Source organism: Durio zibethinus, chromosome 8 (genome assembly GCF_047325235.1).
Source record: "Durio zibethinus cultivar Kanyao isolate XHJ-2024 chromosome 8, ASM4732523v1, whole genome shotgun sequence".
In the NCBI taxonomy this organism is placed as follows: Eukaryota; Viridiplantae; Streptophyta; class Magnoliopsida; order Malvales; family Malvaceae; genus Durio; species Durio zibethinus.
Genome location: NC_143169.1, coordinates 4121421 through 4193509, shown reverse-complemented (window position 1 = coordinate 4193509; position 72089 = coordinate 4121421). Strand labels below are relative to the sequence as shown.

Genomic DNA, 72089 nt, shown 5'->3' with positions numbered 1-72089 from the left:
TAATTTTTGCTAAAAAATAAATTATAAAAAATTGATAAATAAAATAAAAATAAATTGTTTAAATGAATCTTTTAAATGTAATTTTTAAAGAAAGCTAAAAGAGTTTAGTTTTCTTTAATTATTGCAAGTAAAAATAATCTTTTCAAATTTCACCATAGAGTTGGGATAATCCAAGATTATTTTTACTAGAACAAAGGTTGATTTAAACAATGTAAAACAATAATAAAAAAATAATTGATATTTTGAATAAATTTTTAAAAATATATATAGAAAATTGAAAGAGTTCAATTTTCTTCAATTCAAGTAAGAGATTAATATTTAGATCTCACCAATAAGTCAGGATAATCTAAATTTTTTTAATAAAAATAAGAAAATAATAAATGATAAATGATACAAAATTTTAAAATAACCATAATAAAAATTATTTAATTAACTCCCTTAATTATAAAAAAAAAATTATTTAGGATCTCATCAGAAAGTTGGAATGATCCTAAAACTTGTTTAAAATTTTTAAGATTTCCCTGAAGAGTCGGGGATAATCTTAAAATTTATTTAATAAATTTTAAGAACTCACCTAAGATTCAGGATGTTCTTAAAATCATCTTATTTTATAAATAAAATATCTTATGATAAGATTTCGAGAATTTTGTGAATGATCAATTTTTTCAAAATATTTTTTAAATTGTATTTTTCTATAAATTCTGCCAAAGCGTTGGAGAATTTATAGAATATGAAATAATAATAATAATACTAATTTCACAAAAAATATTTTTTAGATAAATTTTAGGAAATTAAATTTTTAAAAAAAGATTGCATCACTAAAATTAAAAGATTACACATGTTTAATTGGTACCAGTTTTCGAACAAGTGATGTGAGGGTGTTGATATCTTCCTCACTTGTAACCATTCTCCCGGACGTAATCTTGGTTTCGCAGACCCAAACTTCTTTTAGTAAATCTTAATTAATTTAAAAATTTTTATTAAAAATGATATTTTTTGGTGGCCAATCACACCCTCTAAAAAGATTGGTGGCAACTCAAAAAATTTTTACCAAGTCTAGCGATCGAGTCCCCCGGATGAAAAATCATTATGACAGCTTGGTGACTCCATTAGGGAATCTTGAGAGTCAAGCCAAAAATTAAACATGCATCATCCAAATTTTGATTTTATGCTCTTTTTAACATTTAATTTTAATTTCTTATCTCATCTTAGAATAAATTTTTTTTTTGTTTCATTTAGTTTTGATATGTTATTGTACTTATTTTATATTATTGCTAATTACATTGTTAATTTTATTAATAGTTGTTACATTCCCTCACACACGTGCACATTTGCATTCATGCACGAGCTCTATACCTGCGCTCCCAAATCTATCCCTTTTTAGGAGGGAGTAGAGTACCTATGTTTTCGTGAGATTATAATGCCTTCGCTTAGGGTAGCAAAATACTTCCACTCAAGTTGAACCCTTTCCATCAGCAGCCCATTATGGGTGAGGATTGGGGCCTTACTAGTTTAGAGTGAATGACAGTGAAGAGCAATTTGGGAACCTTTTTAGCCTATGTTAATTACCAAACAATGCATATAGTGAACCTTAAGAAACCAACCTTAGATAGGGCCATACCATTTTTGTAGATTATACCCTAAATTAGGACACATTAAGGAATATTTATTTTAATATGATTACTAACCCTATTTTGGTTTGTTCTCCTTTTTGTTTCATGCTCATGCATCATCATAAACACTTGCATATGGGATGTGCTTATCAATATGCCAATATCAGTAAGAAGATTTTCAGTCTTGCTTCGAAAACACCATTATAATGTTCTCAACTTTAAAGCTCACCGTGTGTGAAGATACCAATGTGGTGATAACTCTATCATTAGAAGCCCAAAGTAGAATAAGAAATTGTTTGAAAGAATCTGAACAAGAAATTTTGCTTGAAGAAATCAAATTAGGACTTCAACAAAATGACATCTCTGAGTTGGTCGAGATCTGGCGCCATGTAACAACTTCTAAAAAGATGGTTTTCGAGGAAAAATACAATCATATTACTTCACTGCTTGAGGTGTCTATGAAAAATCAGTTGATAAAAGCTTTAATTCAGTTTTAAGACCCTGCATATTGATGTTTCATAGTCAACAAAATATATATGACCCTGACGATCGAAGAGTATACTACATAATTATGGTTGCATCTTTCCAATCCAAATAAAATCTATTGGCGAAGTCAAAAACTTGGATCTTAAAAGAAAATCACCTATATGATGAAGGTCCCCACTCATAATGTGAACTCATAATCCAAACAAAAGGCAAAAGTGATTGCATCCCATGAGAAATCTTATGTGATTACATCATTAAACACTTAAAGGATAAACAAGGGATGAGAATGATAGCTTTGGCAATTTATGGCTTGGTCATTTTTTTGAAGGTCCTAGGGCACATTGAGGTATCAATGATTGATTTTCTTAAGCAGGTGGACAATAAAATTAATCATGCTCCTTTTATACTAGTAGAGACCTTTAAATCATTGAATCACTGTCGAAGAAGAGGATGATACTTCATAGGATGTGTACAGTTACTCTACATTTGGGCAAAAAGTTATCTTCAACATTCTGTGGGTAAATTTCATCCTACTTATAGTAATAAAAGTAGGCCAATTAAAGAATGTTGCAATGTTGAGTGGCTAGAATCAAAGACCAAGGAATAGTGGGTATTGACTTTGCAAAATCTCACTAGTGCACAGGTTATATAGAGAGCTCCATAGATGCTACGATAAGCCATGTTATACAGGTGTGGTGACAAGTCATGGGTTCCACTTTTAAGACTGTAGGGAGGTATAAGCTATGCTCTGACATTGGTTCGTCAACAATTAGGGTCAGAGCAATTTGTCCCAATAACTCATGGGCTTCAAGAAATAGAATTCTCTTTTAAGGAATCAAGATTACTGGGAAAGGTAAAAGATATTATCAAAGAATGGAAGCAAACTTGAAAAGTAGATCATGGGGGATATACAGACAAAGCCACACCTAAATATCTGATGTGGAAAAGTCAACAAGTCATAAGCAAAGTTGGTCCTAAAGAAAACAGACCTTGCCACCAAGAAGACACCCATTGTGAAAAGATCCCTAAAGATATAAAGACTATAAAACGCAAATTTGAAAAAGAAAAAAAAATATGGGTGCTTGAAAAGAAGAGACTTCAGCATGAGATTAATGAGTGGAAAGATAAAATTGATAAGAGTGAAGCAAAATCTCGAAGGCTTAAAAAAGAACAAGAAGAGATTTTTGAAAGCTAGCATAGGTCCGTCACCACAATGACCATAGAGATTGAAAAATTTATAAAGAATGTAGAATAGATTCAGTCTAATTTGTTATCTAAAAAAAAAAAAAGATTAGTCAGTCTGTGGAAGAAAAAAAAATACTACAAGTTCTGGTAGATGATTTAAAATAGCAAATGCATTATTAACGTGTAGCCATTCAAGTTTTGAGAGAGTAACAAGATCAATTTGAACATAGAGCATAGTATTGAAAGAAAGAATATCAGTTAAAAGAATTTTAAGCCACTCACTTAGTGGAACAGATAAAAGAGTTAGCTTCAAAGCAAGAGACATGGCCTAAAAAGCTAAACGAGTAAAGGAAGAAGTTTACTTAAGACAGTACAGCCAACGGTTGACCAATTTAAGCATGTAGGGCACTTCTTTTGAAAATTTTAATATTGTAATGAAAGAAGTATTTAATAAAGATAATGTGAAATTATGATATGGTGGTTCAAGTTCAGACTTAAAATCTTTTACAAATATTGGATATATAATCAGCACATCCTTTGCATTTATGCATTCATGCATCATATATATGTTTCATTTAAAAAATACATCATGACTAAAAGAAAGATGCTTCAAAATAACAAATCTCAAAGAGTTTCCTTTAACTCAATTAGGTGCAAGGATAGTTAGGCCATAAAAAAATACATAAATCAGACCACTTGTCATCATTACAACACTCGCTCAGAAATCAGGATCATAGAAAGCAAGTAAGCATCTAAAATAGAAAGGATAGAAAAAGCTTAATTTGATATGCAAAAGCAAATGATTAGGTCTTAACAAGAATTGATAGAACAAATGACTAGGATTCAAGAAAAGACTAAAAAAAATGGCTATAACGATGGATATGATAAGGAAAATGACCAAAAGAAAAGGGGTAGCTAAAGAAGTGACCACTACGAAAAAGCCTTAAGCCCAATAAAATACCAGTGATAGGGAAGATCCATTACATCCACCAAGGTTTACTTCACCCTATGCTTAAACCTTTCATCAAACACATCCGTAAATGACATAACCTGAAAGGCAACCACATGCTTAGTTTAATTCGTTTCCCTTCATTGTTCAACCACGTAGTCAATGACATGTTGGTTTAAATATTGGGGCAAGTCATATTGAGCCCATTATGGTCTCAGATTTAGAGGACCCAAGAGAACAGGAGAAACTAAAGAAAGGCACGCCCAAACAATTTGAGAATACAAAGGCATAGCAGAAGTTAGATCTCTTGAAAGAAAGGCTACGAGCTATTAAAGGTGTAAATATTTTTGGTACAATTGATGCCAGTGAACTCAGTTTGGTTTCAAATTTGGTAATCCCACCAAAGTTTAAAGTACTAGCATTTGAAAAATATGATGGAACCAAATGCCCTCAGGCACATATCACTATGTTTTGTCAAAAAATGATTAGGCATACAAACAATGACAAGTTGCTTATTCATTGTTTTCAAGATAATCTTACTGGATCAACTGCTATATGGTATATTCAATTAGACAGAAGTCGTATTCATTCATGAAAAGATCTAGCCAAAAAATTTATTACTTAATACAAGCATGTCACAAACATAGCTTCAGATAGACTGTCCATGCAAAACATGAAAAAAAAGCTAATAAAAATTTTAAAAAATATGCCTAGAGATGGTGAGATGTTGTTGTTCAGGTTCAACCTTCTTTCACCGAGAAAGAAACAACTATTTTATTCATTAATAACCTTCGAGCACCATACTATGACAAGCTCATTGGTCATGCCACAAAAAATTTTGCTAATATAAAGATTACGAGAGAGATAATAGAAAATGCCATTAAAAATAGAAAGATTGATGGTGGTGATGTTTTTGGATCAAAGAAAAAAAGACCATCCAAAAAGAAAGAAGCAAAAGTGCAAGCTGTCACCATTGAAAAATCAAAACCAAGACCTTTTATCCCATACCACTCATATCTTGTATACCAACCTTCTTACCCAACCATTTCTAACACTTTCCAAAACCTATACCATTACCAATCAGTGCAAACCCAAACACTTACTTTTCAAGGCAATGTCCATCCTCGAGCACCTTCACCGTGACCTTCTCTTCAGTTAAACAGCAAAAGCTTTAATCGAAGGGAACCTCAAAATAATCGAGAGTAACAACTATTTGATCCAATTCTTATGACATACATGGAATTATTCCCTCAGTTATTCTAGAAACACTTGATGGCTTGACAACCCATAGAGCCTTTGAAACCTCTATATTCGAAGTGGTATGACCCTAAAGCTTTATGTGACTATCATTATGGAATTTAAGGCCACTCTCTGGAAAATTGTATAGCTTTCAAATGTAGGGTCCAAAGCCTGATTGATAACAAAACTTTAAATTTCACAACCAAGATCAGACCAAGTGTGGAGGCCAATCTATTACCTAATCATGGTGGAGGATCAATAAATGTTTTAAATAGTAAGATAACTCAAAATATTAAAAGAGAAGTAAATGAGATTAGAACCCCTATGGATGAAATATTTACTTTCTTTGTGAAATCAAATATGATTCATCCAATACTTGAAAACTCAAATAATAAAAATTTCACATATAATTCAGATCACTCTTGTGAATTCCATATATGAATGGTTGATCATTCGTTTCAAGATTATGAAGCATTTCAACATGAGTTGTAGAGAATGATGGATTCTTTCTTGGTTGAATTTTATGAAAAATGTGAAAAAAGTTTAGTGAATGTTATGATGGGAGACTCATCCAAAAATAGGCCTTACTGAATGAATTTTGAGTGTGTTACCATTTTCTATGAAAAGAAACTGAGTGTTAAGGTTAATAAGCCAGTTCATATAAAGTTTGAGCATGTCATGATCTTTTATGATGAAAAATTAAATGCTAAAATTGGTGAACCAGTTTGTACATCTATGTACATCTATGCCAAAGGTGATAATTGAGGTCCATAGCCCATTCCCATACAAATCGAATAAGGTAGTCCCTTGAAAATATGATTGCAATATCATATCACAAGGTTTGGATAATAGTTCTTTTTAATATGGCTCATGTGATGCAAGCATAGCAAACAAAACTAGCATAGGGGGCATTACTCGAAGTAAAAGGTGCTATACCCCAGAAGCACTTGGGAAAACATGAAAAAAAAAAAAGCAAAGAAAGGGGAAACAAGATTAGAAAAAAAAGATAAATCGTCTAACGATTAAGAGACTTACCTAGCCCTAATCTTAGATCAAGAACGTAAAAATTTAGTTATAGAAAAAGAGACTTGTGAGTTCTTATAACTTATTAAACACAGTGAATATAGTGTGGTGGAGCAATTAAATTGCTTACTAGCTCAAATTTTTATGCTCTCGTTATTGTTAAACTCTAAGCCTCATAGAAATGCCTTGCTTAAAGTACTCAACGAGGCTTATATAGCTCATAATATATCTGTGGAGAAACTTGATCGCATAGTAAAAAATATCACAGTAGAAAATTTTATATCATTTAGTGATGATGAAATTTCACCTAGTGGTGAGGTGATGCTAAGGCCTTGCATATCTCCACAAGATACAAAGATCATACACTAGCAAACGTGTTCATTGATAATGGATCTTCTTTGAATGTCATGCCTATAAATACACTATCTAGATTGTCAGTTAACATGTCTTACATAAAGATGAGTCATATGATAGTGAGGGCTTTTGATGGGACTCGCCATGAAGTGATAGGCAATATAGAGTTACCAATCCAAATTGGACCATGTATTTTTTATATAGTCTTTCAAGTCATGGATATCACTTTTTCATATAACTGTCTTTTAGGAAAACCATGGATTCACATGGCAGGAGCTGTTCCTTCCACTCTACATCAAAAAGTAAAATTCATAATTGATGAAAAAATGGTCATTATTGTTGGTGAAAAAGATATGTTGGTGACTAAATACTCTACTGCATTATATGTTGAAACAGCTGAGAAAGCCCCAGAATATTCTTTCAGATCCTTTGAATTCATTAATGCAATATGTGTGAGTGAAGGATCAAAAGTGGCTACTCTATGTCTATCCAAAGCTTCCAAGATGGCCCTTAAAGAAGTGGTAGGGAAAGGACAACAAGTGTGAGCTAACTTGTAAAGGATGAATAACCATGGATTATGCCTAAGAAGATGATTGGTTTGGGCCGAGGTACAAGCCAATTAGAAAAGGAATAATGAAGTTCATAGAAGAAAAAAGAGAAAAAAGGTTGGCTTATTTTCTGGAGTAAGAAGTAAAAACTGAAGGCCTATCTTTTTCTCCCCTTTATGAAACTTTCATCTCAACTGGCTGTATCTATCCAAATGTAACAAAAAACATAGAGAAAGAGTTTACACTATCATTGAAAGATATCTTCGCTGAATTTTTAATACAAATGGTGGGTAAAAAAAAAAAAAAATGAATATCCAAGCTGTCCATGGGTTTATCTTACTTCTTTTGATGCAGAACTAAAAAATTGACATGTTAAAGAGCTACCTATTGTTTTTAAATTTTCTCCAAAGTAATGTGTTGAACCTAATCTAAATGCTTTTGTTAAAAGCATTAAATGTCTTATGTGTGTTTGTTTCCTCATTTTCAATTGAATAAATGACAAGCGTAGCACATTTGTCCATTCCTTTTGCCTATTTCATTTCAATTCCTTGCATTACTATGCATCTTTCTACATTTCATCCATTTCATTTATTTTCAGGTATCTAAATAATGAATATGAAGATCATCATGACAATATTACAGGATTTGATTTTGAAAATTCTATTTACATTAGTGAACTCGATGATGAAGAGAATGTGGAAGACCATGCAATATCCCTAGAATTATTGAAATTAATGGAACAAAAAGAGAAGTAAATAATGCCTCATTAAGAAACCATTGAAGTTGTTAATTTGAGGGATGAAGAAACTAAAAAGAAGGTTAAGATTGGTACTTCGATGTCATCACTAATAAAGCAAAAGTTGATAAAGTTACTACATGAATATGTAAATGTATTTGCTTGGTCATATCAAGATATGCTAAGATTGGATACGAAAATTATAGTGCATAAGTTACCTTTGAAGCCTGAGTGCAAACCAATTAAACAGATGCTAATAATTATGAAACCTGAAATGTTGTTGAACATAAAGGAAGAAGTAAAAAAAAAAATTTGATGCAGGATTCTTAGAAGTGGCCAAACATCCTATATGGGTGGCGAATATAGTTCTAGTACCCAAGAATGATGGCAAAGTGAGAATGTGTGTTGATTATCAGGATCTGAATAAAGCAAGTCTAAAAGATAATATTCCATTACCTCATATTGACACTCTAGTGGATAATACCGCTAGACATTCTCTATTTTCATTCATGGATGGATTTTCAAGCTATAATCAAATTAAAATGACACAAGAAGATATGGAAAAGACTACTTTTGTGATAGTATGAGAAATATTTTGCTATAAAGTTATGCCCTTCAGTTTGAAAAATACTTGAGCAACTTATCAAAGAGCCATGGTAACTCTATTCCATGATATGAGGCACAAAGAAATAGAAGTATATGTGGATGACATGATTGCCAAATCCCGTAATGAAGAAAATCATGTGACAAATCTCATAAAGCTATTTAAAAGATTCAGCAAGTTTCAACTCAAGCTCAATCCAGCTAAATGCACTTTTAATGCAACATCAAGAAAATTACTTGGATTTATTGTTAGTAAAAGAGGAATAAATGTGGATCCAGATAAGATACGTACCATCCAAGAGCTACCACCTCTGCGCATGTAAAAAGAAGTAAAAAAATTTTTAGAGAGATTGAATTATATTACTCATTTCATTTCTCAACTTATAGCCAAATGTAATCCCATATTTAAGATTCTTCGAAAACACGAGTCAGGAGAATGGGATGAAAATTGTCAGATGACGTTTGAAAAAGTTAAAGAATACTTATCAAACCCACTAGTATTAATTTTGTTTGTCCTTAAAAGACCTTTTATCTTATATTTGACGGTGCATGAAAAATTAATGAGATGTGTTTTAGGGTAACATGATGAGATAGGAAGGAAAGAATAAGTCATTTATTACCTAAGCAAAAAGTTTATTAATTATGAGTCAAAGTATTCATTATTGGAAAAGATGTATTGTGCACTAGCTTGGACAGCTTGTTGGCTTAGATAATACAAGTTATATTATACCACTTGGCTCATTGCGAAATTAAACCAATCAAGTACATCTTTAAAAAGTCATCATTGTCAGGAAGAATAGCAAGATGACAAGTGTTACTTTCTAAATATGACATTGTATATATATCCCAAAAGATAATAAAAAAAAGTGCTATTGCTAAATTTCTTATAAAACGTGCTTATAAAGATTATGTGCTTATGACATTTGATTTTTCAGATGAAGACTTAATGTCTGTACTATACATAGATAAAGAAAAACATAATGAAGATAAATGGAAGATGTATTTTGATGGTGCATCAAATGCTTTAAGGAATGGTATATAAGTAGTTTTGATATCTCTAGAAGGGTATTACTACCCAATCATAGCAAAACTAAATTTTGATTACACCAATAATGTGACAAAATATGAAGCATGTGTTCTAGGTCTTCAAGCTGTTCTTGAAAGAAAAGCCCATGCATTAAAAGTTTATTGAGACTCTGCCTTGGTCATCTACCAATTGCGAAGAGAATGAAAAATCAGAGACTCAAAGTTGATTTTATACCAAAAATACATATCGAAATCGATTAAAGAAATGAAGAATACTTGGTTTCATCATTTACCCTAATAAGAGAATCAAATGGCTGATGCTTTGGCTACATTGGCAGTAATGTTCAAATTAAATGAAAATGCTAAAATCTAACCCATCAAATTGAGCTTGCGAGAGAAACCAGCTCACTATTCAAATGTTGAAAAATGAGTTGATGCAAAACCATGGTATTTTAACATATTACAATATGTTAAGTATCAACAGTACCCAAAACACATATCAGAGAATGATAAGAGAACTTTGAAAAGATTGAGAATGGGTTTCTTTCTAGATGGAAAATTTTTATATAAAAAAAGTTAAGACCAAACACTATTAAGATGTGTGAATGCTGTTGAAGCCAAAAAGTTGCTAGAAAAAATTCACGAAGGTGTTTATGAAACCTATGCAAATGATCACATGATGACTAAGCAAATAATGAGAGCAGGATACTATTGGTTGATAATGGAAAAAAATTGCATTGATTATGCTAAAAAATGCCACAAATATCAAATTTATGCAGCCAAGATTCAAGTTCCTCTAACGTCTTTACATGTTACGTCAACACCTTGGCCTTTCTCTATGTGAGGAATGGATGTAATAGGTCCCATTACACCAAAAGCCTTAAATAGGCATCAATTCATTTTAGTGATGATTGACTACTTCACAAAGTGGGTAGAAGTAGCTTCATATGCTAATGTGACAAGAATGGTGGCTTGCAAGTTCATCAAGAAAAAGATCATATGTTAATATGCCCTTTTAAAAAGGATCATTTTAGATAATGCTCTTAATTTGAATAATAAAATGATAATTAAGGTCTGTACTCAGTTTAAAATCAAATACCATAAATCAGTACCTTATCATCCAAAAATGAATGGGGTAGTTGAAGCGACCAATAAGAACATAAAGAGAATTGTTGAAAAGATGACAAATGTGTATAAAAATTAGCATGAAAAGCTACCATTTGCATTACATGCTTATCGAACTTCAATTCGCACATCTATAGGAGCTACTCTATTTTCATTGGTATATGGGATTGAGGCAGTGTTGCCCGTTGAAATTGACGTTGAAATTCCTTCCTTACAGGTTCTTATGGAAGTTGAGTTAGAAGAAGTTGAGTGGGTTCGCGCTCAATATGAACAATTGAATCTCATTGAAGAAAAGGGATTAGCTGCACTTTGCCATGGCCAACTATATCAAAGAAGAATGATGTGAGCTCATGACAAAAAAATTCACCCACAACAATTTCAAGAGGGAGATTAGTATTGAAGAAAATTATTCATAACCAATAGGATCCTCAAGAAAAATGGACTCCATATTGGGAAGGCTCATATATGATGAAAAAAATTTTTTCTGGTAGGGCACTGATCTTAGCAAGAATGGATGGAAATGATCTACCAAATTCAATCAATGCTGATACAGTAAAAAAGTATTATGTTTAAAAAAATAAAATAAATTGAAAAAATATCTGAATTGAAAACCTGAAATGATAACTTAAATAAAAATAAAAAAGGGATAGTGAATGGAATGGGTCAATTCTCAATATGTGCCAAAAAATTTCATTGGTTTTGGGCTAGCTTGATCTGTTGCATTTTCGAAAGTCAAGGGCACCAATTAAGAGTATTTAGAAAAGAATCCATGATGAATTAATTCATGATGATCTGAATATTTGTTATATGAATACTTGTTGTCCTTGTTATATCCTTTTAGATAATGCATGAAACACTTTTTCCTTTTATTAAAATAAAAATACCTCTTTGTTTATCCTTTTTTTTGTCCATCTTGTTAAAAAGAGAAATGTGCAATGTGTTATAATTATCGTAAAATTCAAAAGATGATGAACGAATAACAATGACCATAAAAGACACACATTATTTTGAAGGAGATTTAAAATGATAAACAAAATAGTAAAAAACAATGATCAATGGAAAGAGTGGCCTATAAGTCATAAAAGTGGTCAACATTGAATATGGGATATGAAGAGAAATCTTTTTTATCTAAACTTAATCAACTGCTAGAATGCATGGGATTCAAGAGAAAAATAAAGAAAACAAACCTTGAAAAATTTTGAGGATTAAAAGAAAATGACAATAAAAAAAAAAAGAGAGAAAGAAGATGGTCCATTCATTTGCATAATGAGTGCATTCGAATCATGATCATCATTCATTGCATGGCATTGCAAAAACATGAAAATATTATTCATGCACACATGTGACACAACAGATGTATAGGTCTAAGACAATCCAAGACCAACAAAAGAAAAAATTAAAAACAGGAAAGATGTGAACCCTCTATTTAGAAAAATCTTTCAAATACCATTGCCTATCAGCTTTTTGAATTTAAAGTTTGTTGCCTCTAGTGAGAGCAGTTTTTTAATATTTAAAGTTCGTTGCCTCTAGTGAGAAGAGCTTTCTAAATTTAAAGTGCATTGCCTCTAGTGATAAGAGCTTTCTAAATTTAAAGTGCATTGCCTCTAGTGATAGGAGCCTTTTGAACTTAAAGTCCGTTGCCTCTGGTTAGAAGAGCTTTTTGAATTTAAAGTTTCATAACCTCTGTTTAGAGGAACCTTTCAAATTTTTTTAAAAAAAAAAAAATTACGTTCGATGTTTCGTCTTTTGTATGTGTTTGCCCAAACAAAATTGGTGTCTTTTTTGTCTTTGTTTTATTCTTGATTTTCAAAAATAAGCAAAGAATGACAGCTATAAGCACCAATTTTGTCAAATATAATTTTGGTTATTATTATTATTATTATTATTATTATTATTATTAACCTTTAAAAAAAAAAAGAAAAAAAAGTTAAAAAATTTTTGTTTCAACTCTGGTAGGTAAAATCAAGCTACCAAAATGGTTCGTTTTTCTTTCTGACATTACCTAACTTGACAGTATAAAATCTGGTAACCAAAAGTCATCGGACAAAATCTAAAATTTTCCACATAGAGATCCTAAGAGATCTGAGATCTTGAATCCCATAAACTTTATAAATAGAGCTAATCTTTGCCAAAAAAGAAAAATATACGGGTAAGTCTAGAGGAACAACTAGGGATTCTGCAAAAAAAAAAAAAAAAAGCAATCACAGTCCTCTTTGAGAAACCAGTAGCAAACAAAAAAAAAATTACCCGAAAATAAAAGTTTAGATCTAGAAGGTTTGAGATTTAAAAAAAAAAAAATAGGTGTATGCGATTGCTTAGAAAACAAAAATAAGCAATTTAGGATTTTTTGAAAATTTTTGAAAATTATTTTTGGTTGTCAAAAATTAGAAAAGTTTGAATTTTTCGATGATTGTTGAATTTTTCGACCACCAGAATTTTGAGATCTTTGAATTTTTTGGCATCGTTGAAGATTTCGACCACCGATGCAGGGTGGCAACCAACCAGAATATGGATTGCCATGGCGGTTGACGAAGGGTGCTGGGGTTTTAGAGAGTAAGGCTCTGAGGTAGAGAGAGAAGGAAAATAAGAAAATAAGAAAAAAATTGATTTTGACCTATTTATAGGTACTCCAAAATGATGTCGTTTTGGGCATTTGATCCACACTTGACTCGCACAAGATCCGCATGTCAACCCGCATAACGACTCGACTCGTTTTGCAAGTTTTCCTTTTTCTTTTTATTTTTTGTTTTGATTTTTATTTTGATTTATTTTATGTTGATTTTTATAATATTTTTTGTGTTGTTTTTTTTATGATATTATTGTTACTATTATTATTGTTATTTTTATATTATTACTAGTAATGATTTTTTTAGAAACAAATAAATAAAAAAATAAAACTAAAATAAAATATGGACCAACAAAATATGATATGCAAAAAAAATATATAATAATAATATCTAATTAAGAAAAATAAAATTTTATTGCAAGCAAAAACATTATTTAAATTTCACCAAAAAGTTAAGATAATTTAAAAAATAATTTTTGCTAAAAAATAAATTATAAAAAATTGATAAATAAAATAAAAATAAATTTTTTAAATGAATCTTTTAAATGTAATTTTTAAAGAAAGCTAAAAGAGTTTAGTTTTCTTTAATTATTGCAATTAAAATTACTCTTTTCAAATTTTTTCATAAAGTTGAGATAATCCAAAATTATTTTTACTAGAACAAAAGTTGATTTAAACAATGTAAAATAATAAAAAAATAATAATTGATATTTTGAATAATTTTTAAAAATATATATAGAAAATTGAAATAGTTCAATTTTCTTCAATTCAAGTAAGAGATTAATATTTAAATTTCACTGGTGAGTCAAGATAATCTAATTTTTTTTAATAAAAATAAGTAAATAATAAATAATACAAAATTTTAAAATAACCATAATAAAAATTACTTAATTAATTCTTTTAATTATCAAAAAAATTTATTTAAGATCTCGTCAAAAAGTTGAAATGAGCCTAAAATTTGTTTAAAATTTTTAAGATTTCACCAAAGAATCGAGATAATCTTAAAATTTGATTAATAAATTTTAAAAACTCACCTAAAAGTCAGGATGTTCCTAAAATCATCTTATTTTACAAATAAAATATATTATGACGAGATTTCCAGAATTTTGTGAATAATCAATTTTTTCAAAATATTTTCTAAATAGTATTTTTCTATAAATTTTGCCAAAGCGTTGCAAAATTTATAGAATACAAAATAATAATAATAATACTAGTTTCACAAAAAAAAATATTTTTTAGATAAATTTTAGGAAATTAAATTTTAAAAAAAAATCGCATTACCAAAATTATAGGATTACACATGTTTAATTGGTATTGTTCTTCGACGGGCGATGTAAAAGTGCAAATACCTTCCTCACTCGTAATCGTACTCCCAGACCTAATCTTGGTTTCGCAAACCTAAACTTCTTTTAGTAAATCTTAATTAATTTTAAGATTTTTATTAAAAGATGATATTTTTGGGTGACCAATCACACTTTCTAAAAAGATTGGTGGCAACTCAAAAAATTTTTACCAAATCTAGCGATCGATTCCCCCAAACGAAAAATTGTTATGACAACTGCATAATCGAAAATCATCAAAATAAACAAAACTAACATGCAATTCCATTAAAAACATAATCGAGACAAACACCAAAACAAAACAGAAAACCAAACTTTTCACTCACTTTCAACCTAATCAAGAAATATTCTTCAACAACTCTTGCAAAAAATAAAACAAAACAATTCAAACCATCATCTATACAACCTAATCTTAAACAACACAACCTTTAAACTAAACAGAAGTAACATGCAACTCAAAAAAGAATAGAACTCAAATAAATTACACTGTATGACATTCAACAAAACAAAATCCCATGGAACTTTCCTTAATTACTATTTCAATGTCCTGTAAAGAAATGTCATTAAACTCAAATTAGTAATCAATATAAGGCATATCATTCCAAACAACTACTATAAATGAATTAATAACTCAATAAATTATTAGTTCACCAACTTAACAGTTTAATCAATAGCTTGATTAGCACATGCTGCTATTACTCAATTTATACTTCGATTTCCACAAGTAGTTGTAACATGGCACCTCCCAACTACCGCAAGCTGAATTGCAGAAAAACCTACTGCTCCTCCACCACCTATTACTAATAGCCTTTGCCTTTTAAATGCAAATTCAATTATGGGGGGAATAAATTGCTATAGTTCCCAGAATATTTAATTGTAAATTTCAGTTGGAAGATTGTATTGTTGTAGCCTCTACCAAAATGACATTTAAAGATGAGGCAAAGAAATGAGATGACATATGTCATAACGTCTAGATCTGGGGATCTATCGCTAGACATTGACTTTTAAGGAGTCGCCACCAATCTTTTTTGTCTAGGTGCGATTGGCCACCTATGGAATCTGTCCTTTTAGGGAACACCTAAGTTTAAGGGTCCCTAGAAGAATAGGTTTAGGTTTGCTAACCAGAACAGGGTTCGGGAGTTCGGTTACGTGTGAGGAAGGTTATAGCATCCTCACAACGCCCATCAAAAGATGGTACCAGCTTATTTGTGTTATCCAAAAGCTTTAAAATTTTACCAAGTAGTTAATTATTGAAAATTATTCTCAATTGACTCTAATACTTTTAGCAGAAAATTGAGAAAATTCCCTCACCTCAGGAGTATGCAAGAAAAACTACTGTTTCACTTGCAGAGGCTCCGTCGTCGGATTATTTAAAAAAAAAAAACAAAATCAAAATTAAGATAGAAAGGAAGGAAAGAATGATTTTTTTTTGTAGGAAAAATTGATACTTTCAACTTTTTCCTAAAAATATTTTTTTGAAAATTTCGATTTTCAAGGAAAATTGATACTTTCAACTTTTCCCCAAAAATATTTTTTTGGAAATTTATTTTTCTTTTAAGGAAAAATGATACTTTCAACTTTTTCCTAAAAATATTTTTTGGAAATTTATTCTTAAGGAAAATTGATACTTTCAACTTTTCCCTAAAAATATTTTTTTTTGAAATTTATTTCTGAGAAAAATTGATACTTTCAACTTTTCCCCAAAAATATTTTTTGGAAATTTATTTCTAAGGAAAATTGATACTTTCAACTTTTCCCTAAAAATATTTTTTTTTGAAAATTTTTTATTTTTATTTAAAGAAAATAAAATAATAAAAAATAAATAAAAATAAATAAAAAGAATATTACATAAACATAATCTAATAAATAAAAAATAAAATAAACAAATAAACAAAGAAATAAAAAAATTCAAAGAAAGAAAAAAAAAAAAAAAACCTGGAGCGGCTCGGATCGCGGCTCGGCTCGGCTCGGCTCAAGGAAGAGAAAACGGCTCGGGGGGAGCGGCTTGGCGGCTTGGCGCGGCTCGGCTCGGCTCGGAGGGGCAGGCATGCGCGGGTCAGAATCGGGTTGACGCTTGGGTCGGGTCTGGTTCGGCAAAACGCGCGGATCCTCTGGTTACTTAAGGCCAAAACGACGTCGTTTTGAGAGGGTATAAAAGGCAATCCCCTTCATTTTTTTGGCAGAACGCTCCTCCCTCTCTCTCTCTTCTTCCCCTTTTTCTCTCCCTTCTCTCTAAAAACTGAAAAACACCGGTGTCAGATTCTGGAAAATGTCGTCGGAATCTAGAAATTTCACCGGAAGTTGGCCGAAAGATCACCGGTTTCTGAGATTCTTCACGGGAAACTGGGCAGGTCGCCGGAAACTTCAATGTTCGCCGGAATTGTGGTCGAAAAATTCAAATTTCGACTGAATTTTCGCCGAAATCTGGAAATTTCCCAGAAATTTCCAGAAAAAGTTTTTCGCCAAAAATTTCTAAAAATTTTTTCTCACTCCCAGAACACTCCTAAACTTTTCTAGCTTCCTATACGCCTCATTTTCTCTCAAATCAGTAGCTTTCCTTACTGTTTTTTGTGTGTCTTGCATTCTATTCCAGACTCCCTTTTATAGGGATTGATCAGGAGTTCCTGATTAATCCCAATTCCTCCTTGGACGGGAATTCAATCTTTGAATCCCACTGGACTCTTCTGATTGAATTTCCATTTTCAATGGGATTCTTCCACTTTCAATCCTAGCCCTCCAAAAATCAAATAAAAAAAATACTAGATAATTAGAAAAGATAAATAAAAAAAAATATTATGGGATAAATAAAAAGAATAATATCAGATATATAAAAATATGAAAATAAATAAAATAAAAGATAAAAATAAAAAAATATATATTAGTAATAATAAGTAAATAATAAATAAATAGGATATACGTAAAATAAAAAATAAAATAATAATAACCAAGATATAATTGGACTTACCCCTTTGGGCCAGGCCCAATTGATCCGGGCCTGGACCAAATTGGGTGTCTACAGCTGCCCCTCTTTGCACATTTTCTGTGAAACAGAAATTGCGCAAAGACGTAGACACCCAATCAAGACTCAACTCAACATTTTCATTTTTTTGTTTTTTTTGTTTTTCTTTTGTGTTTTTTTTTTTTTTTACCAAAGCTCCTTTAAACAGAGACTCAACAACTCTGAAAAACATGAATAAAGCTCCTCTAAATAGAGGCAACTTTTTCTTTTGTTTTCTTTTTTTTTTTACTCTTTTTTTTTGCTCTTTTTTTTTTTAAAAAAAAAATCAAAGCTCCTCTAAGCAGAGGTTCAATGACTTTGAGAAACGAAGCTCCTCTAAATAGAGGTAACTTTTTTTTTGTTCTTTTTTTGTTGTTTTTTTTATTTTTGTCTTTTTTTTTTGTTTTTTTGTTTTGTTTTTTTTTTGTTTTTTTTTTATTTTTTTGTTTTTTCTTTTTGTTTTTTTTTTTGTTTTGTTTTTTTGTTTTTTTTTTTTTTTAACCAAAGCTCCTCTAAGCAGAGGCTTAACGACTTTGAGAAAGTAAATTGCTCCTCTAAACAGAGGCACCACGACTTTGAAAATGTAAATTGCTCCTCTAAACAGAGGCACCACGACTTTTGAAAAGTAAATTGCTCCTCTAAACAGAGGCAACGAACTTGAAAAAGTAAATTGCTCCTCTAAACATAGGCACCACGGCTTTGGAAAAGTAAATTGCTCCTCTAAACAGAGGCAACGAACTTTGAAAAGTAAATTGCTCCTCTAAACAGAGGTACCACGATTGTGAAAAAGTAAATTGCTCCTCTAAACAGAGGCACCACAACTTTTGGAAATTAAATTGCTCCTCTAAACAGAGGCAACGAACTTTGGAAAAGTAAATTGCTCCTCTAAACAGAGGTACCACGACTTTAGAAAAGTAAATTGCTCTTCTAAACAGAGGCAACGAACTTTGAAAAGTAAATTGCTCCTCTAAACAGAGGTACCACAACTTTGAAAAAGTAAATACTCCTAGACAATCATGTCCGAAGGAGTTGAAAGTTGTGTTTGAGGGAATTTCAGGAGATCATGCCCAAAGGTCTTATAAATCAACCCTGATACCAAAAGACATCCTATTTCAAGGATTAGGAACTTACCTGACAAGTTTCTTCTCCATCTTGCAAAATATCTTCATATTTGTCTTCTCCATATGGGATGTTGGAACACCCCTGCTTCTTGAATTTATACACTATACTTTCTTAAAAGTAGTGTATGCTATGCAATGTGCATGATTTTCAATGCATGCTATGCAAATGTTGGCCAATTAATTTCTGTTCAATGTATGGTACTCAAGTTTCTCAAGCTCTTTTTTTCTTTCTTGGGTGTCAAGCCCTTTGATTCCTCAAGGATCCAATTGCACTGCTCTTCTAAGATCGAACCAGTGTAGCTCTCAATTGTCCTTTTCGCTCACATTCTTTCCTTGTTCAGTTTCTCAATACTTTGGAATAAGCTTCATCAATCGATCATCCCTTGACCATCATTCAATGAATTTCTCAGCACTAGCAAATTTCAAAACAAATTTCATCCACCATCACTGGGTCCTTGTCTCAGCATCAACCATTCCGAAACAAACTCTGTCTACTGATTGTTCTCATCATTCAATCATAACTTACAAGTTATATCGACCAATTCATCCTTGTACCCATCACTCGGTTATACCACTTTTCAAAATTTGCCCCATCATATTCTTGATTTGGTCACATCATATATCCTTCCCAATCATCTCTTTTAGGTTTCTACCACCATCATCTTAGATTTCTTTTCAAATGAATGCAAGACTCTTTTAAGCACATATTCATTCATTCATTATCATTTCAATTCTTGACAAATATAATGCAATCAAGCATTTTCTCAATTTATTCTAGGGGTGTAATGATAAGAGAACACAAGGTGAATTATGGTAAAGATAATCAATGGAGATCTATTTTGGTAGAAAATAAATGGGAAAAGAAATAAATTGGATGTCATTGAGGTGAATGGTATGTCCAAATGATGAATATTCAGACAATTTTCAACATTAATCTAGGATTCTTTTTCAAAAACTCGTTCCATTTACTGTTGAAGTCATCTTGAGCTTGGCGAACTCTGCCCCAGTCTTTAAGGGATCTTCAGATGTAAATGATCTTTCATTCATGTGAGCCATTTGACCTGGATCTTTTTTTTTGGTTTTTTTGGTACCAAAATCACCTTTTCAGGTTTTCAATTTGGATCTCTTTTTTCATTTTTTCATTTTTTCATTTTTTCCTCTTTTTTTTTTCTTTTTTTTTTTCTCTTTTCTCATTTTTCATCCAGTGTTGATATCTTTCATGTAGCATGATTCCATTGCTTCATCATGAGCATATCTTTGCTCAACCTATGATCATTCAAGTTGAGTATTCACATTTGATCCAAATGGACTTTTCAAGGTTGTAATGTAGGCCAAGGTGAAGGCTCATAAAAAAAAAGATATAATAGGCTCAAAACATGTATTAAAAAGGTTCAAAACCAAAGGATCATTTGATACAACTTGACATTTTGCCCCCACATCGTTTCACTATTTTTTCTTTCCTCACACAAAAGATTCTCATTACTTTGCCCCAAGTCATATGTGGCTTTTATTTTTCTTTTGCTTTTCTTTCTCTTTCCATTTTTGAGACCTTTTGTGGTGTTTTTTTTCTTTTTCTTTTTTCAAAATTTACCCTCCAGTGTAGAGGGTGATCTTTGGTTGGGGTTCTTCAAAAAAATGATAAGCTCAAAGGGGTAACAATAAATGGTTTTTCAAATGGTAAAAGAAAGATGGCCATTTTTCATCTCAATTGTGAATACCTTTCTTGAACATCATCTATTGAACAAAGCTCATGAACTTGTATAAAAGATTGCACATCTTCAAGATATATCTATTTCACCTTCAGTAACAGCTTACTTTTTGCTCAAATCATCTCCTCACATTGACGTGGATGAGTTTTCAAAATTAAATCCCAAAATTATTGTTATCATTGTCTAAATATTCATCATCTGAAATTTAAGAATGGGAATGTGAAGTTATGGAAGGTAACAAAGCATGGAGTAATGGTCAAGTGAAAGAGAAAAATGTAATGAAATGCATTGACTTGCCTTTATTAAAATGATAACAAGTGAAGTCATATTGCAAAAAAAAATCTAACATTGTTTGAAAAGAAATCCCAAAATGACAGAAGAAACCTTCAACCAGCCTTATCTCCATTGACATCTTGCCCCTCAATTCATTGTGAATCTCCGGATCCTTTCTGTTCTTGACTTTCGCTCAGTACACTAACATTAGGTGCTGTTGCTTTTCCTTGATCAAAACTTACCATTTCATCATTGATCAACCGTTGCACCTTATACTTTAAAGCAGTGTAATTTTCAGTAGAATGGCCAGTAATTCCATAATGGTAGTCACAACGGGCTGTAGGATCATACCACTTTGGATAGGGTGGTTTAAGTGGTTCTACATGACTGGGGGCAATCAAGTGGCTATTATAGAGTTCTCGATATAACTCTGTATAAGTCATAGGAATTGGATCAAATACAGGTTTTTCTCGAGTAGTCCGTTGTTCTCGTGAGCCACTTGCTAGGTTAGTAGGACGAATTTGGGTTCTTACAGGAGCTTGAATGTTAAGGCTATAAGTGGATGAATAAGATGGTTGTGGGGCTAGCTGGTATGGGTAGGATGAGGTATTATTCACAGCAGGATAGTATGGAGAGTAACCTTGGGATGGATAGGGTTGATAACCCCTGAATTGTTGTCTATCAAAGCTCACAGCTTGAGCTTCAGCTTCTTTCTTTTCTGATGTCTTCTTGGTTTCTCCTCCTCTCAACTTGCCATTTTTTATGGCACTTTCAATAATTTCTCCAAAGATTACCATGTCAGCAAAATTTTTTGTTGCATTCCCTATCATCTTTTCATAATAGGGAGGCTTCAAAGTACTGACAAATAACACTGTAGTTTTTTTCTCAGTCAAAGGAGGTTGTACTTGAGAAGTAATATCCCTCCACCTCTGGGCATACTCTTTAAAAGACTCATTTGACTTTTTCTCTAGATTTTGTAAAGATAAACGATCAGGAGCCAAATCGATAATGTGTCGATATTGGCTGATGAAGTCATGAGCCATATCGCTCTAGGAGCGAATGTGGGTTCTATCCAACTGAACATACCACCTGGCAGCAGAACCAGTAAGACTATCCTGAAAGACATGCATCAAGAGTTTTTCATCATGTGCATGAGCTGCCATCTTTCTGCAATACATGGTGATGTGGGTTTTAGGGCACTTTGTACCGTCATATTTTTCAAATTTCGGTACTTTGAATTTATAGGGGATAATCACATCAGGAACTAGGCAGAGCCCAGCAGCATCAACTGACCCATAAAAGCTAAATCCCTCTACAGCCCGTAGCCTCTGCTCTAGCATGCTAATCTTGGAACTTTTCTCAGCCTCTACTTTCATCTTTTCCTTCTTCTTCTCTTTTAAATCATCTAGATCAGGAATTGGTTCTACTGCTTTTTCAGTGAATACAAGATTTATATAGCTATTATACTACCCAGGATTGAAAGCTGATGGCATTTCAGGATATGCGAAGTGTTGTGGCGGGACCTCTTGAGTAGACTGGGCTTGAGGTGGGCCAAAACCAGGAGGGTACAAAGGGTCAGCCACTTCTTGCTGGCTTGTATTTCCTTCAACTGCTTTTCTTTTATTCATGTTATTAAGAGCTTCCAGAATCTTGCTTAGCTCACCCTCAATCTTCTCCTGGGCTTTCTCTATCTTTTCAAATCTTTGGGAATTTTTTTGCTCCATTTGCCTTACTCTGAATCTTGTGTTGAATCGATGGACAGGATTTTCGCTAGACGGAGCTATCCTGGAACCTTGAGTACCATACTTATGATTAGAAATGTTATGTTGTGCCTTATGTATGATGCTTTGATACACAGATGAAATGTATATTTTTTTGAAAAAAATCTAGTATGAAATGAATACAAATGATTGTGTTAAAACATGATCATAAAAATAATGCAGATGCATACAATCAGACAAACAACATAGTTAGTTCCGTAGATGAAACGTAAGTGATGTTGATGCATAATGTCACATATGATAAAAATAATACACAAAGTTAAACAATCAAAATGATTAGACAAACACTCTTTTTGTGTCTTAATTTCAGGGTATATCTATCATTGGATAGAAAGGGCTCTATCTTAGGTGTAGGCACTCTTAAGGTTCACTACATGTGATTTTAAGGTCAAAGTCTAAAGGTTCTCAAATTGTTCCTTACATCATTGTCCATCACAGACTAGTAAGGCACCCTAATCCTCACCCATTACAGGCTACAAGCGGAAAAGGTTCAATTTGAGTGGGAGTATTTCGCTAGCCACTGCGGAGGTATTAGACCTCACGAAAGCAATAGGTACTTTACTCCCTCCTAGAGGGACGGAGCTCGGGTGTAGAGCTCATGTTATGCATATGCACATGAATGACATAATTAACCAAGCAAATACACATAAATGAATAATAACACATATATACAAGAAGGGTTCAATTTTATTTAGCTTTTGGATAACACAAATTATTTGCTGGCCTAACTCTCAAGGTCCCCAGCGGGGATCTATCGCTAGACATGGGGATCTATCACTAGACATTGACTTTTAGGGAGTCGCCACCAATCTTTTTTGTCTAGGTGCGATTGGCCACCTATGGAATCTGTCCTTTTAGGGAACACCTAAGTTTAAGGGTCCCTAGAAGAATAGGTTTAGGTTTGCTAACCAGAACAGGGTTCGAGAGTTCGGTTACGTGTGAGGAAGGTTATAGCACCCTCACAACGCCCATCAAAAGATGGTACCAGCTTATTTGTGTTATCCAAAAGCTTTAAAATTTTACCAAGTAGTTAATTATTGAAAATTATTCTCAATTGACTCTAATACTTTTAGCAGAAAATTGAGAAAATTCCCTCACCTCAGGAGTATGCAAGAAAAACTACTGTTTCACTTGCAGAGGCTCCGTCGTCGGATTATTTAAAAAAAAAAAACAAAATCAAAATTAAGATAGAAAGGAAGGAAAGAATGATTTTTTTTTTGTAGGAAAAATTGATACTTTCAACTTTTTCCTAAAAATATTTTTTTGAAAATTTCGATTTTCAAGGAAAATTGATACTTTCAACTTTTCCCCAAAAATATTTTTTTTGGAAATTTATTTTTCTTTTAAGGAAAAATGATACTTTCAACTTTTCCCTAAAAATATTTTTTGGAAATTTATTCTTAAGGAAAATTGATACTTTCAACTTTGCCCTAAAAATATTTTTTTTTGAAATTTATTTCTGAGAAAAATTGATACTTTCAACTTTTCCCCAAAAATATTTTTTGGAAATTTATTTCTAAGAAAAATTGATACTTTCAACTTTTCCCTAAAAATATTTTTTTTTGAAAATTTTTTATTTTTATTTAAAGAAAATAAAATAATAAAAAATAAATAAAAAGAATATTATATAAACCTAATCTAATAAATAAAAAATAAAATAAACAAATAAACAAAGAAATAAAAAAAATTCAAAGAAAGAAAAAAAAAAAAAACAAAAACCTGGAGCGGCTCGGCTCGGGGCTCGGCTCGGCTCGGAGGGGCAAGCACGTGCGGGTCAAAATCCGGTCGACGCTCGGGTCGGGTCGGGTTCGGCAAAACGCGCGGATCCTCTGGTTACTTAAGGCCAAAACGACGTTGTTTTGGGAGGGTATAAAAGGCAATCCCCTTCGTTTTTTTGGCAGAACGCTCCTCCCTCTCTCTCTCTTCTTCCCCTTTTTCTCTCCCTTCTCTCTAAAAACTGAAGAACACCGATGCCGGATTCTGGAAAATGTCACCGGAATCTGGAAATTTCACCGGAAGTTGGCCGGAAGATCGTCGATTTCTGGGATTCTTCGTCGAAAACTGGGCAGGTCGTCGGAAACTTCAATGTTCGCTGGAATTGTGGCCGGAAAATTCAAATTTCGACTGAATTTTCGTCGGAATCTGAAAATTTCCCAGAAATTTCCAAAAAAATTTTTTCGCCAAAAATTTCTAAAAATTTTTTCTCACTCCCAGAACACTCCTAAACTTTTCTAGCTTCCTATACGCCTCATTTTCTCTCAAATCAGTAGCTTTGCTTACTGTTTTCTGTGTGTCTTGCATTCTGTTCCAGAGTCCCTTTTATAGGGATTGATCAGGAGTTCCTGATCAATCCCAATTCCTCCTTGGACGGGAATTCAATCTTTGAATCCCACTGGACTCTTCTGATTGAATTCCCATTTTCAATGGGATTCTTCCACTTTCAATCCTAGCCCTCCAAAAATCAAATAAAAAAAATACTAGATAATTAGAAAAGATAAATCAAAAAAATATATTATGGGATAAATAAAAAGAATAATATCAGATATATAAAAATACGAAAATAAATAAAATAAAAGATAAAAATAAAAAAATATATATTAGTAATAATAAGTAAATAATAAATATATAGGATATACATAAAATAAAAAATAAAATAATAATAACCAAGATACAATTGGACTTACCCCTTTGGGCCAGGCCCAATTGATCCGGGCCTGGACCAAATTGGGTGTCTACAACATACTTTACCAATATCAGTATGTAGTTACTTTCATTTGCAATGCATAAAAAAATATTCATCTTTACAAAAATAAATAGATAAACAAAATGAAACAGAATAAGTTAAAGCCAAAGACATAGAGAATCCATAATATATAAGGAAAATGGAATCACAAATTAGACCAACTAATGATAAAAATGTTTGTCATAATGGTTAAAAATAAAGATACTAAATAAACAAATAAGGTAAAACATAATGTACCATCATCCATCATGAACAAACCTAAACGAATGAAAAACAAATAACTATTAGTCATATAAATCTATTCTTGAGAAAAAAAAAATAATAGAAACATAAATTTGTTCATCACCTAAAAAATGAGTAAAATATTGAATAGTTACCACGAGTAACTGAAATTGGTTTTGGAGAAAGCTCCTTTTTTGAAAGAATTACATAGTCAGCATATGTGCCCCTCACAGCAATTAGATGCAGAGCACCAAAAACTTCTTGTCTTACAATCAATGACTGCACTGAAGCTACAAGAGCTACAACTTCACCACTTATATCACATCATAAAAGGAGAGGCAAATGAGGTTCGAATATAGAATAACCATAGCTTGATCTCATATGAGAAAGCACAAATTCAGAAACCAAAGATTAATTTCGCCAAACTGATTTTAAATTTGTTTATTTTGTTCTCATATTTCATCGTATCCAAATGACCAACTCTTAAATGAATTATGCAAATTAAATGAATTCAAACAAATTAAATAAAGAACACAAAGCAATTTGCCAAAAAACCTATTTCGACTATCATCCATACAACCCCATTCCAAATAATACTACTGTTACACCATTTTAAATCAAAATAAAATAACATGCAAACCTCACAAAAAAAAATAATTTAGACAAATTAAATAGCAAAAAGAACATAATATTCAAAAAATAGTGTTCAATAAGAAAGAAAAAAATTAAAAACCACAAAAACCCAAACCCTATTTAACAATTCAGCTCCATTAAACAAAATTCAAGTATGTAACACCAAAATCATCAATCATAAAAAAGATTTAAAATAAAAAAAATAAAAAAATAAACCAAAGTGTTAATAAGTTTGACGTTTTTGCCTTGTTCTCTGGGGATGACAACTTTTGGATTTGAAGAAGGAATGTGTTGAATCACTTGCAAAGTTGACAAAGATGAAAATGAAGAAGCTTTAATTATGCAAAGAGAGAAAGAGATGTGGGTGTGAAGTTGTACATAAGAAGAAGAAAAAGAAAAAGAAGAACATGGCAAAGGAAAATGAGATAAAAAGAGAGTACAAAGAAAGTAGAGCCATTGAAACATGTTGGGCAAAGCAAGGATGGGCCAAAAGCTTCCAATATAAAGCTATTAAGAAAAAAATAAAATAAAAAAGGACAGTTGTCAACCTAAAATTCTTAAGAGATCTCTTTTATCTATAGTAGTATTGATTATTTATGATTATTTAATATTTTTTATTATTTTATTTTCATAAAACTTTTGTTTTTTTCATATAATATTAGTAAAATATTAATAAAAATAAATAAATATTGGAGTTGAAAGGACATTTTAATAAATACTTCTAAAAGTTTTCATTACTAACTCTTCCATTACTCATTTATATTATATCTACTTAATTGTTTGATAATTATTAGGTAAATTTGAATAATTAGTTTTCTCTTTTTTACAATTTTTAATTGAGTACTATTGACTTACTAAAATTGCTTTTTTTAATTTGCTTCTATCTTGTGAAATAAAAATTTTTTTTTTTCAAAAAATGCCATACTAAATTGTGTAGTATTTAGTTACATAAAATTTCACATGAAGCCTAAATAATTTAATTTTATTTCATAAAATGCAACAGTTTAAGTTATTATTTTTTACACTTTTGGTTGCCTATATTTATATAAGTTCTTGACTTTTGATTTTCTTTACATTTATACTTTTTTCAATTGTTTTTGTTAAAATTTTTTTAAACTTTTGATTTTCTTCATCACTTACGATTTTCTTTTTATTTTTTGGACTATATAAGTGACATTCCATTTACTATTGGTTAGATTATCTTTAAATTATAGTAGTTATGAAAATAATAATTATAGTGGCTTATAATTCTTTAATATTTGACTCGTTAATATTGCAATGAGTTTTATTAATCTTATAATTTTTTTCATATAACAATATTAAAACATTACTAAAAATAAATAAACACTAGAGTTGAAAGGACATTTTAATAAATCCAAAGTTTTAATTTGGAACTTTTCTATTGCACATTTATATATGTACATAATTGTTTGTGATAATTAGGTAAATTTAAATAATGAGTTTCTTTTATTTTATTATTTTTAATTCAAATACGATTACATTATCATTTTTTTAATTCTACCTATCAAATAAAATAATATATATTTTGATATTTAAAGTGTATTAATAACCACTCAAGTTTTTCATTGTTGATTATACTAAAATTAGTTATTCAATTTTGGAAAATGATGAAATTGAGTTAAAACTTTCATTACATTTTTAGGTTTTTATGTATCAAATAGAAAAAATACAATGAACTGCAACATAATAAATTGTATATCTTATTGTATATAATATACATCATTTATCCAAAATCATATGTTTGATTCGTTTGTTAAATTAAACATTCTATCTTTTATTAAAATTTTGTATTAAAATAATTAAAAATAGACAATTAATATCACCGCCTATGAGATAAGGGTAATAAATTTGGTTATTAAAAATAATATCTTTAATTTTCTATAAATATAAAATTTTAATAAAAAATAGATTCAAAATATTTTTTTTGAGAAAAAAGATTTTTTTAAATAAAATAATAAATCTATTTTAATAATAATATTATCAATAATTAAATTATTAATAATATAAAATAAAAAAAGTTTTCGATATGAATACCATTTTATTTTATTCTTTATAATAATTATAATAATCAATAATTATTTTTTTGTGTGAATAATCAATAACTGTTATGTAACATAAAATAACTAACTCGAGTCTTAAGGAAATGTTTATCTTAACATTTAGAAATTTTGAAAGTCTAAGATGCAATAGAAAGAGTTAGCTTTATTTGATGGGAGATAGTTGACATTTTTTTTTTGTAATTTAACACATAATAAGCTTGGAATTAAAACATAAGTACAAAGACATAAGCGTATTGGTAGTTATTAGTTAATAATTTTAGTTGTAAGTTTTTTGTCGGCTTCCATGCTTTATAATATCTACTTCATAAAAAAAAATTAAAAAGAGATTTTTACTAATATAATAACATTTCATATTGGATTAAATCAAGTTTAAACTTAACATATCATGCCAAGGTCTTACATGAGTAAAATAATAAAAATATTTTTAAAATTAAAATATTAGAAGATTTTTAATATTAGTATTTTAATTTTTTTAAAAAAATTAAATAAAAATATTTATATTAATATAATAATATTTGGGTCAGATCAAATTAAACATTAACTTAAAAAAATCATATTCAAAGTCCAATTTGAGTAGAATTGTGCTCACGCTCTTTTCTAAAAATTATCTTTCTCATTTTAAAAGCGAAAGATAATTTTCAAAAGAATGCCTTCTTTTTTTATTGGCCAATAAATTATTTGCAGATAATCAACCAATTTTTTACCATATAAACATCGTAAAATGTAAAATTTTTCAAAAGTTATTTTTCACGAAACAAAGAAAATCTTAATTTTTTAACACCAAAACAAGTTAAAATGATAAGAAAAAGGGAAATTTATAGAATGTTATCATATTAATTTCAATCTTTTCATAATTAATTTATTTTTAAAAATTTTTTATATTCTACTAACTATTACATTTAACAAAAATGATAGAAATACAAAAAAAAAATTATATTAATTTAATAGAAGGATCAAATTACACAAGTATTATAACTTCATATACAATAAATATTTTTATAAATTGATTGATAGATTTAACAATCAACTTGTACTTATTATTTACCTAGGGTTTCAAGTTAATTCAATATTCATATCATTTCAATCGAAAAAATATCGTTTTTAATATATACTAATGACTAAATTTTATTATTACCACACAAATAGTTATATGTTTTAAATTTACTTGAAATTTAGCATGTATAATTTACTTGAATAAAGCATAAAATTCAATCATTGAATTAATAAATATTAATAGTATAAAAAGATATGAAATATTGTAAAACTAATTTAGTTTTAATCATGTCCAAGTAAATCTTTTTTATTTTGAGTTTTTATATTTCATTATTTAATGATTTAAAATAAATCTTTAAAAAAGAAGAAATATAAATTAACTTTTTTTTAAATGTTTTCATATTCTTTTAATCATTTAAATGTAATTAAAAGGAAAAGGACAAAAAGTCATAAATTATTATTATACTAATTTCAATTTATACATATTCTTGAATTAATGATTTGAAAATAAATTTTTTAAAAAATAAAAAATATAAAAACTATTTTTTTACTTTTTTTTATAGGCTTTTGCTATTTCATTTGTCTTTCATAAGAAAATTTTTTCTTCACTAGAATTTTTATTTTAATTTTTGGTTTATTTCTTTTTGCTAAATATAATTTATTTTTATTTTAAATTTTATTTCAATGAAGTAATATAAATAAATTATTTTTTAAAAAATTTTTATATATATTTATATATACACATATTTGTACATATATATTATTTAAATATTTTAAAAATAAAAAGCTAAGCGAAGGATGAAAAAAAATACGTAATTAAAAAAAAAAAGGTAACTGAATCATAAATTATTGAAGCTGGCAAATTGAAGTGTTTTGTAGTTGTATCTTTATCGAGAAAAGATTTATATGAAATTTTTAAGCTAAAATTTATGAAATCTTTTATTAAAAATAATTAAATTAAAATTAAAAAATTTTATTATATAAATTAAATATGTAAAATTTTTAAAAATTTTTAAAATTTTTTTAGACAAATAATTTTAGTAAAATATTAATAAATTTTTTATTATTAAATAATTATGAATCAAATTTAAATTAAAAATAATAATATTTTTTATTAAATTTTATGAAATAATTTTTTAAAAATAATTTTACAAATTTCCCTTAAACTCTTCACCGACACATAGCAATAAGAAGGAAACGATAGGGTTTTGGATTTTGCAACAGATGGCAAAATTAACACGCCTTTCTCCCAGGGTTGGCGTACTGTCCTGCCTGTACTTTGCATCTTATCCCTGATCTCCCAATCAATTGCTATGCTACACTTCTGCCCCCACTACTCAGCAGCTACTATCACCATCATCATGTAATAAAATCTTTCACCCGCGCCTTTCCAGGGCGGCTTCTGCAAACCCACCCATTTTATGTATAATTCATCTTTGAAATTAAGGATTACCCTCTTTTCCACTTGTACTTGTGATCATTAATAATGATGATGATTTCTTTTCGACCTTTAATTTGACGTTGTAGAAACTAGGGTTGCACATCTGCCCATTACTTATACATGAAATCAGGTTGAAAAAAAGTCACCGCTCAGCTTAGTTTCGCCATGTACGTCAGTTATCAGTGTCTTGGATTTTGTTAGCTTTCCAAAAGCTGTTCTACATTTCTTAGTTTTTATTTTCATTTTTTGTCTTCGCACTCAGATCCATTACAAGGCAAAGACAAGAAGAAGAGACTATTGGAATTCCCTCCCCCTCCTGCTTATGGGTTTTGAGTGCTGCAGATGATTAACTTAAAGTGTGCATTGTTTGCTATAACACTGCAACATCAAAATTGCTTTAAGAAGAAACTATAATTAACTGCAGCAAGTCTTGAAAAGTGCAAACAGATTTAGTGAGAGTAAACTCAAAGTAAAAGCTTCATTTCCTCATGCAACAAGAAACCGTCTGGGTCTGGCATCTCTCCTATGACAAGCTAAGCTAGCTGAATATTGCTGAGAATATACTCAAAAGAGACAGAAAGGAACAAAAAGAGAAGCAACTAAATCACTGTTAATGTTGCACTTCACCACCAAGCTTGCCTGAAAGAATTTTCTCGCTTTCTCAAGACTGCGCCACTCTCAGTTCAACACAAAAAAAAACCCCAATAGCCAACGAGATAGAATTAGATAAAGCAACATTCAAACAGGCAGAGAATATTAATTTACTACAACACTGTCAGTTTCTTTCTATATATCCATATACAATATATATTGATATTCCTAGATTTGGACTACTTACAGCCCAGAAAAGCCATCTTCCTTCGCTCCAATGCACATGCAAGACAAAAAAGTTTCTACCCATGAAACCTTGATTCATTTAAGTTACTACAAGCCTAAAAAGGAAGTAAAAGGAAACTACTGCTACTAATTGAGAGGAATTGAGTGTTTCACTAAACCAGGATTATTTGATGTAGAACCCTTAAGTCCCACACCCAACTTCAACTCCAGCTCCACAGTCCCTTTCCCTTCATTTCCACCAAAGCTACTACTACAACTGAACAACTGAGACACGGAGGTAACCACCGCGCATTTCCTCTCGGTTTTAGCTTTACCTTTCACCTTCTTCTTTGTTTCTATAGATGAAGATGAAGTACAGGGCGATGAGAGAGGCAATACCGATGGAATTTCAAAGTTGGTCTTGGCTTTTGACCCTCTCAGCCGCCTCGCTGCCGCATCATACGCACGCGCAGCCTCCTCAGCAGTGTCAAACGTGCCCAGCCAGTGCCGGCACCGCCCAACACGGTCGCGTATCTCGGCTGACCACCTCCCCCACGGCCTCTTTCTTACACCTCTATAGCTTTTCTGCACCGTAACAACAGGACTGACGTTTCTATTGTTAGACCCGAAACGTTGTGACAACGAAACGAAACCTGGCGTCTCTAGCTTGCTAGCGCTGGCATCGGATAGAAATACACCGTTGCTGTTGTTGTTTGGGGTGGGATCGGTTTTGTTACCAAAGAGAACGTGTTCGCCGACCACAGCTGCTATCCCATCAAGAGCAAAAGGCGTTTCGGGACGAGTTTCAATTAGGGTTTGAAGTTCATTTTCACGATTCTTATCAAAGCCATTGAGTGAAAAAGCACCCGAGAATTCAGCATAAATGGGTAGATAGTTTTGCCTGTAAAAATGGGTAGGAGCTATCATTGATGAATAAGAGAAGTGAGAAGAACCAGCAGGAGGCTTGCAAAGGCAAGGCGTTTCAGTTAATTCAGAAGTTTCTGGCCTGCAGAAGAACGAAATGGCTTGTAAAGGTTGGTAATTTACGATAGCGGGGCTTTGCATTGTAAGAGATAGGAGTGAAGAGTGAGACAGAAACTCATATGAGTCAGATCCACGAATACATATTTATTTATGGAGAAAAAAATAAAATATTTAATTTTTTAACAAAAAAGATTTTATTTAAATTTGAAGATATTCCTGTCAATTTCGACGAGACACCTAATATTTACATTGGCAGTACTAGTAGCGAGGGATATCCCTTTCTAGATTACCCATTTTACCCTTATATTTTGTTTTAATTTTCGATAAATTATAACTGAAGCATTCTTTCAAGTTGAGGACAAAAACGTCCTAAGGTGGAGAAACCGGAATATAGGCTTAAAAATACGGAAACGCCCCTATGATCAAAACTCAAGTGAGCGTATTAAAGGGATTAGAATGTCATTAAAATAGAAGCGTGCCCAAGGTGATTTGATGGGGGGGAGATTAAGGACTTAAGAGGTCGGAAATAACCCTACCATATTGGAACGGAATCTCTAGATTCTAGTCGCAATTAATCAGAAGAGGGACATGATTGTAAATAAGTTAGAAGATGATGCGCAATCCAGAACTTGGGGGTGGGAAAATGATGCGCAATCCACAATAGGTATTAATGTGCATAATCTCGAGGGTGCTTGATGGTTAATAGCCGTCTGATTGCGTGACGTCAGGTTAGTATCAAAGGATTAGATTGTTTTGAGGCATTGAGCGGAGATAGATGTTGACGATGATGTTGATTTATTTATTTGTTTATATTTTAATTTTTGATTGCTCGGCTATTATTTGGGTGTTATAGAGGTGCAGTGGAGAAACCATGTGGACGCAGTTGAAGATCCGGTATGTAAGTGGAGGACGGTATGATCTTGACGATGATGATGGCGATGATGAGTCATTTGGCGTACGTTGACACATGAAAGGTCCTGATCATGTCAATCACACCATTTCTTACTTCTAAAATCTTTTGGCCTTTCTTTTGGATTTACTTTCGGCAAAATCTATTGATAACGAAGAAAAAGAAAGCTAAAATGTTAAATAAGTTTCTAAATTTTTTATTTTCTCAAAAATCAATCTTTTAAAATCAAATGAATTAAAATTTAAATTTAATATCTCACATTTTCAGTCCTACGTTTCAAAGATAATATTTTGTTAAGATGTTAATAATATCCTAAGTATATATTAATAATTTAAAATTTTGTACTTGGAGAAAGAAAGATTCCAATAACATATATTTGCATGTTTCAAGTCTCAATATGTATCTCGATATCATTATTAAATACTTTGACAGCAACAAGACAAAGCCAAACAATATTATTATGCCCCATCTCAAGCAGCTATTCTTTCAAGATCAACATGCATTTATTTATTCAAATCCGAAGATGGAAGACAAACACTCACCGCAAAAAGCAACATAGTTTCAAAATGTTTGATTAATAAAAAAAAAATACTGTTTTTTGTTAGTGTATTCGAATTTGTAGCATAATCATGTGTTAGTGGATCCATGCATGCTACCCTTCTTCCTAACCATGTTTTTTTACGTTGAAAGTTGAACTTTTATATGAGATTCCTCTTAATTTGGTGAAAGTATATCAATTTATAATTGTTCGTTTAAACATTTTCATAAATATAAGTATTGTATATAATTTATAAGATATTGTTCATTTTAATTTTAAATTTTAAGTTTTTATTTCACAAACAAATTTTGTTTAAATATATCATAAAGTATCTTTACATAATTTTAATATGAAACTAGAATTGCAAAAATATTTATGATTCAAGATTTTTCCTTATCCTCGCAAAAACAAAGGCTGAGACAATAAGAAAACCGAGGTAATATTGAAAATTCCAAAGTTGAAGCAAATCAGGGCAACATTTTCTGTCTAATTAGTTTAGTTTGCTTGACTAGCTAAGAGAAACAAAATAGAAACTGTATCTAAATGTGGCAAAGCTCAAACAAATGATCAGTGGTCCATCAAAGAGATGAGGCTGGAATTTGAAGACAATTGTTGTATTAAATAGTGCTTGCAAGCAAAAGCTCATCAAAAACCTCAGATCTTTCTCTCTCTGAAACACTAACACATGCAAGAGAATACGTACACAGATTGGGGTTGTTGGCTTTATTTTGGGCAGTTTTTTCAAGGGCACTTCGATATTTGAAGAAACATTCACTAGGAACAAAAAAGAATGTCGGTCTATAAGTCTCTAAATCACTCTATCTATGAAGATATTGAAGAGAGGGAGGGATGGGATGTTGTTCCCAAGAGAAACTGGGTACCGATACTGAAGAAGCACGCGATGGGGTTTTTATAATATGTGTTTTAACACTCATTGGACTGAGAGTTGTTCACTTGCAATGTGACACAGTTCAATATTATAACTTTGGGTTTTGAGAATGAAGTGTTCAAGAAAATCCCAAAAGAAAAATAAGACAAAGAAAGTATGCTATTATGATAACTTTATGATTCTTGTACTTCGAAACTGTGTACTTTTGGGTTAAAGTAAAGCTCTGATCTCTGCTTTGAGGTGATAATAATTTCATGGCTTTTGTTTAGGCTTGTATGGGGAAATGCAGAGTTTGGTCAGATCAGATGCCACAAGCTTTCGTAAATTCCAGCTTTGAGAGTCAATTGATAGAGCCACTTTTGAATATTCTTCCATTACCAATGTGAATAGTAATTTTGAAGGAAAAGATAAATAATGGTCAAACAAAAAGGTGGATTTGCTTCATTGATTTACTACCACGGAACCGGTCATGTCAGTATTGAGCCTAGAAGTGAACGCTGGGCTTGGTCTATGTAACTAATGCCAGTACCAGTTCCAGTTCACAACTAGGCCTAGTTCTTGGACCTCCTAAATTTTTTCTTTTCACATCAAGATGTTAAAGCTATTAAGCGGCCATTGCTTTATTATTATTATTATTATTATTTTTCATAATCTTGTTAGAGGAGGAAAAAATATTTACTGAGAATATTTGTTACAGAGATGATATTGAAGCAGAATTTTTTTAGGTTAAATAGTGTTTGAATGATAGCATGATTATATTGTATTAAAAATTGACAAATTTATCATGTTTAATTTAATTTCTAACATATGGTTACTGGTGAGTCCTTAGCATGACTCAACCTGGACTACTGCTACATAGGTGCGATTAGCATAGGCCGAATGATGACACTACAAAGAGGAATTGAGAAAGACATGCAGATGCGGGAACGACGGAAAGACCCCCACCAGCCTGAACCCTGGAAAAATCTTTTCGAAGGATTAAGGATGTCCCTAAAATAAGATGAGAATCGCGTAGTTTGCGCTTCTACAAAAAATCATCCTAGATTTTCTCCCTCATCCATCTACTATTGCACTGCTACTTCATTGCCCTTTTTCAAACATTACATATATATTTCGTATCCAATTCCAATTACGAGTGGAACAAGCTTTGCACATTGACATTTTGTTCTGTCCAACTTCTAACTTATAAGACAATTTTTTTCTTAAAAAAAAAAAAAAAAAAAACCCTTTTGCATATTGACAAATATTAAAGTCTCATAACGTAATTGTTTGAACTAATGTGAAAACGAGCGAAGCTATTTGTGAGTCGATTTGTTTGAATGTAACACTCAAAGTCTGATTTGTTCATTATTTAACTGTATTTGGGCTCAAACTACTCTAGTAATGAATGTGTTAAATTTAAATATTTTAATATCTAATTTAAGAAGTTTTAAAAATTTAATTAAAATTTATTTTTTTAATATATTTAACATATATATTTACAAACTAAACCTGAACATGAAAAAAAACACTTAGTCAAATTCAAATAAAACTTCAAACCTCGAGTTATCGAGTCATGCTCGTCATACTAAGCTACAGCCTTCTTGAATACTAAATCCTAACGAGTAAATTTTCAAAACAATACTTCAAGATGTAGATTGATTATTTAAATAAAAAAAAAAGTGGACATCTTAAATATTAAAGTCATATTTAGTATATAAATCATAAATAAAATAAAATAATAATTTTATATTATATTTAATTTGTAGATAAAAAACAAATACGATTACAAAAAAAATAATAATAATCATAAGATGATTCAATCATCTCAAAATTATAAAAATTATTTTTAATCCATGAGATTGAATTTATATATCATATTATACACTTAAAAATTACATTAATAATTTAAATTATATAAACTTTAAGTAAAAATAATTTTAATCAATAAATAAATTATCATATCTTAATCATTGAACACATCAAACACAATATTATTTAATTTAATTATATTCATAATATCATCTTATCTTATCGTATCATAATTATGTACCAAATACATCTTAAAGTACTAAATAATACAAGTGCAGGGCAGTTGATGCACAAGATGACAGCTCGACTAATTAGAATAATTATGGGATTTTGATTGTTTGACTAGTTTAACATTAAAAAAGCAAATTTCACATACTAGATTAAACATTCTAGATGTCTCATTTGGAACCAAAGGGTATCAATTCTCCTAACCTCAGTTACTACTATCAAGTGCTGGTAAACATTCATATAGAATCTCAGCTGCATGTTCCAATTCTTTTTCTGAGATGATCAATGGTGGCACCAGTCTCACAACATTTCCTTTTCCTGCAGTTAATACTAGAAGACCGGAATTTCGACAGGCATCAACAAGGGGTGAAGCAGATACATCCAGCTCTATTCCAATTATAAGACCCAAACCTCGCACTTCTTTCACGTGCGGATTCCCTACAAGCTTTTGGATCAACAATTCTTTGAAGTAATGACCTTTCGTTGAGATGCTGGACAAGAAACTAGGATTTGCTATTTTATCTAAAACAGCAATAGCAGCACTGCACACAAGAGGTGAACCGGCAAAAGTACTTCCATGGTCGCCATGGACTACAGCAGAAGCAACTCTTTCTGTTACTAAAGTAGCACCTATTGGAAGGCCTCCTGCAAGAGGCTTGGCAAGTGTCATTATATCCGGAAATACACCGTATGCTTCATGTGCCCAGAGATGACCAGTTCGCCCCAATCCACATTGAACCTAGGATTATGAGAGTAATTGTAACAGTGATAACAAATGTTAGAATCTTTTCTGGCACAAGACAAATTTAGAAATAAATGAAACAAAACAGAGCTACCATTCTGCCTCTTGTAAATCAGCATAATTTCATCATATGCTAGAAATACTTCTTTACACATCCCTTTAGCACCAAAGAAAAGAATCATAGCACTTTTACCTGTTATATGTATGCCCGAAGAAAGCCACCGAAGCCTCTCAAAAAATTAAAAGAAAAAAAAGAAGCCACTAAAGAATTGTCTGAAAAGCATTCATATGCTTTAAAATTGGAACTAGTGTATTGGTAATTTCTCTAATACCTATGAAGAAGAAAATATAATTAACTAATTCTACTTATCTACTAAAAAACATTACTATCAAGTTAAAGTTTACTTGTAAAAGTCAATCGTAATCCTTGTGAGAAAGTTGGGTCTTCTCTTGTTTCAATAAATTTGTGACTTTAAAGTAATATGAGAATATCTTACAATTTTGTTTCAAGTATAATAAAAGGTTTCAGTTTATTTTTTTAAAAATTTAAATCACGATTGATCACAGTCACATCAATTCCATTATAATTTTACAAGAGGACATTCCATTAGTACTGAAATTAAGACACTTTAACCTCACAATGTGTAACAAATATGTATTATAAAACTTGTTTTGCTTACATAGTTGTATTATTTATACTACTACGTGCGTTGAGTTGTTTGGGAAAAAAACAGAGGGAGATAAGGTAGCAAGAGATCAACCACAAATTAAATCTGATCAAGACATTTGGTCGATATGATCTAACTTCAGAATTGAGCTAATTTCTAAGAGGGGGGAAGCTGTGTACCTCATCAAAAACCAAGAGGGATCCAGCATCATCACATGCCTTACGCAAAGCTAGCAGAAATTCTTTTGTTGCACTGCATATTCCACCTTCACCCTGAATGGGTTCAACAAATACAGCAGCAATTTTTCCATGGTGGATAAGATCTTCTGCAGCTTGTATGTTGCCATACTCCAGGAAAGTAACTCCAGGCATAACAGGCTCAAATGGTGAACGATAATGTTCTTTACTTGTCAAAGCAAGGGATCCCATGGTTCTACCATGAAAGCTATTAGTAAAGGAGATAAAACCTGTTGCAGGCTGTTCATCATCAGGATGTGTAAATCTTTGAAACTTCCTGGAAAACTTAATAGCAGCTTCATTTGCTTCTGTTCCAGAGTTTGAGAAAAATACACGATCAGCAAAAGAATTAGCCACAAGACGTTTTGCAAGCTCCACCTACAACAACAAAATATATTCCATCTGATAAACCAGCAAAAAAAAAAACCATAAAACATTAGCTAAATTTGGTATATCTGTCATGCAAATAAACCAATCATTTATCAACAATTCAAGAGAAAGAATGGAATTTCTAATTAACAAAGACAATGTTGTTTTATTTCCTCATAAAAAGAATATGCAAATTCTGTACTTGCTTCACCGATCTATATATTTCCATACAGTTTGATAATTGCTTCTGCTACTAAATAAGCACAATTAAAAATGAACAAAATTTAAATTTTTTCTACAAAGGAAGTCATAACTCAGGGATAGAGGAGGCGGTCACAGATGCTGAACTTTGCAATTAGACCTATTAGACGCCACCTCTTAAGGTGGCTGCAAGAACTAACTTAACTGAACCTTGGGTTAAAGAAATGTAATTTTATCATATAACAAAACGTGTGATAGTATTACACTGATATAGGACAATTATTTTATCATTAATATTATATTCAATCGATTATTCAATTTAAATCAATTATGATTTTACTTCATCTGATTTGCTTTTGTTTTCTAATAACATTTACGAGATAAAACGAAAGAGAGAAAAATCAAAATCCAACTTGCTATCTATTATATCTCGAAACAAATGTAAGCACAGCTGAAATTCAATAATCCAACAATGAATATAGAAATTAAATTGAACTTTCAATAACAACAAAAATTACCCATAAATCAAAAACCCAAAAGGAATCTAAATCGAAAAAAAAAAACTCACCTGAGGAATGGAATAGTAGGCATTACTAACGTGAGTGAGAACATTAGCTTGCTCTGTAACCGCCCTGACCCAATCAGGATCCCCATGACCAAGAGCATTGACAGCAATCCCAGCTGCACAATCAAGAAACTCTCGCCCTTCGGGATCATACAATTTACAGCCCTTTCCACTCCACAGCACCACCGGAGCTCTTGCATACGTCCCAACAAGAACCTTTCCTTCTTCCTCTATCAATTCCTTGCTTCTATTTGACTTCAATTTCAACGGATTCGGTGCTTCCAGGTCCACGTTTAGACATGCACTCACTCTCATTTTGTTCAACGAATGACGGAGATTGGTGGCCGGAGAAACTGAAACTAAAAAGCTGTTAAAAAGCTGGAGAGAAGCCATTTTTTGTCTTTTGATTCTGTTTTGGTAAAGCTCTGATCTTTTCTGTTGGGTTTTGGTTTTGGATTTATACAGCAAAATTAGTTTTCTTATTATAAAATTAGTTTTGCTGTATAATATAATTAAAAATATAAATATTTCAGGATTGCTAATATAATTTCTAATATGATGATTGAAGAGTTCGTTGGAGGTTGAGAAATTGAAGTAGGGGCGATCTGTCATAAAAAAAAAAAAAATCATGTCCGAAGGTGTTAAGACGATACTTTGATATGCATTCTAATACTCAAATCAATAAAATTCGTGAAAGAGAAGAAAATAAAAAAAATATAAAATAATTAGATAAAACAAAAATAAATAAATAAAATTGTGAATATATCACTTGCTAAGTCTAAATATATCTCTTATACCTTATAATTATATTCGATATACAATTATAATAAAATAAAATAAAATAATATTATAAATATAATTATATTAAATAATATCATATAATTTTATATTTAATATATGTGAGGATTAGAATAAAATAATTTATTTATTAATCAAAAAATTATTTTTAAAATTTTATACAATTTAAATTATTGATATAATTTTTAAAAATATAATAAAATATATAAGTTTAATATTATAAATTAAAAATAATTTTTTTCACTTAAAAAAATAAATAAATTTATCCAAAAAAAAATGATAATACTCCTTATAATTATATTTTTTTAATTAAATATAAATCAAATATAATATAAAATAATTTTTATTTTATTTTATTTTATTTATTATTTTATATATTAAAACATGACCCATAGACAATAACATAACCAATTGAATTACTAGGCATTAAAGTTGCTGAAGTGACAGCCAAAGTTGCTGCTATCGTAATTGTTAAGGTATAACGATTATTATATAGTAAACTAAATCTCCGTACAAATGTCCACCCTATCCGCTACTTCCACGATGTTTTTATTTTTTCAAGGTAGTGTTTGATATTATTTTAAAAATTTTTGTAGTAATTTAATTATTATGACAATAAAAATACTAAAGTGATTTGATTATCAGTAATATTAAATTATTATGTTTGATGCTTTATTATAAATCACTAGTGATTTTAAATTATTTTGCTTAATTTTACATTAAATAAAAAATCATCGAGCACAAAATATTTAAAAAAATTTTATAAAAAAAATTAAAATTTAATATTTATTGAATGAATAATTTATAAAATTATGATATGTTATTTTATAATCATAATGTATAAACCAATTTTGATGAAATAGTTTATAAAATTTTGTTAAATAAATTTATTATATTTTTAACAATAATTCCAAAAAGAATGTAAGAAAGTTATAACATGAATTAAGCTAATGAACTAAAATTTGATTACTCCGTTCACGGAAAAATTTCAATTTTTATTAAAAAATAATTTTATTAAATTTTTATGAATAAATATAATAATAATATTTTTTTGAAAATTAAGAAAATTTTAATCATATATTTCGAAAAGATAACTCTATGTTATAATTTCAATAATACAAAGGAACTCAATATTTTACTAATTTGAATTATATATAATGAAAGGCATGAGTAGAGATTGGAGAGAATAATTGATTTCTTCACAAGAAAGGTTCTCTTATAAAGACTAAATTAAGAGGGAGTCATGTTTTTATTCTAGTTATCATTAAGGTAAATTAATTAAAAGATAATATTAAATATTACTTTTTTATTGTTATAAAATTTTTTGATCATTTTAGGTTGATATAAATCACTCCTCGATAATTTAAAATTATTATTATATATGATTCTTAAATTACTTTTAAATAAGATAATGTAATTATTGATTATAAATCACTGATTTTTTTTATAAATTACCCCATTTACTAGACATTCTCTATGTAAATTACACCATGAAACCAAAACTTAAGAGAAATACAAATAATAATAATAATAATAATAATAATAATAATAATAATAATAATAATTTTATTTTATTTTTTTTAAGAAAAATTTAGGAATAGATAAGTTGTTCAATTCTCTATATCAAAGTAAGATATGTCATATTTGACAGTTTAAGACAAATGGCTACAAGTCATGCATTCGAGATGATCCCAACAAATGACCACTGACAGGACTCAAACCCAAGAGATCTTCGTAGAAAAAGACAAACTTAATCAATTGAACCAACCAACAAAAATACTACTAAAATAGAACTGTTTTAAAAGTACTATAAAGAGAAGTAAACTTAATATAAAAGTGTTATACAATATTGAAAAAATTGTTTATAGTATTTTATATATTTTTAATAAATAAAAAAGCTGCTTAACTTTATTAAATTAAATCACAAGTTTTTAAGTGAAAAAAATTAATAAAAAAATGTTTTTGTTAACTATAATAAAAACAATTAAATTCAATAGAAATTTGGACAAATAAAGAAAATGAAGTGAAATAATATAATCTATCTTAACTATTGAAGAGTAAATTGAAAATGTAAAAAAATTTCATTAAAGATTTTTTATTAAAATTAGAGAATGTAAAATATTTTGATTTGTAAAAAAAAAAAAATTCATTAAATACTTGTTATTAAAATTAGAGAATGTAAAATACTTTAATTTATAATTTCGTCTAAAAACTTAAATCTGTTTCTCGTATAAATTAAATTCTTAAAATTTTGAGAAATGAGAGTCTAGCATTTTATTTCTACTTTTGTATTCGATAAACTCTTCCATAAATTGGGTCGAATATAATAAATTACAAACAAGAAAAAATTACTTAGCCATTGCTTGATAAAAATGATGAAAATTATCATTTTTCTTTGTGATATTTTAAGATTTTAAAAAAAAAATTATCTTATTTTTAAATTTGACTTGAATAAAAAATTTACCATATATCATTTATCTTTTTGAAAAGTAAGTTTAGCAATTTTTGCATCTTTTTTAAAAATTTGTTTTATTTTTAATTGATATCAATTAAGGTTTTTTTTTTTTTTACAAATTCCTTATTTGATATCAATTAAAACATTTTTTCTTATAAACACTTTATTTAATACTTTTTTCATAATCATTATAAAAGTATCAAATAAGATAATTCTTTGAATAAACGCATTATTTGAACCATTCAAATAAAGCATTTTGTTTTTACAAATGCCTTATTTGATGGACGATGTACTTTAATCTTTACAAAAGCAAATACAACATTTCTTTGAACAAATAACTTATTTGATATTTTTTTTAATATATTTACAAAAGTAAATAAAGTGTTCAGTTCTTGCAAATATGTTAAAAATATGTTAAACACCATAATTGGATATATTTAACTAAAAAATTAATTTTTTCTGTTAAAAGTATTATTTGTTGTTTGAATTATTTTTATTAAAATAAAATAAAAGGTTATTTATAATTTATAAAAGAAATTACGATAATTATATATGAATTAATAAATCAAAATTTTTTTAATTAAATGAGTGAATTTGATTATAAAATATTTTAAAAATTAAACAAAACTTTTTTAGATATTATATTTTCTCTCAAAATTTAAAATTTTCATGAACCAAACGTTAACTTAAAGTTAAATTTGAATCTCCTTTCTCAAAATGATATTTTATTAAAATATAAAATATATATTATTCCTTTGACCAGATATTGGTCTAAATTCAAAATTAGGTATGGCAGGAAGCAGCACTAATTGGAAATTCTGATTTTTTGACTAACCAAACAACTGAGTTAAATGGGATTGCCCCATTCATCACAAGAAATATGGTTTCCAAAATACAAATTCAACTGTGATGGTTTTAAAAAATTTTTTTAAATATTTATTTATAATATATATATATAATTATCAATAAATTTATTAATTTTATTCATGCAAAAAGTATTTGAAGAAAAAAATTTGAAGTTGTACAGCGAAATTTTTAAAATTTTTTTGATGTTTGTAGTGTCCATAAAAAATCAAAAACATTCATGGTGTTCGACGAAATTTTTTTATTTTTTATTTTTTAGAGATAATCATCGACACTCTGAGACATCCGCGTTCCAGCTGTCAGATTACGCACTTTACATTTTTGTTGGAAAAAAAGGATAAAAAAAATTGAACACGATGAAAATTCAGCTTAAAAGTTGACGAAAATCGTAAGATAGTAGACCCGTAGCCCACCAACAACAGCTGTCAAAATCCAACTTTTCAAACCGCAAACATCGTCGTAAAGCAGCACCTGCATAAGCGTATGCAATGACATCTTAATGCATCAAAATTATTTTCCTTTTTTTATGAATTAAATATATTAATAGAAACTATAATTATAATAAAATAATATTTAATAAACAAATTAGTGATTATCTTACACCATTTTGTTTTAAAAATTAAGGTTGTAAATGATCAAAGCAAATAGCATAAAATATATCATATTGGACACGTTTGGATGCTATTATAATTTTTTTATGTTACATCATAGGCGGAAACCTTGACGTTTAATACAATATGTAGGTGAAATAACTTGTAAGAAAACAAAGGCAAATTCACCCACTTTTCAATTGGGGACCACTAATATCTTGTTGAATTGTAATACATTTCAAAAGGAATGAAGTTGCATCATTTTGAAAATAAAATACTACTCTCTCTACTCTCATTTTAAATGTCTCTCTTTGATTTTGATACGTATTAACAAGGAAATCTTAATTTTTATGTATTTAATATTATAAATCAAATTTTTTAATAGTGATATATCATGCTTTTTATTGTCAAAAATAAGAGAATTGAAAAATAAATTCAAATTTAAAAAATAATAATATAAGGTTTTTACAAATGGAAAAAATAATTTTGAAATATTCCAATATAAACACTTAAATTAACTAGTTTTTTCATCATATACGACCTAATTAATTAGCTTTTTTATTATGTACGACTTAATAATCTCATAATATAAAAATGATACGAAAAAAATATAAAAGTGACAACGTAAAATTTTTTAAAAATTTTTTATATAAATTTAATTAAAATTAAAAAATTTATAATTTCATTTAAATACAAATTATAACACGTAATTTTTATATAAAATATTATATAAATATATGAGTTGTCAATAATTACATGACACAGATGAACAAATTATTATGTACAAATTTAACAAAAACCATAACGTAAATGAGTGCATTCAAGAAGGAACCCAAAGTGGCAATATAACAAATAAAATACAAAATATAGGTTTAATATATTTTTAGGAAATTTTATAGTTTAAAATAAAGAAATTTTAAATTTTTTTTATTTTTAATAATTGATTTTGCAAACCACGAATACGATCCTATTGATTTTCTTTATCACACATAATGGTTGGTTTTCATGTTCAGCATAAAAGAAGATGCTTGTTTGCTAAAGCCAGACGGAGTTTTATTGTTGCCGTCTAAGTAATCGTAACGTTCATCATACTTTTAATTGAGTACAAAAATCAAATTTAATAAAATTAAATTAATATAAAATTTTCATTAAATTTTTTTCAATTATAATAATTTATTTCAATTACAATTATAATAAATTTTATTACTATTTTTAATTTTATCGCAATCAATCTCACCATTCATTTAAATCGAACCGAAAAAAATGTGTTCAGTGAGATCGGATTACTGTGAATTCCATTGGGCAAAAAAATCGTTGAAAGGTAAATCTTTGAATACAATCGACTTGTTATCAATAGAGGAACAAAGAATTCATACACGAGAAGCACCATTTACTGGAAATGGCTTTTATCATTGTTCATCCATCCTCTTTGATTTTTAGAATATTTTTCTTCCTTATTCAAAGAAGGCTCTAGCGGCATTGCCAGGACATTGCTACCATTAATTTCATTAGATATTGACAACCGCTCCACTGCCTTCTCTGCTTCAAGGTGTGCCATCAAATCTCTAAGCTGCAAGTGCATGGAAAATGGCCACCGAAGAATGATATCGGTAAATTAAGTTGTAAATTTGACTAGACCTCTTAATTTGTATATTCAAATAATGCATAACACTAATAATTTGCATATTTATGTGTGCTTTATACAAAAATTACATATTATATTTCATTTTAACACAAAAAACACAAAATATATTTTTTTATTTTTGTTAAATCTGTATACAATTTTTATTAAAATTTTAACCCATGTCTCATTTAAGGATGTTCATAATCTGATTTTAACCAAAGTAACCAACCAAACCAATTTGTTACTGTTAATCAATTGATCAATAAATTAATTTCAATCGATTAATAAAAATAATTTTAGAAAAATTTCGATTTTGGTTAATTTGGTTTGAAAACCTAATTAATCGAAATTTTAATCAAAATATAACATAATCCAAATATAAAATAAAAAAATACATGAAACAGATCATTTAATTTCATAAGTTGTTAAGAGTTTTCAACATAATACTTTGATATTTAAATATTTTATTGGATAATTTTATTTAGTTTATTTAAAATATGAGAAATTAAAAATTAAAAATATATTTTAACTTAAAACGTATTTATTATTTGGTTGATCAAAAAAATTAACGGAATCAATCGAATTAAATTTGACCAATTAATTTTTGAAATTCATAAATTTAATTCGATTAACGAAAATAAAATAATATAACTCGGTTAATTTAATTTTGAATAATTTGATTCAAAATTAATTGAATCAGTCGAATGAATACACTTAATGTTATTCGTTTCTTTTTTCTTATCATTATCATGTTGTGCCAGATCTAAACTTTACTACAACAACAGCGCACTAAAGCTGTTTAAAAAATCCAAATAAAGCCTTACCTGTTCCTCCAAGGCCTGGATTTTATCATCTTTCATCCTCAAAGCCTTCTTTTCACTGGAAAGGTCAATCTTAGCATTACATCAAATCAAAGTACAAAAGAAGTAAACCAGTCATTTGCCGCACAATAGTAGTTCATTAGGCATGCGCATCAGTGACTAAAACAGTGCATATTTGGTCGATCAAGAAGACATAATGTGATTAAAACAGTTACATCTAACAACTACCAACCACCAGCATCCATTTCCTGTATTCTAACTGCAATTCACATGATTACCCTATCTCAAAGGGACAGACATCCACCCCAAAAGTACACTGAATTAAGTGTTATAGCAAATTCTGAAGTGTTAACATACACAGAAATAAATGTCTCGTAGCATTATTTTGGAAAATGCTTCTACAACTTTCCAAAAGTTAATTGTAAAGTTAAAAAGGTCTATTCCAATTCAATAAACATCCAAACATGTCAAAGACAACAGCATGTAAAAGATTATCGCTATAACCTACAAAAAATGCTATTAGCTAGCCATACCTCTCTTCAACTTCCAATAACTTTGCTTTCCATATCTCCTGGTTTTTCAAAAGATTCTCGTTGAGCTACAAGCAGACACAATGAAATTTGTATTTATCTAATATGTTTAAGAAAAAAAAAAAAGAAAGAATAATTACTTTTGAAATCATCTAATACAAACCGTGCATACTCTTGAGATCAAGAACTTAGTACTCACATCCTCAAGAAATCTCTTTTCCTTCACATGTCTTTCAAGCTTGGCCGGCATCTTCTGTCGTTTTTGCATGACAGCCTTGTTAACAGCATCTGCAGTTGCCCTCTCAGTTTCTTCATTGTCTTGTTGAAGCAAAGTCTCAAAATACTATAATCAAATCAAGCTTGCATTACCAATAAGCTTAAAGGGTAACTCTTTCACGGTTAGAAAAGGGGGGAAGTAAAAACTTACCAAGTTTTGGTTCCCAAGCTGGGTGTGAAGTAGTTCATTGTATCCATTAACAATCTGAGAAAAAAACTAAAAGTCAGACCAGCGTATTACACAATAGCACCAAAAACACAAGTTGAAATAAAGTCTAGAAAATTTACGACCTCAGTTTCACAGCTCACAAGAGCCTCAGTATTTCCAGAATTTACACATTTACAGCTCCCACAGCCATCATTTGCTTGCACACAATGTGAATTCAATTCAACCAGCTTACCATCAGTTTTGGATTGAATTTGTCAGTGGACATAATTGTCACCAACATAATCCCAGACACGCTGTGTTTCCAACTTAAGAGAATAGCAGTTTTGTGTTTCTTTCCAATGTATTATAGCATGTTCCCCTTTATACCTACATTAAAATTTTGCTTCTAAGAAATTATGCAACTCACATAAGAAAAGAGGAAGTAAGGGCAAGAATAAAGTTCCTATGCAACCTGTCAGAGAAAAGTAAACTTTTACCTTCCACAGCCACAAATCCACAGATGACAAAAATCCAAAGATTCTCAGAAGTCTGACAAATGAAACATGTTGACTTTTCAGGCTGCTGCTGGCAATATCGGCATACCTGCAACAAAAATAATGAAGAACATTCAATATACTCCCAATTGCTTTCTCTATATTGGAGCAGGTAGTTGAAATCTCTTTCATAAGGCCCAACAGTAGCATGCATGCTGGCACAATCACCATTAAAATAATTAAATAGTAGCAAAATAATCATAGTCACTTACCGGACAAGAAGAATCTGTCCATTTTGAAATACAGGAGCAATGGAAAGAATGATTACATATTGTTGTGAGAATTCCACTTGCGTCGTGGTCTAATCTCTCTGTAATAGAAGGAAAAAAAGGAATATGATGCCATCTACAGTTTACTGTCCACAGAAATAAACAGTATGCTTGCAAAAACAAACTACACAAGCTGATCTCACTAGAGGCATAGAACAGACTTAAAGAGAAGAACTATGATAGAATCAAAGGAAACATATAGACAGTTAATGGAAGAAGAAAACAGAGAATAAAGGACAACATCATTGAGTGTATTGTATTTTATATATGCGGTGCAGAACAGCAGTGAGGGTATTGCGTAATCATGTGATTGTGTGTGCCGGCCAGCACATCAGTACCAATACTGTAATAATAAACTTGGTTTGATCTGGTACGCACTCAAGTAGATTACTGATGCTTTATCTCGTTAACCCTCGGCTCAATTCGGGTTTGACCTATGCAATTTGACTCATAACACATTTATTTTGCATAGTACATCCAGTTGGCCGTTAAACGGGCCAAAAAGAGAACCACATAGTTTTCCCTTATTATTTTAGTCTATCTGCTTGGCTAGGGCTTGGATGCTCTAACTGAAGAAGTCCTTAAAAAGGATGGAGTCAGAATTCTGTTTCACAAGTTTTGTTTCCTTCTACCAAAAATTTTGATCAGATTAGTCTAATAATCTCTGAAACTTTGACTAAGAAGTAATGAGAAAGGGTATCGTTTAAGGAAAAGGAATATGATAGGAAATTTATAAAGCACAGTTGAAGAAGGTACTAAGACAAACTGGACATGAAGGCTGCTCAGTTGAACTTGCGGGAGAAGACTGTATAGAGTCTTGAGAACCAGTGTAGCCGGTGAACTGCACATCCACCGTAAAAAGCACACGGCAGACTTCTTCCTAAACAAATCCAAAATCAGGACAATGACTTACCTAGAAAAACAATAAGTAATGAGAACATCATATAACAAAGATAATTTTATCAATCCTATACTCTACCAATTAAGAAAAAGAAGCCCTACCTCAAGAGAATTAAATTGTCTGTTGTTAAAATGCCGATATAATTTATCTGTAGAGTCTTGACGATCAAATCTTATCAAAACGCTACAGCGATCCTCCATTCCATCGCTCCTAATCATCACCAGAAAAGACAGCAATAAAAATTCAAAATCTCAGTCAATGAGCATGACGAACTCCAGTTATACAAACATTATCAAAACAAAAGCGAATTAATATATATTTACGCCAATTACAACCATTTTTAGTAAGGAATTGACTATCAATTCCAGAATGGATGATATAATGCTGAAATATGTCAACCTGACAATTCTCATCTCCAATATGTGATGGATAAATGAAGCACAAAACTGACAAAAATCGGCGTATTTCATGTGGTTCGGCACCCCTACCACACATACAAGAGGTTTCCTTTCAACCTATAAAATTTAATATTATGTCAAGTTACAGAAAGAACAGTAACCACAAGGAACTCACCTAAATTAGTTAAAAATTTCAGTAAAATGAATATGAAAAATTGTCAAATTTTTCACATAAACAAAAGAATCATTGAGATTTCTCAGAAACTAAAATAAAACTTTGAAGGAAGAGCTTACAGGAAGGGTGGAAACGGAGTCACTGGTGATGAGTGCATAACTCCACGTGTCTCTTCTGTTCTAGGGTTTCCATAGGAGAAAGCGATGGCTTCCGTGCTTATGTTCGTAGCTGTTAGGTCGCCGGAGATCGCCGTCTCCGTCCGCCGGAACTTCTCGTCTCCGATGACTGTGCTTGAGCTTGATGACATGGCTTCGTTTCTTGACTTTAAAATATTGGTTTAAAAAATGACGAACAAAAAAGATAAAACCCATACAGGCATCGTGGGGTTTATATAGGGAAGAAGAGAGTAGGATTTTATGGCATGTAGCCATGTACCTACTAGTATTAAAAATAATAATAATAATTATTCTTTTAAAAAATAATAATTATTTTTAATTATATTATAATTAATGAATTACAATAAATTTATGAAATTCATAAAATATTTATATAAAACTTATACTTATAAGTGATTGCCCTTAAATAATTTTTATTTTATTTAATATACAATTATAAAATTATAACAAAAATTTATAGATAAAATAAATTCGATGTTAATCATATTTTATCTACAATTCCTTTTATTAACGTTGTAACATGTTATTTCCAATTCTCTTTACTAACATTGCGGCATGTTAAAATAAACAATAAAAAATGCCACGTCAGAACAGAATCCAATTGTACATTCTGATATTTCTACTGAGCTCTGATGAGTTTTGATTTTTTTTTTCTTTACTTGCACGATAGCATTTGTATATTTATAATATAGAGTAGACAAAGCTCCTTTAAAATTTCAATAATCCGATTCAATTGATTGTATCAAATAAATTAATAATTTAAACTTATTTAATAAGACCAAAATTGATTTGAATTATAAATAATTCAAATTTGAATCAAAATTATTTTAATATTAAATTAATTTAATTATAAAATTGAATAATTTAATTCAACATTATCAGATATCAAATTTGAAAAATCCAAAATGATAAAAAATAATTCGAATTCTAACCATCCAAATGTAATTTTAACTCCTATGAGCATCCCAAATCTTGGGCTTATCATTGCTTTTCGCACACATGGCGGCCAATAATTCCACGTTACAATTTCCCTCGCTAATCAGTAATCACAACCTCCAAAAAAAAAAAAAAAGGACACAAATATAACAAATGAGATACATGAATGGAGCCCGTACTCCCAACTCAATACAACAAACTAAGCCCCTTTTAAAAATGAGAGCCTGAGCCAGCTGGAACTTTGAATGTTAAACCAGATAGAGGCCTGCTGTATTGGTACTCAGCTGTTTTTGATTCAGATAGCAGCTGGAACCGAGTCAACTGATTTCAGTACTTTCTCACCCATACCCTTACACCCCACTAGTTTCTGCCCAAGGAATAAAGTAGCAAACAACATTCACAAGTGCAATTGGCATGAAGAAAGTGAAAAATCCAATGGTGCAAAAAAATAAAAAAGGCCCGACACGACACATGATTTAAAAAAGTTTTTTTTTTTTTAAAAAACAATTATGGTGTAGGAAAAAGCAAGAAAAAACAACATAAAATCTGTTAGCCAAATGTCTTAAGCTCAATTAATTCATGCAGCCAACCAAGAGAAAAAAAAAAACAGTGCAAAATTTGTTAATCAAATGAATTCAAAGTTTAACTCAATTGATTCATATAGTTATCTTTAAAAAGTGATGTCCAGCAAGTCTAAAATTTAAATTCAACACTTGTAACCCTTTCCCCTATCGCTAGCCTCCTTTGTACAAAAAAAAAAAAAAAAGTTAGCCAAATCATGTTGCCAACCACTAAACAGGACTTTTCTCCTAAATTTTCTGACTACCCAAGAAAACTGAGATTCGTTACTTGCTAAATTCCTTAATGACAACTCGGGTAAATAGTCACTAGAGGATTAAGATAACTTAAGTAATTCTGGTCAAAATAAGAAGAATTATTGCTTTTCAGAAGAAAAAAAAAAAAAAAAATATATATATATATATATAAGAGAAAAAAGCAACAAAAAAAAAAGGTATTTTAGGGTAAGGAGCTTACACATTTACAATGGTATATATATCGCCGTTCGGAAACCCCTATTTAAGAGTATCCAGAACTGCATTCTCAATTCTCTTTGCAGCATTTGCTTCCCCTAGGCCATACTTCAAAAGCATTGCAGCACTGAGAATTGTTGCAAGCGGGTTTGCCTTGTCCTGCCACTAAGACCATAATGTATTCCAAATTATAATTGAGGCTCAGGAAATTCAGTTTGACAGGCAAATGATAATTAAGCTTTAACTACAAAAAGTAAACAAAAAAGGTAAATCCAACCTGTCCAGTGATATCAGGAGCAGAACCATGAATAGGCTCAAATAGTCCAGGTCCTTGTGCAAATGGAAATACCAATATTGCAAATAGAAAGAATATATGAATACCAATATTCCCAGACCAATCTGCAAAGAGGTTAATGAGTTGTCATACTGATTCACCAAGACTAGCAGATGGAAGCATCACAAAAATTGCAGGGAATACAAACAGTAGAGAGATATTTTCCACGCATAAAACCAAGATAGGTTGCAGTGAATTTTATGAAACAAGTTCATTGACCACAAAATAGAAGGCTAAATTAGAGGATTATAAAATAACCCTAATCCCTCAAATAATTTAGTGGATGTAAAACAGTGAAGAAATACAATTCAGTTGGATAATAATGATAACAATCTATAGGTACAAAAGGGCATAATATGATGCAATAACCATTTTGTAGAAGATGCAATTAGCAAGATTGGTAACATTACAATAAACCTCCAAAACATTAGCTTTGTCAACAGACAGAGTCATCCGTGGCGCTTCTGAACAATCTCAAATGCAACATGAGCAATGCGATCAATCTGGCATCAATTTGTTTAATTTTCAACAATAAAAATTATTCACATAGAAAAGAAAACCATAGGAAAAACTTTGATGAAAAAGACAAAACAGGCATTTCACACGTCAAACATAGGATTTGCAGAGGAAGTATACTACTAGCTATCTGTTATAATCAAGAATCATAAGACAAAACTTTCAGCTTCTTCTAAATTATAACAATACAAGGTTAATCAAGTTCTCCTTTTTTAACTTATCCATTCAATCCCACCTATCCTATTGTAGCAGATTATCATTAAATTTCAATCACAAATCAATAGTCCCTCTTCAGAAGTGGGTTCACAATCATGCAACATCATTCGCCATCAAGAAAGGATTTATGATTTTTTGTCAACCACACAAATTTTGGGTATTATCAACTAAGAGCAAGCTTAGTTACAGAATTTGAATTATTTTATTTCAGTCACGTGATGCATTATACAAAAAGGTGTCTGTATACAAGCATTTCATCAAACCATTCCATTAAGCATATATTTGAATCCAATCAAATATCCAGAAATATTATTTGGGAAAGAAAACGAAAAGAAAAAAGAAACACATACGAGAAGAATTATCTATAAAGTCCTTAAAGACTATGAACATTTAAGATTATCTTCACTAAACAATCATAATTCTTTAATTATGCATCCATTCATCATTCAATTTGTATTTGAAAGAATGTTGTTTCACTTAATCTTCCAAATCATCAACTCAACACACCACAGCTGGGAGATATATAACTTGTTTCAAAAAAGTAGATAAAGAATTGGACAATTAAAAAGAGCAATTGTGAGTGAAGAACTACCTCATGAGTAGCATACACCTCAGTGTTGAAGCCAATATCCTCACCCTTTTCATTAATACCAAATCCCCTTGGTTTTCCAAAATAAATACCTGATTTCATTATAAGATCAATGCTGATTATTGACATAGAAAATAGATCGAGCAACAGAGAGAATGGAAGAAAAGCAATTGGCTTGATTTTATTTTTAAATGTATAATGACCTCCAGTAAGCTCCCTTACCACCATAAGGTCAACACCCTCAGCAACATCTTTCTTCAAAGTTGAAGAGTCCACTAACTGAAATAGCAAATAACATAGAAGAAGATTTTCATCAACCACAGATTTGAAATAAAAGAAATGCTAGCTACATGTGCTACCATGTATGCATGTGTGCGTGCATACAAATTAGAATGAGTTTTTTTTTTTTCTTGGAATTAAGTAGTTCATTCTGCACTGTCCAAAAGCAGAGAATAAAACAATTACAATAGCTTCAGCACTCATGTCCCTCCACCCTAAAAGTATGATGAACTCACAAAATCTAGTAGATCAACTGTTGAGGACGACCCTTTCAAATGATAATAATCGTTACTTGGCTAAGGAATAGTCCAAATCATATGCTACTAACTTATACACCTTCAGAAAAGAAAACGCATAACTAATGTCAGAGACTTGCCTTACAAATAACCACTTTCGAAACAATTGAAGGTGAGGCCACTTATACAAAATCACTAAAGCAGCAAGTTTCCACATAAACTGCCAACTATTTAAGTTAAATGTCCTACCCCCCAAACTACACTGAAAAGAGCATATGGAAAACACATAGAAACATTTACATCAGTTCAAGCTAGCTCATGTAAATGAGAAAATCTTTACATACACAGGCCAAAGAATAGAAGGTAAATGGAGGGAATTTCAGCAAAAGCAATATCCACACTGCATCATACATGCAAAGAATTTTTGTTATGGATAAATGCAAGTTTTATCTAATTCCAAAAATTCATTAAACTCATTAAGAGTGCAAAAGAAATGAAGTGATTAAGTAGTTGAAATATAAAGAAAATTTCAGAAAAATCAACTAAAACACCATCACCTGTGGTAAAACAGTAGCTGGCCTCAAATTTGCAAAAACTTTAAGCCCTTCTCTAAGTTGAAGTAGACCGATCTCTGGCTTCAAGTGTCTTTCATTTTTATCCCACTTATACCTAGAAGCCAGATGAAGTAATAAGTTAGTTGAATGGAAAAATTGTCATAAGAAGAGAAGGCCCAAGAAAGAGCAGAAAATAATTGATAAACAATTATACACAGGAATACCCTCCGACTGCTCCAAGGAGAACGGCATCAGCTTTTTGTGCTGCTGAAAGGGTTTCCTCTGGCAAGGGAACTCCAGTCAAATGCAAAGCAGCTCCGCCCAGGGGCATCTCTTGGAAGCTAAATTCAATCCCTAATCCATGCCAAAACGTATGTAGCAATAAAGAAAGTTCATTATATGAAATATAAATCATTTCTTCATAAAAAAAAATGAATTATGAAACTTTAGGACAGAAAAAAATTAAAATTAAGCAACTTAATCAGGAGTATATTTGTGAAAAACATACACATTTAGTCCTTTATTTTGGCCTCTATTTTATCATGAATGAGAATAGATGAAAGCAGAGGGAAAGTAAAACATCAATATCGTAATTCTTCAGTAACGTATCCAATAAATCTAAACATCATAAAAGAAATATATCAACTAAAAATCAACTTTAATCTATATTATATATATTTAAAACTCTAAATCCTTTCATTGTTCGTGGCCAGCACATAGACTCAATTACTTTTACTGCCATACATCTACAACAATTTAAATGTAATTTTAAGGGTTTTGTGTTATCAGTAATCTTTTGTTTAGATTTCATTGTCTCAGTCCATTTCACAGTTTAAATTCCTTATTTTATCAAGAATTTCACATTACCACATCTGCAAACAATCGTACCACTAACACTTCCGCAATAACAAAATCATTCTTGATTACAATTAATAAATAATTAAAATTTAGTAGGACACATTCCAACATAATTATTAATTAAATTTTGAATTTTTCAAAAATATTAATTCTAAAGCAACAACCAAACATAAAATAATAATACAATACCATAATTATTGGCTTCTTCATTTTGGTTATTTTGATTCGCTTTTTTAGTAGCCAAACAAAAACCAAATAAACACGAAAATAGATTGGTTGGTGTGGCGGCAGCGCACCTGATCCTGCTCGGTTTGGGGAACGCTTTGGCAACGGGTTTTAGAATGAAATGAGGTTTGATGGAGCGGAAATTTAGCTGAATAGAAGCCGCCATTTGTGGAGAAAGAAAAGCAAAAATAAGAGTAAACAGATCTCTGTTGCAGAGCGGCCGATTTTGAGTGTACAGTATACAGATTTAGACAGTTTGGTCGTCACCGAGTACAGAGTGTAATTGAGTAAAGTTGAGTCGAATAGTGGGAAGTTTGAGTTCGAATTCGAGTTCGACTTACAATTCGAGGTTCGATATTCGGTTCAAATTCGATCGAATTTTATTTTTCAAACTCGAGCTTTCATGATTGAATTCGAGTTACTCGAGCTCGCTTGATTAAACTCAATTAATATGTAAAAATAAACTTGATTCGTATACTCAACAAAAGTTCGATTATTCATACTTGAACTCGAACTCGGGCTCGAAATATTTTATTAATTAAAATAATAAAAATATATTTAAATATTAAAATTCGATTAAGCTCGCGAACTACTCGAGTCGGATATAAAAATACTCGAATTCGACTCGATCGAAAAGTCGAACTATTTTAGCTCCACTCAATAATAATCAAAACGAATTCGAATTTTCTTCGAATCGAACTCAAATAACTTACGAATACTAATGTATTATTTACACCTCTAGTCACGAGATTGTTTGCTTGTTGTTGTCCTTTCCTTCTTTCCTTGTTTATTAGAAAAACTAAAATATGAAAATCTAAGTTTTTTTTTTTTTTTTGCTTTTTATTATATTTTTCATAATTTAAATTTTAAATTTTTATTAATTTTTATATTATATATAAAGATAAATGAACATATTCCTAGTAGTCAAAAATTACAAAAACTGTCTTATATAAATGATTATAAAATAATTCAAATAAGTATTATGCAAGTATTTTAAAAAAATAATTTTAATAAAATTTCTTTGAATTATGAAAATAAAATTGCATACAAAACTCAATGAGAAAATTAATCTCTTTATCATAATTAAATACACTTTTAAAGGTATATATTATTTTAGTGTGAAAATTAAGATTTACATTTGTAACATATTATTTGTAGGTTGAAAATCTTAATTTTTTAAAAAAATTTTTGGGTAGTAAATTTATAAATTTTAATTTAATCAATGAAAATAAAAGTAAAATAGCATAATAATTAGGATTTACCATCCAATTAATGGCGGTAAAAATTATTATTTATATGATTTTGAATTCAAAATTGTTTATAAAAATCAAATAAATTCACAATATTAATAATTAAATTTAACATTTCAATACCAACATAAATAATATTTAAAGTCTAAAATAAAAAAAAAAGCGTATGAATTATGATTACATGCTTATATTTTAAATTATTATATAATAAATGTTTTTTTTAAGAAGAAATATACTATCTTGTAATATGATTGTAGACTTACATCAAGATTTATGATTTTAATTATTAGATAAAATTGTGAATAATTTGGTCATAATATAGTAGTGAATTAAAAATACATGCAATATGAATTTAGTTTAATTAGATTAATTGAAATAAATTTATTTAGCCAACTTTCTAAGGTTCAATTGGTCTAAAATGATCTATATTTCATATAATAAACAATATTATCATACCTAAATTCTTAGAGATGATTTGGTAAGAAAACATTTAAAATTAAAAAAGTAATTTGTTCTTTTATAATTTTTAATTAAAAAAGATTTAATTTTTTATTTAATATTTTTCCATTAATTTCAAATATAAGAGAATGTTAATAAATTATAAACAATAAGATAAAAGGGATTTGTTTAACATATCAAAAGTAAAAATTAAATGAAAATAGTAAATATCAAAAGATAAACTATTTAAATTTTATATTTCATATATACGGATAAAAGTGAGATATAAGATTTGTTTTTTCGGATCTAAACTAGGATAAAAACTTATATATTTTGAAAGATTTGGATAGATGTAATTTTTGAAACTTTAAAATTTTTAAAATTTAAATAATTGATTAAGTAAAATTATTTAGAATTATCCTACGTGTTAATAATATAAGTTATCCACATAGAATTATATGTAAGTAGACCTTATAGATAAGGTGAGCATATGTCCATTTAAACCAATTTGATTGATCTATGTCATTGAATTTGATCAAATCAGTTTAGTTAATTTTGTTTTGATAATTTTCCATTAAATAAATTCCTTTAATTGGATAATTTGATCAAATAGTTAAAATATGCTGCTTTTATAGCAATTATAAGATGCCCAAAAAGCTACTAATACAACTGATAATAACAATTTGAAGACAAATATAGACGTGCAAAAAAAAGCAAATACGTGTTTTTGGAAAATGCACACCCGAAACAAACATTTAATTTAACAGTTTGAAAAGCCATAGATTTCTATACATGCCTAAACCCTTTGATTCAGAAGGGGAAGATCAAACCCAGAGATTGCAAAAGGAAAAAAAAAATTGCATGAAAGAATAATGAATATGCCTATGAAATTGAAGCTATTTTTTCTGTTTCTCATTTTATCAACCTTCTGTTCACTTTCTCATGGACAGAATGAGAATGTTGATCTGCCATCCCATGGTAATTCTCCAGGTATGATTGCTGTTGTTTCTGATCATCAAGAACGTTAATTTTGTGTCTTTTTTTATTTTTTCTCTTTCAGGAATTATGGGGTTGAAGGAAAAATTGGATGAAGGTAGACCAGGAAATAGAAGTTTCATATTAGCTGAGAAAGAGACATATAGGAAGGATCCTCTAGACCATTTTAATTATTATACAGGTGGATGGAATATTACTAACATACATTACCAGGCTGTAAGATTTCTATGCCCCATTGCTTGATTTCTTGCCTCTTTATCTTTTTCATTATTATTTTTCGTGGAACTTTATGGTAGATAAAAGATGTTATTTGTTCTTTAATCACGAGTTTCTGCAATGTCTCATCTGAAATGGTTTAGAAAGTTTAATATCTAACCAATTACAAGCCCAGTTAAGTATCTGAAGCTAAATTTTCATCAGAAATATTCCATCCCCAAAACTTTGTTTTTCTTTTTTAGTATCTGAAACCATAAATCCCAAGAAAGTTTTCTTTCAAAAAAAATTGGAGGACGGTTTAAGAAATTCAACTGAACTTGTTTCAATTGTTGGCAATAAGAAATTATTATAGTAAAGGAATCTAATTGTATTCAATTCGATCGGTTGTCTGGAGCAGATAAAAATGGCAGAAAATTTCCATAATTTAAACATAAATTAACTAAAAAAAATCAATAGCAGTCAATTTGGAGTCCAATGGTTCTTATGGTAACCTACGGTAGGGTTTGTGTTGATAGAATTAACTAAAATGCAATCTTTTTTCATTGATTCCTATTTAAATGGAAACTGGAACTCAAATTCTTTATTTCGTCAATATGATTTTCATTGAGTTAAAAGTAACTTATAGATCTAATCCAATTGCAGATTTGAAATTGAATATGTAAAAGTAAATGCCTTCTTTTACAGGACCAAAAGTAATGCCAATTTCTAAACTTGTGTCCCCTAAATTGCTTTAGTTCTCGGTTTCATGCTTGCATTTGCGATATTTGCTAAACTTCAACGATGAGTTATTAAAAGTACAGCTCCACCATTGTGTTTGCAGTCTGTTGCTTATAGTTCTGCTCTTTTCGCCGCCATTGCATTAGTCTGGTTCGTGCTGTTTGGTCTATTTCTGTTATGTGCTTGTATTTGTTGCTGCTTCTGCCGCCGCAAAAAGCCCTATGGTTATTCTCGACTCGCTTATGCATTTTCTCTCATCTTTCTCATACTTTTCACCATTGCTGCAATGTAAGTCCTCCAATATTCTGCCCTTTATTTCTATGCTTAGAAATAGTTTACGTTTTCGGATGTGTTTCCATGATAGATCTAAAAATCATGTACTCATCTCATGTAAAATAGACAGGCAATTTGTGCATATGTAGGTGTAGCATTTTATATAAAATTGCTGTCATAATAAAAAATGAAATATATATTTTTTGTTTTTGTTAAATTAATTTTTTTATCAAAATTTTAACCCGTATCACTATTATATATATTTTTATATCATTTTCATATTGTGATATTATTTCGTGTTTTAAATTATCAAGTTTGCACCGTGATCTAACTTACCTGTTTTCATTTTCAGCATTGGATGTGCTATAATGAACACTGGAGTGGGAAGATTCCAGGGCAGCGTAAATGGTGCAACAAAGTACATTGTGAATCAAGGAACACGTATCGTCAATAATCTTATAAGCGTATACAATTATCTTTCCTCCGCCAAGAATATCGATTTGAACCAACATTTTCTACCTCCTAATCTCATAAGCGAGATCGACAAGGTCAACTCGCTAATCAATGCAACTGGAAACGTTCCTCATGTCAAATCAGCTCACATTACAGATTCCATGCAACACAATCTTAACCCTGTGTATGTCAATTGCATTTTTGTGTTATGATTTTTATGCTGTGGATGCAGTTCAGGCAAGAGAATTAGTACATTAATAGGTTTTTTTTAAAAGAGGTAGCAATCTTGAGAGAAACATAGAGATTGTAAGTGTTAAGATTCAAATCTACTAAATATCATCTTAACATATTAACTAATTGAATTAAGTTTTAAATTCATTAATAAGTTATATTTAATCAATACTTTAAACTCAAAATTTGACTCAATTAATTTATACAATAAAATTGGCATCCAGTAATTTTGAAGTTCGAATCTTAACATTTACAATTCTTTTCCCTATCCTAAACTATAGCTTGCCGTTGTATAATAAAAAAATGTCAATGCTTTGCTCTTTCTTTGCAGGAACATTGCTCTTATAACTATTACTGTTTTTCTGCTCCTATTGGTATTTCTCGGATTCTGTAAGCCTTTTCATTCCCCCAAACTAGATGGTTATCATTCCTATTTAATAAACCAATTATTAATCTATCTCCTCACATTCTTGCTCTTCTTCTTGTTGTTGTTAATGGTTTGCAGTATTTTCGATTCTTGGCATGCAATCTTGTGTTTATTTGTAAGTGACTTTGCTACATGATAGCTTTTTTTTTTTTTTTTTTTCCATCTTTTCACTAAAAATTTACACTCTACAATTGCAGATTCGTAGTCATTGGGTGGATTATTATCACACTCACATTCATCTTGTGTGGCATATTTCTCGTTTTCCACAAGTAAGTCTAAACAATTCATATGCAAGGGTAAATTTTAACCTAATTCTAATAATTATTACTAAGTTTTTAGGATTAATTGCCGAAGGAATTTTAGGTATCCATTTTCTGTTAAATCTAACCATATTTTCACCATAATTCAGCGTAGTGGCAGATACATGCGTTGCAATGAACGAATGGGTCCAAAACCCCATGGCCAATTCAGCAATGAAGGAGCTTCTCCCTTGTTGGGACAGAGAATTTGGCCAAAATGTGTTGGACGCAAGCAGATCAGTAGCCACCGGATTAAACGGTATACTGAACCAATACATTGTCCTTGTAGCCAACAACGATACCCTACCGTCACAAGCTGTACCTCTTTATCACAATCAATCTGGTCCATTAGTACCTGTCATTTGTGACCCATACACCAATGCTAACACTCAACAAGGCTGCGGTGATGGTCAAGTAGCCTTAAGCAATGCAACAGAGGTAAATAAAAATCTAATCTGGATTTTACCTCAGTTGGTTTTGTAATCATGTTAATAGTTGACATTCAATAGGTATAGGATTCGAATTTTAGCATGTGCAACTCTTTGTCGTATTCCTAAGGCCTCTTATGTATAAAAAAGAGGAAAATAAAAATCTAGAAGCTTTAGCTGTTTTGCAGCTTCAAAAACTATCCAATTTTTTTTGCACATAGGAAGCTGAGGCCTAAGAGAAATTGGGGAAGGGGAATTTGCGATCCCCACCCTTGCTAAAACCTACCTCCGAAGGAAAGTGGGTGAACAATTTGAGCTAAAGCCCCAGGTTCAAAAGTGTGCAAATTTTGACTTGATTTATTATTATGTTATACATGCAGGAATGGAAGAAATATGTATGTCAAGTTTCAGCAGCTGGTATTTGCAACACAGCAGGCCGCCTGACCCCTGATATTTACAACCAGATGAGTTCTGCTGTTAACGTAAGCTTCGGATTGTACAATTACGGCCCCTTTCTTGCTAGTGTAGTAGACTGCACGGTGATCCGAGACACTTTCAAAGACATTACTGAGAATCATTGTCCAGGGCTGAGGAAATACAGTCAATGGGTCTATATTGGTTTGGTAACTGCTACAGGTTCGATAATGTTTTCTTTGATCTTTTGGGTGTTGTACGCTAGAGAAAGGCGGCACCGGAAGTATACCAAGAGGATCAATAAGGGCTATGATGAGTCTCCTCTTGTTGGAGGGAGGAAACTGTAAAGAATTGAGCAGATATTGATCGCATCATCAAGGCTGAAAACTCAGAAATGTGGCAAGAACAAATGAAGGGTTAGAGGGGATATATATCTGCAACATTCCAAAATCACATCTTTAACTTTATGTGATCTTGATTGCCTTGCCTCGGATGGGAGAAAACTGTTGATAGACTAGACTCATTTAGGTTCAAATATGTGGTACATAGAATGTTTCATTTATTTAATGCTGAGCAAGTCTTGTTCATATGTATGATTAATCTTAGATTCTTGGAGCATTTTTCATAATTTTAACACTCATTTTATCCAAAAAATGAACAAAAAAAATTTTAAATCCATTATTTATGAGTTTTAAGATTCCTACAACACTAACGGCTTTAACTAAATTAACTACACGTTGATATAAAACTATAACTTCGGAAACTTGAACCCTGCTGGATGAGCAGCAGACGGCTGCAGAGTAGGAAAGTGAGTGAATGTTGATAATTAAAAAAAGGGTAGGAGAAAATAGGTGTATATATATATATACATACATATATATATATATACATACATATATATATATATATATATAGATAGATAGATATAGATGCATAATGACATCTCACTTTCTAACTATTCTAACTAATAATAAGAACCTATTTTTATTGACATCAAAATTCTCACATAAATTCATTCCTATTAAAAAATATTCATATTGAAATTTAGAACAAAAAAAAACATGAAATTCAAATATTTTCTAGTCAAATAAATTTGAAAATCTTTTCTTCTTTTGAAAGAGGTTAGAAAAAAGGTATTTTTGACTTCTAATTTTAATGTGTCGAAAAATTTACTTCTTGCTATAAAAAATTTAGAGATAATATCTAAATAAATCTTCGAACTTTACTAAAAACTAAAAATAAGTTTATGATATTCTATTGCATGAATCTAACATTATAAAGTTTTATTTTATTGAAATTAGGTCCTTAATAGTATAAAACATTAAATTTTTTGTTAAATTTTTTTTTACTTGAATGATTTAATTTGTAAAAAATACTTAAAATTATTTGGACAAGTTAAATGACAAATATTTGAGGTAATGCTATTTTAAAAATAATGTCAAGTGGACAATAGTATTCATCAACTTTTAAGATTTAATGAGTATAATTATAATGAAATAAAAGTTTGTAGCTTTAATTTCATGCAATAAAAATTCAATGATTTGTTTGCATTTTGGAGCAAAGCTCTAACAGTTTATTTGGATATTATGCCAAAAACTTAAAAGTAGCAAAAAATTGTTTAAAATAACTAATAAAAACTTTCAAAAAATTTAGATCCTTTGGTAGATCGTTACCTCTAAAGTGATATTAAATTTTAATATTATCATATTTTGAAAATTTTCACTCATTTCATATGTTATCTTCTCTATTATATTTAAATTGATCTTCATTTTAAAATAATAAAATATTAAGCTAAATAAACTTGATTAAAATTTTAAAAAAGATTTATTTATTATATGTTCTTAAGTTTTATTATTTTTATACTAAATAAATAATATATTTTTCAAAGTGTAAACAAACCTTTCTTTGTTTTATATTTCTCAAACTAATTCTATTTTAAAAACTATTTATTTAAGCTTAAATGAAAGTTCAATTATTGTTTTTAAAGTGAATTTATTTATTTTAGACTCAATACAATTTTGATAATATTAGTTTTGAGAAATAGATTAATTTAAGAAAGTTATTATGTAAAAACAAAGTTTTTCAATATTGAACTTGTTTTATTTTTTTGTATTAATTTTTATAGTTTTAATATTTAAATTTTATAGAGTTTGAAAGCTCTTTGAGTCTACTTTCTAGTGGATTAAACAAAATCACAATCCAAATTTTCTAAAAAAATATTTTTAATTTTTACTAGAGACTATGCAATTATCTAAAAACTGCACAATAGGTAGTTTTGAAAATTGATTATAATTTTTATACATTGAATTAGATGATGAACTTTATGTGGATAGAAAATTTCTTAAGTCTAGTTTTTAAATCTTCAAATAGTTCTTGATTTGGAGTTATATAACTCAATATATAATCAAATTAGTGAGTAAAGTGTAAAACAGGAGACTATTAAAGGCACTATTCATACAAAAACACTTTGTATCCAAAACTTGGCTTACCTGATCAATCCCCTAAGGTATCCAATCTATCTTGTGTGATGTAACGATCAAATTTTAAGTGAAATTCAAGAACCAATCAATCCTTTATGCCTAGAAAAGCTCTAATGGCTAGTTTTCAAATGAAAAATACATGTGTTTTCATTTCCCAAGCATTCCTAATAGCTCTAAACAAAGTTTCTCTATAAATAGAGTATTCCAACACACCAAGAAGGTTGATGAAACATAGAAGCAAGCACCAACAAGTCTTACTTCCATTCTCTTAAAAATTCAAGAGTTTTTAGAGCTTAAATTTTATACATTTTGTATTTGTTATATCTAAGCTATTTTTGTCATTCATTCATTCATTCATTCATTCATTCTTATACTTAAACTTAGCAAACACTTACCTTTTAGAGGTTGTTTGCAAATTCCTTTGATTTACAAAGGGGGTTAGAGAGCAAGAGGTGAGGTATTATCTTGAGAGCTTTGTAGTAAGATTGAAAAGATTACTACTAACTGTAGAAGTTGCTATTTTAAGCCTTGAAAAAGATAAGGTTTGTAATTTCATTCAATTAATGGATTAAAGTTTGGTGAGGATAACTAACGGAGAGAAGATGTAGGTGTATTTGGAGAAAGACCGAACCTTTATAAATCTTATATTTAATTTCTCTATCCCTACACTCTTGACTTTCATTATTGTTCATATTTGCTTCAAAGTTCTTTAATTATCGTTAATTGCATCATATTTTCATATTGTTTTTAATTTTCTATTCAATTATATTGAAAGCTATTTTTAGGAGAAATTTGGAAAAAAATCTAATTCATCTCTCTTGAATTGCTTATCTACATTGAAAAGCTAACAATTTGTATAAGAGCTTTGATCTCTTTTGTAGGTCTAACGACCTTAAGAAAAGATCTTATGGCTCAACATATTTTCTAAGATAGTGAAGAGGTTCTTAAAGCTCTCATGATTGATAAATTTAAATTTTACAAATAGAAAATAAGGACAAAGATATTCATCATGGCCTTAGATTTTAGAACATAGAATGTGATAAAAAGAGGGCTTGAAACTCCTTCAAAAGATGCAAACTACATGAAGCAAATACTAGATGATGCCAAGGCCAAGTGTATTCTCTATAGAGCTTTGGACTCCTACAACTTCAATTCTGTCTCAAAGTGCTTAACCTCTAATGAGATATAGGAGAAGTTGATGAATTACATGAAAGACAACAATTCAACCAAAATGCATCATATCTCATAGCTCTTGAAAAGCCTAAGGTAATCTCTAACTCAATTGATTCAAATTCATATACTTTTGATGAATTACAATATGCCTTTGATTAGTTAGTTGTGAAATTTGAATAAATGAGATTGAAATACAAGAAAATGATTTCAAAATTAAAATGTTGAAAATGAATTTTTGATAAATGCAAAGAATGATTTGGAAAAAACAAAATGATAAATTAAAAATAAATTTTGAAGCTTTTCAAAATAGAAATGAAATTTTGGAAGAGAAAAATCTTGATTTGAAAAAAAAGTTTGAAAATTTGATAAACGAAAAACAAAGTTTTTAAAAAATTGTTAAAATGGCAAAATGCAATTATTATAACTTTCATGGTTATACTATACATACTTGTCCTATAAAAATAAAATTTTCATTTAGAATTTGGCAAGTATGGGTTACAAAAAAAACTAGAGACTTGGTCACTAACTCTCAAGGACTCAAAGCAATTTTGTCACCAAAAATCAAATAAGAATATCTCTTGTTGGTGTGCTTGAGCAAAGAGCTATAATATGAGATTGAAGATTAAAACTCTGGACACACAATGGAGATGGGTAATATCTAAACCTAATAATTATTTTAAGTGAATTTGAATTTGGTTGCCTATTAAGATATCTTGGTTAGGTAAATTTGATTTGATGTGATATATGTTGCATAATCTTGATAAAATATGAACTTAAATTGAGTATGGATTTATTATTGCTCTCAATTGTATGATTATGATGATTGTTGAAATTGATTTTGTTGGTTAATTTCTTGAAGTATATTTATGTGTAATATCAAGGAGCTTATGTGTATAAGCATTGCTATTGTTGATATGTTTAGTGAAATTGAATGCTTGAATTATATTTGACATGTTTGATGTATTTGATTCTAGTGCTTGATTATTTTTATATTTATGCACAAACTTAAAGGGAGTATACAAAGCTTAATGATTTTGAATTTTTATATTTTGCTTTGAAATTTTTCTAAAAGTTAAGCTTTAAAATATGAAATTTTGTTTTAGCAATTTTTTTAATGAAAAATGAATTTGAATATCTCGAGTTTAATGATTTAAACTTATTCAAACAAAGAAACTTGATTAACTTGCAATTGTTTTTATCTTTCATAATGATATAAGCAAGTTTAAAAGGATTTTGGAGCTTAAAAGATCAAATCTTGTTTTTTGAGCATTTGTGAGCATAAAAACTAGTTGGACACTTTCATATTGTGATATTATACTTTTCCAAATAATTTAATAAGTTTAAATGTGAGTTTAAATATATTTGTCTATCTTAGTGAGCTTTTTAAAGGAAATATGGGGTTGGGAGTAAACATTTTGATTGCCTTGTTTCTAAGGTCAAATGATCACTGTCATAACGTATAGATCTGTGGATCTATCGCTAGACTTAGAATGGAAAGGAGTTGCCATCAATCTTTTTTGATTAGGTGTGATTGGCCACCTGATTGATGCTGATTTGTAAAACAGAGGTTAGGTTCGGAGGTCGATTGCGTATGGAGAAGGTTGTAGCACCCCCAAAAAGCCCATCCAAGGGATGATACAAGTTTGATTTTGAATTATCCAAGCCCTGCTCATTTTTATAATTTACCAAATAACTTAATAGAAAATTTTCTTCCATTTTTTGTGTTTTTTAAATATTTTTTTGAAATATATTTTCCAAAAAAAGATATCAATGGCAGAGTTTTTTTTTTTTTTTTTTAATTTTTTGCTTGTCTTCCCTTTTTAAAAAAATAGAAAATAATAAAATAAAGAAAAATGAGTTAGAAATAAAATAAAATAAAATAAAATCAAAAAATAAAATGAAAATGGAAAAAAAAAACCTGCGATCCAGTCGGATCAGAACGCGGGTCAGTGTGCGAGTTTTTGGGTCGATGTGCGGATCCTAGCTTACCAAAATGATGTCATTCCAGGTAGCTATATAAGCCAATTTTCACGCCTTTTCTTCAAAATGCTTTTTGCTCTCTCTTTCTAAATCGAGAAGCTTTATCTTCTTTTTAAAAATCTCTATCGAAAACTTCAATTGGGATAAAAAAACTCATCGATTTCTAGAAAAGCTATCAAAAAATTCAATCGAAAACTAAAAATCATCGATTTCTGGGAAGTTAGTTGGAATGTGATCAAAAAATTAATCGGTCGTTGGAAACTTCATCAAAAAATTCATACTTCGTCAAAAAATTTAACCAAACCCAGAAAAATCTAAAAAAATTCAGAAAAAATTTAAAAAAAATCCAAAAAAATTCTCAGATGATTCTAGGCCATCTCCAAACCTTCTACAACCCTGAATTCACCCCAGAAACTTGAATTCACCTTTAAAATCCATAAATCAACTCCAAAACCCCAAGATCGAATCTCAGAAACCCTTACTGCCAAATTTTTCCTAGAATTTTTCCAACAATTTTCTCTCCATTCTCCTTGTGTTTCTATGTGTATTCTTGCTTTGTAGAATATGTCCAATTTCTAAGTAGCCTAGGATCAATTCAGGAATCGGATAGAATCAATCCCAAGCTTGATTCCTGAGATTGCATTCTGTCCGAGATTTTAATTCCAAAATTTCAATGGTCCAATTAATTTGATTTTGTGTTGACCTGAAGGATTGTGATCCATTCCATTCACATGCAGATTGAACAAAAAGGTAAACAGAATAATAATAATAATAATAATAATAATAATAATAATAATAATAATAATAATAATAATAACAATAATAATGAAAGCCTCTACTTGAACCATAATAGGCCCAACCCAAATGGGTTTGATCGAATTGGGCCTAGGTAAGAGTGGGTTCAATTAGGTTCAGACCAAAATGGGCTCAAATCAAGCCTTGATTAAAGTGGGCCAATTTAGGTTGATCTAAAATGGGCTCAATCAGGCTCGAACCAAAATAAGTGTCTACAGTTGCCCCTCTTTACATATCCTTATCAGACAATGATATTGTAAAGACCTAGACACTTATTCTGGTCTCGAATTTTGAAAAATGACCTAGACTGAACCAAGGTCAAGTGACCGAGATTAAATCACGAGTCAAATGAAATGATCAAAACCAAGTTGAGGTTAACAATAAATGATTGGGACGAAACCACAAATCATAAAAAATGATCTGGACTGAGCAATGATTAGGTGACTAGGATGAAACCACAAAGTCAAAATAAAAGTGACTAAGATCGAGTCGAGGTTAAAAATAAATTATTAGGATGAAATCACGAGTCATAAGAAATGATCTGAACTTAGCCAAGATCAGGTGATTGGGACAAAATCACAAGTCAAGAAAAAAGTGACCAAAATCTAGTCGAGGTAAAAAATGAATGATCGGAATGAAACCATGAGTCATACAAAATGATCTGGACTTAACCGGGATCAGGTGACTAGGATGAAACCACAAGTTACGGTAAAAGTGACCAAGATGAAATCGAGGTAAAAAATAAATAACCGAAAAAAAATCACGAATCATGTGATCGGGATGAAACGACGAGTCAAAATAAAATGACCAGGATCGAGTGGATGTCAAAAATGAATGATCGAAATGAAGCCATGAATCATGTGATTGGGATGAAATCACGAGTCTAAATAAAGCAACCAAGACCTAGTCGAGGTTAAAAATAAATTATTGAGATGACACCATGAATCATGTGATCGAGATGAAACCATGAGTGAAAATAAAGTGACTAAGATCGAGTCCAGATCAAAAATAAATGATCAAGATAAAACCATGAATCATGTGATCGAGATGAAACCACGAGTCGAAATAAAGTGACCAAGATCGAGTCGAGGTCGAAAATAAATTATTGGGATGAAACCATGAATCATGTGACCAGAATGAAATCATGAATCAAAATAAAACGACCAGGATTGAGTTGAGGTCGAAAATGAATGATCGGGATGATGTTGCAAGTCATGAGATGAAATTAAATGAGTGGATGGTGCAAGTGTATGTCTTATGCAAATGAAGCATCAATTGCGGTACTAAGGTTTCTGTGTCCTCTTTTTTGTATACCTTTAGTAGAGAAACTATTATATGACATCCCTCATGTTTAACTTCACTGTGTATTTTAACGAAGAACTTCTCTTTCACCTTTGGCAAAGGAGTTACTTTTCATCAACCTAGAGGTGTATTTTGGCAAAAAAAAAACCATTTCATTGGCTTGGTGGCATGCACAGAAATTATTTTTCATTAACCTGAAGGCGTGTTTTTAGCAAAGAAACCTTTTCATTTGCCTGTTTGTCGGAGAAAGCCATGGAAGTCAATTTCTACCCTTTCCCCATTTTTTTTTTAAGGTTCATCACTTACCTTTATTTCCTTTAATCCTTCAAGGTAACATACTTTTTATGACTTTGTTCAATTATTGATCATTATTCCAATTTTAAAGCAAGAGGATGCAAGTTATGCATTTATTCCATTCATGACAAGATATAAAGAGGAAGAACAATGTGTAGGATTAAAAGAATAATAAGATGGCTTTAATTTATTTAGGATGATCAGGTACGAATGATAGTGTGAAGGAAAAAAATATACAAAAGCAACTATTTTGGTGTAGTAGTGCCTCAAGACAAATGATTAGATAACCATGACAACAAATCTCAAATTTCTTTCAAAAGCTCAATTAAAACTTGATGCCCCAACACTTCAGAGTTCTTCAAAATTTATTATCACTGATATGCCTGCCAATTCAAGTCACATTTTTCAATCTGGATCTTTCCTTTAAACCCAAGCTACCTTTCTAGGTTTTTGGCTTGAGCTTTTCTTTTTAATTTTTTTATAATCAAACAAAGTACTTTTTTATTACGTCAAAATTGACAAGACCAGAAAGTTCATCTCCATCCATCTCTAATAAGATCAAGGCTCCTCTAAAAAAAACTTTTTTTATCATATAAGGCCCTTTTCTAATTTGGAGTCTATTTTTCTCTATCATCATGATGACTTGAAAAAATCCTTTTTAATATCAATTCTCCCTCTAAACTACCAAGGTCTAACCTTTTAATCATGAGCTCTCATTATTTTTCTTTGATATAACTGGCCATGATACAGGGCCGTCAACCTCCTTTCCTCGATAAAGTTCAATTGATCATAACGTTCTCGAATCCATTTAGCTTTTTCTAATCCCACTTCTCTTAGGACCCTTAGAGATGGGATTTCTACTTCCACTAGCAGCACAACTTCCATCCCATAAACTAAGAAAAAAAAAGTTGCCCTAGTAAAGGTGCATATAGAAGTTCGATACACATGTAGAGCAAAAGGTAATATCTTGTACCAATCCTTATATTTTTCAATCATCTTCTCTAAAATTCTTTTAATATTCTTGTTTGCAGCTTCCACTGCCTTATTTATTTTTGGGCAATATAGGATTGAATTATGATGCTTGATCTTAAACTGAGCACATATTTTTTGCATCATTTTGCTATTTAAATTCTTTGCATTGTCAGATATGATTTTTTTTTGAAAGCCTATGTCTATAAATTATTTCTTTTTTGATGAATTTTTAGACCACTGATCTAGTCATTGTCACGAAAGAGGCAGCCTCAACCCATTTGGTAAAGTAATCAATCAGCATAAAAATAAATCTATTCCCATTTGAAGCCTTTGGTGCGATAAGGCCAATAACATTCATGCCTCACATAGAAAATAGCCAAAATGGTGCTATGACATACAAAGCACTAGATAGAGTAGGAATCTTATCAGCATAAATATGACATTTATGGTACCTTCGAGCATAATCGATGCAATCTTTTCCCATTGTCAACTAATAATATCAAGCTCGCATAACTTGTTTCGCCATCATATGCCTATTTGCATGTGCCCCACATACACCATTGTGCATCTCTTCAACAATTCTTTTGGCTTTAAATATATTTACACAAGGGAGTAAGACTTGGTCTTTACTTCTTTTGTACAAAGTTTCCCCATCTAAAAAGAATCTCATGGCTAACTTTGTAAGACTCTCTTATCATTTTTTGTTGCTTATTTGGATACTACTAATTTTTTAAATATTGCATGATATCATAATACCAGGGGTGGCCATCTTTTTTTTTTTTTTAGGTTGGCACAATGTGCTGGCATATCTTTGATATCTAATTTGATAGGTTGAATTTTTACAGTGTTACAAATCCATACCATTGCGACCAG

The 72089-nt window shown here is 30.1% G+C and overlaps 4 protein-coding genes and 1 pseudogene across 5 annotated transcripts; 1 reads left to right on the top strand and 4 right to left on the bottom strand.

The window, feature by feature from the left end:
* Positions 1-31336: 31336 nt before the first annotated feature.
* LOC111278759 (ethylene-responsive transcription factor ERF084-like) lies at positions 31337-32722 on the bottom strand. The gene has a single exon (XM_022865382.2). The coding sequence runs from the start codon at positions 32667-32669 to the stop codon at positions 31752-31754; it is 918 nt and encodes a 305-aa protein (XP_022721117.2). The 5' UTR covers positions 32670-32722; the 3' UTR covers positions 31337-31751.
* A 4167-nt stretch (positions 32723-36889) lies between these two features.
* On the bottom strand, positions 36890-40343 carry LOC111278795 (acetylornithine aminotransferase, mitochondrial-like). Its single transcript, XM_022865426.2, has 3 exons — positions 39729-40343; positions 38534-38968; positions 36890-37683 (listed from the first exon to the last, which is right to left on the bottom strand). The coding sequence occupies exons 1-3, from the start codon at positions 40335-40337 to the stop codon at positions 37150-37152; spliced, it is 1578 nt and encodes a 525-aa protein (XP_022721161.2). The 5' UTR covers positions 40338-40343; the 3' UTR covers positions 36890-37149.
* A 5382-nt stretch (positions 40344-45725) lies between these two features.
* On the bottom strand, positions 45726-50499 carry LOC111278796 (BRAP2 RING ZnF UBP domain-containing protein 2-like; annotated as a pseudogene). The gene is made up of 12 exons (XR_016343993.1): positions 50248-50499; positions 49955-50070; positions 49657-49765; positions 49411-49534; positions 48598-48695; positions 48329-48434; positions 47975-48218; positions 47835-47888; positions 47607-47750; positions 47411-47475; positions 46881-46935; positions 45726-46002 (listed from the first exon to the last, which is right to left on the bottom strand). The product of XR_016343993.1 is annotated as a BRAP2 RING ZnF UBP domain-containing protein 2-like (transcript).
* Positions 50500-51169: 670 nt separating this feature from the next.
* Positions 51170-56358, bottom strand: LOC111278366 (3-isopropylmalate dehydrogenase, chloroplastic-like). The gene is given in 11 exon segments (XM_089765166.1): positions 51170-51607; positions 52276-52430; positions 52549-52670; positions 52825-52838; positions 52949-53048; positions 53051-53108; positions 53930-54018; positions 54130-54205; positions 54999-55110; positions 55220-55349; positions 56043-56358. Coding segments are annotated over 10 exon segments (1020 nt in total). The 5' UTR covers positions 56245-56358; the 3' UTR covers positions 51170-51607; positions 52276-52313.
* Positions 56359-58510: 2152 nt separating this feature from the next.
* Positions 58511-62844, top strand: LOC111278368 (uncharacterized). The gene is made up of 9 exons (XM_089765116.1): positions 58511-58744; positions 58827-58978; positions 59799-59983; positions 60321-60605; positions 60984-61042; positions 61158-61194; positions 61277-61348; positions 61489-61816; positions 62187-62844. Exons 1-9 carry the CDS (start codon positions 58639-58641, stop codon positions 62565-62567), a joined length of 1605 nt encoding a protein of 534 aa, XP_089621242.1. The 5' UTR covers positions 58511-58638; the 3' UTR covers positions 62568-62844.
* The last annotated feature ends 9245 nt before the right edge of the window (positions 62845-72089 follow it).

What these genes read in the sequence shown, in the direction of transcription:
- LOC111278759 (XM_022865382.2), bottom strand. Translation starts at nt 32,669, where the DNA reads ATGCAAAGCCCCGCTATCGTAAATTACCAACCTTTACAAGCCATTTCG.
- LOC111278795 (XM_022865426.2), bottom strand. Translation starts at nt 40,337, where the DNA reads ATGACAGATCGCCCCTACTTCAATTTCTCAACCTCCAACGAACTCTTC. An exon ending in CCTACTATTCCATTCCTCAG is followed by an intron (nt 38,969 to 39,728) that starts GTGAGTTTTTTT and finishes TTGTTGTTGTAG; the next exon opens with GTGGAGCTTGCAAAACGTCT. An exon ending in CCCTCTTGGTTTTTGATGAG is followed by an intron (nt 37,684 to 38,533) that starts GTACACAGCTTC and finishes TCATAATCCTAG; the next exon opens with GTTCAATGTGGATTGGGGCG.
- LOC111278368 (XM_089765116.1), top strand. Translation starts at nt 58,639, where the DNA reads ATGAATATGCCTATGAAATTGAAGCTATTTTTTCTGTTTCTCATTTTA. An exon ending in CTAACATACATTACCAGGCT is followed by an intron (nt 58,979 to 59,798) that starts GTAAGATTTCTA and finishes TTGTGTTTGCAG; the next exon opens with TCTGTTGCTTATAGTTCTGC. An exon ending in ATGCAATCTTGTGTTTATTT is followed by an intron (nt 61,195 to 61,276) that starts GTAAGTGACTTT and finishes CTACAATTGCAG; the next exon opens with ATTCGTAGTCATTGGGTGGA.